Here is a 72,089-nt window from a genome sequence, read left to right on the forward strand (position 1 = left end):
GCTTGTATGAGGAAAAGTCATTAAATAACAGAAATTTTGTTAACTTTTTTACAAAACTACTTGCAGAAATATTTGGTGTCTTATTTTTTGACATGGCCACTCTGCTTCACAACACATATGGTCCACAAGGTTAGAGATGCCCTCTAGAGGAAAGATTTTCAGTGTTTCCTTTTACCAACTGTGCATCACCTTCATTAGTTCATTGTCATCTGCAAACTCATGACCCCACAAATGTTCTTTCAAAGATCCAAACAAGTGAAAGTTCAATGGCACCAAGTCTGGACTGTATGGTGGATGTTTTAAGACCTTAAATTTCAGAACACACACAGGCTTGTTCAGCCCCATTTTCTACATACCAGAAATAAATCACGGTGGAGGCACATAGTGGTTCGGATCCCACTTTAAACTGTAGGTCCAGTCCCGATTAGCCTTACTGTCCATAAAGTGAGCTTAAAACACCAAATCAATCAATCAATCAGAAATAAATCATTCTTCCTTCGTGGCAGCAAGATGTTGCTACGTTTAAAGTAAAACAGATGAAAAACAGCAAGCGTTCTCCCTCTTGCCCCACCTGATGTCAAGAGATGAACTTTCCTTTTTGTTTTGTTTCATTGGTGAAGGGATGTGATGTGCACGTAAAACACATGCAATGATTTGATGCATTTTCAGAATTTCAATTTGTAAATCATCTCGCATTAAATGGGATGAAATGCAGAGGTAAGAATCACTTCTTGACAATTTTAACAAACATGAATAGACATTGAAACCAGACCCATGCACAGATTTGAGGGGGATGGGGAGAACATATATGAAAATGTAGTTAAAACAAAAATTCCAAAATGCCATTGGTGTATAAAATACAACCACCAATACTATCATAGTCTTGGCACAATTGCAATATTATGGTACAAAGTGACGTGAAAAAACAACTCATCTATACATTCCTGGACAGACACAGCAGGTTGCTGACAAAGGCTACCGCATGGCTTGCAGCATGGTACTTATTGTTTACTTTCAATTCTCAGAAGTATTCGAATGCTGTATTCCACAAATTAACAATGATATCACTTTCCTTTGACTTTCTCATATCAGTATTACTGAATAATGACATTTCTTTGTTTAGAAAACAATATAAATATAGGCAAATTAGGATCGGAGACAGAAACATTTTTGGAAAGCTATTTTTTGTTTTATTACATTCATTGGGACTTCCAGAGAAAAATCACCGAAAATTGGAGGTGGGAAACATATAAATCTTGAAAAATGTCCGCCATCTTGAAAAAAAAATTGCATTTGGACAACAGTGATGCTGCTTGTGCTATTTTACTTTAAAAGGTTTCAATTACATAAATTTGATCCAAATACATGATGGTATCGAGTATTTTGATAGCCTATTCTTGGAATGGCAACCCATCTATTCTGAATAATTTTCAAATCAGCTGAATGAAGATATAAGTTTCAATTTGTATGTTGGCACAATTTTCGATTAATACACGATCATTAGAAGACTTTGCTCAGCCCATCGTTGCTCATGCACAGACAAGAGAGGTACATGTTCTCCCCTGTCCTTTCGCCGCTTGTCTGAATTGCAGTATCAATGCCTCCAAGCGCATGAGCACGTGAACACTCATGTAAATGTTTTAAATTACGTACATATTAAATGCACAAACACACACACACACACATATATTTTTTCGAAAAAAAAACTTCTTTGATGTTCGAATATATACACACAATTTACTCAGAGTCGACGTCTTTCACGTCTGATAACTTTTTTAGAGAGTTGGTAACACTGACTCCCACTGTGTTCCACGGATTGCATTGAACACAATTGCTGTGCGTGTCGCATCAGATGGACAGCTAAGGGACTGTTGGCCATTATACCGCGAAAATGTTCACTGGGCTGTGCGAACATATGGTGCTGGGAGCCCTGATTCAAACGGCAATACTTCTTGCATTCGGCCCCAGAGTGCAGCATATACAAGGCATATCTAGGGGGACTCGAGACAGTCTGAGCTACATAGTTGCAAACTTTAGTGAGAAATCGCTAAACCTGGCTTATTTTAAATTCCAGTGGGCGCTAAAGTTAGTGACGAGCGACTTTTCTTTAGAAACTAGTCTGCAGGAGTTACATATCTTTCAAGGTTTATATGATTTGCGCATGTGCGTCTAAGGGCCATTCAGACTATGCAACTTTTTTTTTAGTAATCGACATTTTTAATGCAAAAAATAACTCTCACCAACTTAAATTGCAAAGGAAAGTGCGGACTATATTTACATCAATTGAACGTGCATTTTTCTGGTAACTATACTCAGAATAGTATGGAGTCCTAGGCCTAAATAGCTGTTACCGAAAGCAGTTATCAATTGATGTTAGTAAATTATTTTTACTATTCTCTACGTTACTAGAGAAATGAAATAAGCCAAATCAATCAATCCACTGATGAAGCCTCGTCCTCCTCCATGATTGTCTCCATCTATCTCTACTATGTGCTACCACTTTCCATTTCTGCATTGGTGCTTCCAGGCATCCTCGTCCACACATCTTAATTTAAGTTGTCCTCTGATCACTTGGGCTATCCAAAAACATTCCCTTGGTAGGTCATGGTCACTTATGCAAATCACATATTTTGCCCATCTTAACCTTAACATTTTTTTTAATCTCCCATGTGTTCCAGAGCCAGGGAGCGAGGGAAGCAGTGGTCCACAGCGTCAAATAAGCAATAAGACAGTTTGAAGATATTGACATCCTATTAAATTAGCATGTCATTGCTTTGCAAAGATGCAAATGTAAGAAATATCTTACTTGTTTTTCTTGAATCTAATAAATACGTGAAGGTCATACTTATTGCCTAAAAATATGTATTGTACAAGATTTCCTCATTGTGACAAGATATACAAAGTACCAAGTAATGACTAATAATATGTGTTATGGTATTTGGATGGATTCATAGCTGCATGACAAGCCATAAAAAAAATGTTCTCAGTACTGATAAATACTTATTATATATTACTTCATATTTACAGTAGATATCATTTTTACAATATTTTCTGTTAGAATCTACTATTGTATTAGTGCTCATCTGTATGTTGTAACAGTTATTGTGCTCAGTGTGATGTGTGGTAATGCATTGTACATTACTCAAATATTAGAGTGCTAATTTCTGACTTTTTGTCAAAGGATAATTTTGTCAATAAGTTATGACAATTTTTAGTGGTTCAATCTTGGTAACTCTTCTTATATCCATCATTGTAATGCATTAAGCTATCATGGAGCACCTTTTTGTCGTAGAAACACCCACAAGCAGCAATGGTGCACATACATTTCCGGTTACCTATGAACGTAGTTCATTGTCTAGTTAACTCAGATATCACAATGCCTATTATCAGGGTGGCTACTCACCAGGAATTCTGGGAAATATGTGTGAATTTTTCTCCATAGATTTGAAAAATTGCAACTTTTATTAATCCAAATCCAATTGAATTTACACATACTTACAGATCCCATCAGGCAAGTTTTTCACTGTTTAGCTTTTATTCTTATCGAGGAAGGAAAAGAAAGCTGCATAGAGAATAAAAGGAATTTTCTAAAACAGTTTACTTTGTTAGTGTCCTTTGCAGAACAGTGTATCTGAGGGACAGAAGACTATTGCAAGATAATATTTCTAAAAGTTGATTTGGTAAATTTGAGTCTAAAATTCGTATGCAATTAGCAATTTTTCATACATTTGTGACTTGTTTGTAGATATAGTTTGAGTCTGAGTATGTGAAATTGCAAATGTAAACTCCGGACCTTAAATAAAATATTTTAAATATATATACCGTTTAATTGATTGAATTAGAATTTTTGAATACATTGAAATCACACTGACCGTTTATGTTGTTAATATATTTGTGTGTTGGGGTGGTGAGAGGTTCTAATGGGGCATTCCATGAAAAGTGGTCCTACTCCATGTAAATAACAAAATGAATTAATGTTGAAAATTATTATTGTTTTTAGTTGCCCTAAGGTTTAGAAGACGTTTGTGAATGCATATAATTGGCATATTTCACCAATAAAAGTTACTAGGATCTACAGCTTATATGCTTCACAGATAAATGAAGTAATAATTTGCTACATTTTAAAAGTGTCACACATGTAATGCACTTTTGTTAATGTTTTTCATGCATTCAGTCTATGCCATCATACTCATTTTTTCCCTTTTGTTAGCAAGACACGACAAAATACTTAAATCTATGAAATCAGTTCATTATGAATATCTTAATCTAATCTCATGTCTAGAACCTTAAATTTTGTTTGTAAAATGTCATACACGTGAAGCTGGAATGCTCTTAATACGTAAGGTTGAATAGAGAAAACATCAACTTGTACCCTTGAATTTTTGGAAAGTTTACCTTGAAAACTGGGAACCATACTTGAATTTTATCTTGGTTCTTGAGTGGTCACCCTGATTATGCATAACATAATCAATTAGTATGTGCATGTTTATAGAGGGGGTGGGGATAGCTGTCCTGTGTTAGAGACTTATTAAGGAAGTAGAGTTGTGGGAGTCATGACGAAATTTTCCAATCAACTGTTGATTCTTCACAATGGATATGCATAGCTGATCATCAAAACCAGCCAGAATCATCACTTTTTCCACATTGGGCTTATTATTATTATTAATAAGTTTGTTTTTAATTTCACTTTATTCTCAGATTTGATAATTATCAAATATTTATTATTTGATTATAATCAGAGCTGGACTTAATATTTTAGTTGAATCTGAACCACTGCACTTTGTTCCTAACGGAAATCAAAACTGAGACCTCTTAATTGCAACTGCAGATGGACTGTTGTGTCTGTCCTTGTGTGCATATATGTTTATGAAAGAATTCTTATCTGTTAATAATTTGTTTTTATTTGTATATTCCAGGAATGATAAAAACATACCTATACCAGGAAGCAAATGCAATTTATTACAAGTACCAGAAGAGCAAAACATGCATGTTAATTATTCATTACAGAAAGATGGGTTTAAAAATGACTTAAGAGGCAATGCATCTGAAATCTTAAAACAACCATTTGTATGTGATGTGTGCAACAGAGCATTCCTAGTGATGTCACGATTAAAGACTCATTTTCGTATACATACTGGTGTAAAACCATTCAAATGTGGCGAATGTGGTAAAGCATTTGTTTCTAAATCCAATCTGACGGTCCACATGCTAACTCATACAGGCATCCGACCACATGAGTGTGATGTATGTGGAAAATGTTTCACCCAGAACCAACACCTGATAAAGCATAGGAGGACTCACAATGGGGTCGGTCCTTATAAATGTCAAATTTGTGCAGATCAATTTTATACAAGGGAAGAGGTGAAAGTTCACAAAAACATGCACAAGCAAAACTTTTTCACGTGCTTTGAATGCAACAAGACATTTTCAGCTGCCAATGCTCTAAAGAAGCATGAGAAAATTCACACTGGTGATGGACCATACAAGTGTATACAGTGTGGTAAGAGATTCTACGAGATGCATCATCTTAATGTGCATGCAAAAAGTCAGAGCTTCCTTTCAAGTGTACTGAGTGTGACAAGTCTTTCAAACATAATTCAAGTCTTGAGAATCATATTAAATTGCACCAAGGAGTTAGACCTTTCAAGTGTGCACACTGTGAAAAGTCTTTTACTTTGCTTACATTCTTACACAACCACATGATAGTTCATAGTGGTGTGAGACCTTTCAAGTGTGAACTGTGTGGCAAGGATTTTCCTCGGAAGGCTTCCTTGAGAACGCACCTTAGGCTGCACATGGGTGATTGTCCATTCAAATGTAAAGAATGCAGTAAGACATTTCCACTTCTCTCTAGGTTAAATAAGCACATAAAAATTCACGAAGAGGGCTCAAGTTAAATGGTTATTTTACAAGCAAAGAAACAAGAACAACCAGAAATAGGTTGTGTTTGTAATTGTTGTATAATGAGTAATTTTGTATGTCTGGAGAAGTAGTGCTTTTTGTAGGATGCCTACCAAAATAAATCCAAAATTCTTGACTTGACCTATTTCTTTTCACTCAACCTTTATTTAATCGACTCCAACTTTGGTAAAGTTAAAAAATTAGCATTTAAGAAAATATTTTTTTTCTTTTATTTAATGAAAGCCCCTACCTAAAGCCTGGTTAAGTTGAAAACTGAAACTGTACTTTAAAAAGAGAATTAGACTTGCTTTATTGATGAGGATCATCCACAGAAAAAGAGAAATGTTTTGGTGTAAAACACAAACGACAAATATTGTTAAAAAAAAAAAAAAATACGGAAACTACTTTTCCACATATTCGCCATACCTATTCGAGCACTTATCATAGCTTGATGCCAGTTTGTCGATACCATCTTTTTAATCAGTTGTCTATATAATTCATATGCACATGCCATGTGCAGTTCTCGAAAGCACGTTTCTGTAATGGCAATGATAGGAAATATGCCTGTGTAAACACTAAAAAAATTGGTTCTTCTAATAAAGGTCAGTCTCACATATCTAGGGTGTTCGGGAAAAGGCAGAAACTGAGATTTTCTGTTGCTTTCACGACAGCTCTGAACGAATTAAACAAAATATTATTTGTATAATTTTATATTGGATATGTGTAATGATTCTTGACAGTGATGATCCAATGTGTATCATAGATGTAATGTTTGCTTTAAAAGAATAAATATAAGAAAAGAAAACGGTCTACTGTAAAATTGCATTTTTGACTTGTGCTTTTTCCGAACAGCCTAGATAGTTAAAATGTTGTTACAGAGCACAAGCGTACATACTTTCTTAGAAAAGAAATGTGAATAACTCGAAAGAAGAAACATTAATATTCCTGTCTGTTGATGTAAACAGTATTATATGCAGACATTTTACATATTCTTTGACTTTGAAGGTTAATGAAAACTAGGTCTTATGTGTGTGTGCGTGTTGTTCTCATTGTCACATCAAAAATATTTCTGTGACTGACTATTTTTTAAAATTAATTGGAATTTATCATATGTATCGAAATTAACTATAACGTGTTGTGAAAAATGAGAATAAGATAAAATTGTGTTATTTATCAATTTTATCTTCTTAACACTTAAACTGAATTTTAGTTAAGGAGGGGATATTTTCTCGAACCTTGGATATAGCTGGTGATGCTTCTAATGATATAGATGAGAAACTGGTGGAGCAATGCTTTACATAAGTTTCCATCTAGGGATTGCTTCCCTGAAGACACAGTGGAAACTGTATGGCCTTGTAAACAAAGGGCCCCAGGTTCGATACCCGGCTGAGGCATTGTGGTTCGGATCCAATCTCTTTCTGCTTGTGTATGCATAAAGTGGACTCAAAAACAAAAACTAGGAAATACGCCTAGTTGAGAGAATCGGATCCTCCTGCTCCTCCATTCCCACACTGCCGATCATTCATTACTCTTTCTCATTCTCACAATTAGCCAAAAGTGGCAGAAAGTGACTATAGATGAGAATAACTAAATAAACCATTCATCCTCATTGCCATGGTTAGCATAAGTACAGCGCCTTGAATAACGTAGTGTGGAAAAGGACCCAAGAAACTGGTTTCCCGAGACGATGACAAGTAGATGGCAGTGCGATCGACCCAGGTTCTAATTTTGTTATGAAAGTAATGCGGCTTAGTTAGTTTTTGGAATATATTGTGTAGATTTGTTTCTCTAGAAAGGCGGTAAGTGAATTGATGGAAACAGTTATATTTGTGGAGTGATTTGCAGTCACGAAATGGCATTAATTTGGAAAGAAAAGTAAAATAAAATTAATAAATAAATAGCATGCGTAACACAAGAAGAAACATCGCAATGTGATTCCGGACGTCAGGTTTGTTAGAGTTTATTTTTCTATGTTATTAGAATATAAATAGTATCCTGAGAGATATTTCATACCGAGGTGACAAACCACAAATGTAGCTTGAAAGTGAGCAGTCGGTAATCAATGCAGCCTTTCGAACCGTAGGGACACAAGCTCTGACTGCACCATTTCCTCAAGGAGATTTTACACCAAAGCGACATGCGACAAACGATACGAGGATTTCACACCAAAGCGACACGCGACAAACGATACGAGGATTTCACACCAAAGCGACACGGGTCCTTCGGTCCAAGGCAACTTTCACACCGAAGCGACACATGTTGCTTGGAAACGAGCCAATCAAGAGCAACATTTCACATCATAGCGGCATGACGGGAAGCACAGGCCAGCGTTCGGTTGGTGAAATCCTCAAGCGATAAGTGTCACGTGCCGCTTGTCGCTTTGGTCTCACTAAAGCAAGACACTCATTGCATCGCGTATGTGCGAACAACAAACCACGGCAACATGTTGCAAGCTATTGAGGAAATGGCCCAGTTTGAGTGACGCAGAAGCGACAAAGCGACACGTGTTGCTTATCGTGTCGCCTAGATCTGTAGTTGTAATGTGCGGTTTATCGTGTCGCCTATCTGTTGTTCGCAAGCAACGCTCGCTAATAGACTGAAGGCACCATGTCGCTTGTCACTTAGTTGGGAACTCCCCCTGTAGCACGTTGCTTCGGTCTCAGCACCCTTCCTTTAAGGAGCTTTCCGACCGAAGTAACAAGTAGCACGCGAATACTCCCATATGAACATGTCGTTTGCTGTTTGGACCCTCATGTGCAATGAATGCTATTTTACAGTCTGGAAGTGTGTGTCACTAGTGTGACAGTGTGAACATCCCGTGTCGCTTGTCCCATTGGTTTGAAAGTTGCCTTACAATCATGTCGATTGCACTAAGAAAGTTTTGTGGGGTTCCCCTTGTCGTTTCATGCAATCATCATTATCAATATCGCCGCGATTAGTTTAAAGCGGAAGAAAAGAGACAGTAAATATCAAAAATACAAATGCTTCAGTGTGTATATCTTTAAAAGAAATGATGATGATAATAATAACGAACCTAATTCATACACAAAAATTTAGTTGCCAAGAGCATTCCACGCGTATTTTTTCTCCCGTATTATTAACGAAAGTATGACGATAACAGGATGTGGTCGACTGTCTAGAATGTTTGTTAATATCTTCGCGACCACTGTACCAAATATCATAGCAATTATCACATTCATAGAAATGCTTCATGTAAAAGAATCAGACGTTGCAGCGAAAACTCCATTTACTTCCATTATAAGCAGTCGAACACCAAGCAACGGGGTCAACACCAGCGCCTCTAGCGTATCATTTTCGAGTGGAACCATCCAGAGAGTGCAGAAGCATGCCGTTTTCCACACTAGGTTATTCTAGGTGCTGTAGCATAAGTTACAGAAAAGCCACACAAAAGTAGAAAAAATACATATATAAATTTTATATTAACTGAAGAAAATTGTCGTTTCTGCAGGAAAGTCAATACTTTGTACAGTCACAGAGACTGCCGGGTTGTAACGATTCCGTTGAAAGTCAATGTATTCATTACAACCCGGCAGTGTCCATAACTGTACGTACTTTTTACAATATCATAAAATATATTGAGGAGACGGACGTGTAAACCTGAGTGTTCTAAACGTGTTGTAATTTTAAAATTTGTAAACAAATATTAACACAAAAATAATTGTAATTCCAGAAACTATCGCCGGCCCCCGTGTTGAAGTGGTTAGCACATCACGCTACGACACCAGGGGTTCGAATCCTGGCCTGGGCATGGATGTTTGTAAGTGTCCATTCATCAATTTCATCATATCATCACTCATCACTATCTTTGCAAATTAACCAAAACTGGCACAAAAAGTGAAGTAAAATAAAGCAAATCAATCAGTCAATCAGAAACTCGATCGTTCGTGTAACAATTATTTCTTGCTGATGATATCCTTTTTACTGACAATGATCAATGATGTTAACATACTGAGCCATTGGTTGCTGGCACTATTGCTTTGTCAGTGTAGTGGAAAAGGGATCGCTCATTTTGCACTGCAAGTTGTGTTTTACACAGTAATTATAGATATTTTGCTGTCTCTTACACCATGAATATCCAAAGAATTTGATCGACGGGTGATGCAAACGGGGCTTTTTTTATTCATCGGTGCAGCAAACTAGGCATGTTTATCCCCAAAATAGCAATGCAGCTCAAAAAAACATAGCCGGAATATATCCATATATATCAGTTAGTTATCTGTATATTATAATTATTCATATACTAATTAAATAAATTATGCAGATATCTATAATTGCAATATCGAGATATTTATAATCTAGATTATCCGTACTTCCATGTGCATCACGTGATGTCATTGACATGAAAGACATTTTTGCCAAGAGGATAGGACAGAGGTACTATTTGTTGAGATTGGGAGCTGGAGGGGAAAGTTTTATTTTTTTATCAAAGGAATCTGGTATTTTTTAAAAACTATCTAAAAATGTGTAGTACTACATAGTGTTTGAGTAAGATACCAAGGTGGAGGAATGATAAAAAGAAAGAGTACGAGTGCTACATGTTGTTTCCTTGCAAAAACTAGCCTTGCCAAATCTGACACAGTTAGCAAATAATATCTTCATACTTTTATTCACTTTTGGATATGTAACTTTACTAAGCACGAACTCGCACGCATAAAACACAAGCACACAATGATCAAATACCAAAAGAGCTAACATGAACTTTCACAGTAATTGGGGAGTGATAACTTGTGGTTTAACTTCTGTATTGAGTTAATAAGTATTTATTACACACATGGACAAGTGTTCACACAAGTTCATTTTATCTTTTCCAGTTCCATGCATCATTCCTGCCTGCAGGTGAGAGCGTTAAGGTCCCTCTCGGTTCCTATGAATTTTTTCCCCCTTCCTCAGTCACCAAGACAATTTTCCTATCAATTGTGTAACAATTAAGGTTCTCATGTTTTGCCTTGGTTTCCGGGAGCAGTTTCTGGCATTGTGGTGAAAGGGATTCACATTAAAAAAACAATGCTGGTTAAGACTGGCCGTTATCTGCAATTGGCAGCTAGTTAACAGATAGATTAACTGAACATTGAAGAACAGGCCCTAACTATCTCTCTCTCTCTTTGGCATTTCTAAACCTGAAAGCTAATTACAACTGCAACATGGGTTTCTATATCCCCTTACCCTGGGAAAATCTTTAACAAAATAATGAATAATAATCACCTTTAACCTCTTTGACAATTCATGCCGAAATACAAGCAAATTCCAAGATGTGTAAAAATAATAAAATACTTTCGATGAAGTGTGAAAAATAGCTAGAAAAGCATTCATCGCACATGAGCAAAGGTAATTAAACTCCACTGTACCCCAGACATCTTTGTTACATGATTAAATGCTAGTTCTGAATGACACCTCCAGCACTCGGTAGATGAACTGAACTATAGCGAAAATAGGATGTGATCTAGTTGCAAAATAAATAGGTTACCCAGCAGAAAAACTAGTGGCGAGATTTGTTCTAAGTTTTATATTTATACTTTGTATTTAGATTATATTATGTCACTTATCTGCCAATTTTTGCTAATCACAACATTGAGGATGAATGGTAATCAGATGGCATGGCTCAAAGAACAATCACAAACACACACATGGAGGGTAACACAGTCCCCATAGAGGGTTGTCAGCTCAGGTTCCAGTGTCTTGGAATGTAAAATAAAAAGGAGCAAATTTATGTAATATTTATAAGCTACATGGCTGTATCATTTGATGAGTATTCCTGCATGAGTAGGAATAAATAAAATTATAGTGGTGTTGAGCTTCCTTTCTTAATGCTGTTGTTGTTGTTATTATTATGTTTCAGGTGAGATATCTTTAATATCTGGGTGAAAACAACATAGAGCTATTTACAAAATTTAAACTACATGAAGAATAATAACAATATGCCAATCCAACTGTAGGAATTAGAGAAGACTATTATAGTAGGGAGTGGATGTTTTAGATAATATCTGGAAAAGAGAATATCTCGGGTCAGGTCTGACAAGAATTACTGCAATGTGTGACAATATTGAAACAGCAAATGTGTTAAATAATCTGCCCAATGTTAAGGAAGAAGTGGGTAAGAAGTCTGAAGTGGATAATGAGAGTGCTGAAGAGGCTCGGTTACCAAAATTTTCTTCTGGTATAGAAGATACGGTTTTTATATCATTGAGTGAGATTAAGCAAGAAAATGATGATGAAGAAGCAGTTGGGATTTCGGAAGAAACTGACAATCTATGTGAAGAGCAAACCAAGGTTAAGGAAGAAATAAAAGTGGAGGATTCCATTACAGATATTGCTTTAACAGAGTCAGATGGAAATTTAGACTTTTCATGCCCCTTCAGTGAGAATACCCTTCCAAAGGCTTTTTCTCCAGATGCCCATTGCAACCTGGTAAAAGAAGAAGCTGAATACCAAGGCATGAAGATAAAAGATACTTCATATGAAAGGAAAGATGCAGATGAGAAGTAAGTGTATTTCTTAAATCTTTCTTTAAATTCTAACTACTTACATGAGGGAAAGTCATTAAATAGCATACTCTTTGTTTTTACAAGAGTACTTGCAGAAATATTTGGTGTCTTTATTTTTTGACATGGTCACCCTGCTTTACAACACATACACATGTATGGTTCACAAAGTTACAGATGCCCTCTAGATGAAAGCTTTTTAGTGTGCCCTTTTACCAACTGTGCATCACCTTCATTACTTCATTGTCATCTGCAATCTTCTGACCTCGCAAATATTCTTTCATAGGTCCGAACAAGTGAAAGTTCAATTGCATTGAGTCTGGACTGTATGGTATATGTTTTAACACCTCAAATTTCAGAATACATAGTGTATCCACTGTGTGCTCAGCCATATGGGGACGTTGTGAAGCAACAATTCCTTTTGAGAGAAGTCCCAGACATTTTGATTGTATCGTGCGCTTCAACTTGTTTGCTAGCATCTCGTTTTGAAATTTTTCATGCCACTGCATCAATTGTCTCTTACTCTGGTTCATTATGGTACCCGGGAACACATCTCCTGCCACATTCAATCGAGAAAAGTGTCGCCTTCATGAGTTTCATCTTTTATTGCACTACTTTGTCTTCCTCTGATCACTTGGGCTCTCCAACATCATCCTCTTAGTAGGGTCATTGTCACTCAAGCGAATCACATGTTGTGCCCGTCTTAATCTTAATGTTTGGTTCTTTATATCTCCCCATGTGTTCCAGAGCCACAACTAGGGTGAAGTGAGGGAAGTAGTGGTCCAGGGTTTCAATGTTTTGTGGTAGAAATTACTATTGTATTAATGATTCTCTGTATGTTGTAACAGTTGTTAGGTTGTGTGTTGTATAGTAACGCACTTTTGTAGTTGTATAGTAAATTACTCGAATATTAGAATACTAATTTCAGACTCTTTTTGAAAGAGAATAATTTTGTGAATAAGTGATGAAGATTACTGTTTAAAATATATTTCATGGGATTAAATTTCGATAACTCCTCTTACATCCATCATTGTAAAAGGCCTCCCTGATGGCACAGTGGTTGTGTCATCGCCTTGTAATCAAGTGGTCCTGGGTTCGATACCAGGTGGTGGCACATAGTGGTTCGGATACCACTTTAAACTGTAGGTCCAGTCCCTAAAGTGGACTTAAAACAACAAATCAATCAAACCATCATTAAAGCACTAACCTATGGAGGAGCACCTTCTCGCTATGTACAGATATCCACAAACAGCAACAATGCACGTAAATTTCAAGTTTCCTATGAAATTAGTACATTGTATCTAGTTTTACCCAGATGTCAAATGCCTATTATGTGTACCAGTAGCATAATCAATTAGTGTGGTAGGTGTTTATGGGGGGGGGGGAGCTATCATGTGTTAGAGACTTATTAAGTAAGTAGAGTTGTGGAGTCTTGCTTTATGAAATCTCTTAACTCTCGATTCTCATTTATATGCCTTCATTTCCGTAAATGTTGATTTTTGGCCATATATCTTAAACTATTTCTTCCAATTAGGGAAAGTTGTTCCCCTTGAGCCTGAAAGGCCAAACTATGCAGCATCTCCCATAACTTCACAATTAATACCCAAACTCTTTCCTCATTGGCAATTTTTCATTCTGAGAGAAAGATTGTAGTCCAAGGGGGTCAAGGTTGGGGAGGGATTAAATAGCTATTGATAAGTTCGAGTGAAGGACATGGTAATGTAGATTAATATAAGTTGCACAAGATAAAAACCAGACGGTGAACAATTAACATATTTAATAGAAACTGGAAGTTATGTCCGAAACATTCAAGTACATTAAAGCACGATACAACAAGATATACACACCTTGTAGCCATACGTACACTAGCTGAACCGTATCATCCCTCCAGGTGTCCCATTAAAAAAATTAGGTATGCTGATGACTGTATCTATCTGGTGGGCAGCGAATCCTGGTAGACCTTATCGGAGACGAGTGAGGCATGCTAGGACCTGCTCCTGGGTATCCGGCTCTGCCTGGGGTAGGTTTTGGCACTGTTCCACCGGTTGGCTGAATTTCTATTTGGTATCGTAACATTGAAGTCATCACCATCTGCAGTGTCGAGTGAAACACGTCTCTTCAACCACCTGGGGTGTACCACTCGTGTGACCCCATCTTCCAACATTATCTCGTAGACAACGAATAACAACTCCTTGGATGTAATTTGGAGTACCGTGTTGAGGCGATTGAACCCAAACTGCTGAGTTGATGGCGAAAGTACCATACTTCGACAAAGAGTCGTTCCTAAACTTTTGCTGACTTCCTCGGCTTGAACGGAGATTCACTGGACCGAGGCACATTGTTTGGTTCCCACCAAAACCTGGGCCAGTGCTTCAAGACCGAAAGTGCTGGTAGGCTTGCTATTCCACCCAGTCGCATGTTGAGAAGGATGAAAAGATGGTTGGCGATTGCCATATCAAGTTCAAGCATGCTCAGATTGGTTTTGTCAGTTATAAGTTTGACAAGAGCAGTTTTGACAGTACGAACGTGTCGTTTGGCTAAGTCGTTGTTTGGGCTGTGATAAGGCAGTAAAGTAATATGTTTGATACCATTCTTAAGGCAAAAATTCGAGAGAAGTGAACGTTGGTCCGTTGTCGGATATGATAGTATTTGGTATCCCTAGCGTGGCGCAATATTGCATAAGCCAGTGGATTGTTTCCTTTGTGTCCAAAGTATGTACAGGCCATACTTCTGTCCACTTGCTGAAGGCGTCTACTATCAGTAGGAACTTACGCCTTGCAAAGAAAAAGTGGTCTATATGCCATCTCTCGTTCACGTACGAAGCAAGAGGCCATGAAGAATCGGGTCCGTTGTGGACCTTACAAGCATTAGCTCGGCATGTATTGCATCTCGCTCCAAAATCCATAATCTGCTGATATGCGTGGCCACCAAAATCGGGACAGACAACTCTTTCATGCAGGTTGAGCCTATGTGTCCATCGTGTAAGGCTCTGAGAACATCTTTCCGTTTTACTGTGGGCATGATAAGTCTACCCGACCACATGAGCATTCCCTGCTCGTACGTAAGGTGAGCTCTTCTTTCGAAGAAAAGTGTGAGCTTCTTCCGTTCAGCAGACGTGTCGAGTTGATCTAGCCAACCGTTTACTACACAGGAGACCACTAATGAGAGCAGTGGGTCTTCTGAAGTGGCGTTCTGTATTGAGTCTCGTGAAAGAGGAGCTACAGCATCTTCAATGGACCCGAAATATGCATGAAGTTCTTCTTCTCCAGCTGATATTGTGTCACATGATTGCATAGGTAACCTGCTTAACATGGCAGCTACTTCTATCTTGCTGGAATGAATTATATTATATCAGTATAAAGATAAAAGTAGAGCCCATCTCATCAATCTATTGGATGAATGTTTTGAAATGGCTCGATCCGGAGAAAAGATAAACGTTACAGCACGTGCATCTGTAACAATCTTGAACTTGGTTCCAAGTAAAGGTTTGTGAAATCGCTTGATTCCGTGAACTATGGCTAGAGCTTCTTTCTCTACCTGGGAGTATCTCCGCTCCTTCTCACTGAAGGTGGTAGAAGAGCAGGCGATGGTCTGTAGACCGCCTTCGACTCAATGACACAATTGCGCTCCACAGCCGAATGGAGACCCATCGGTGATAAGTACAACGGGCTTTGTTGGATCAAAAGGTACAGTTGGATTCACCTGTCGAAGTCCAGCCATGATGCTATCGAGCTCGTATTGACAGTTATCGTCCCAGTTCCAAGAGACATTTTTCTTGAGTAAAGAAAGCAAGAAGTGAAGTTTCGAAGCTAAGTTGGGTACGAACTTTCGATGAAAGTTGATCATCCCGATGAAGGAACGTAATTGTGACTTGTCTTGAGGTGGTGGAGAATTTAGGACAGTCTCAAAGTTCTTGTCTGACGGCCGTATACCAGTGATGTCAATCTTGTATCCTAGGTACTCGATAGATGAGGTTAGGAATTGACTTTTGCTGGCACTCGCTTTCACATTGTGTTTGGCCAGACAACTCAGGACATCACACATGTGTGTGAAGCACTCTTGTAATGTTTCACCTCCGATGATGACGTCATCAAAGTAGAGGGAAACTCCGGGAATGTCATCTAGGATCTTCGCTAGGACCATTTGAAATAGATCTCCATTTATGTTGATGCCAAAAGGTAGTTTGTGAGGTTTATATAATCCCCAAGGTGTGTTGAAGACAGTAATGTGTTTGGCAGCTTCAGAAAGCTCCAACTGTGCGTAAGCCAATTGAAGGTCAATAACTGTAAAGTATTTACACCCGGCCAACTTAGAAAAAATATTCTTGAAACTTGACGTTTTCAGTCATCTTATTCACCGTTCCTGAGAAGTCAGTGCAGAGGTGATGTGCCCCTTCTTTCTATGTAACAACAACAAGTGGTGAAGCCCAATCAGAATATTCGACCGGTTTCCATAACCCTACTTTCACTACATTTCGAATAGAGTCCTGAACACTGTCACAAATACCGTAAGGAACTTTGCAATGTCTACGTAATACCGGTGCAGAGTTGGATCTCAGTGGTATATCGACCAAATAAGGTGCAATGGGCTTGCTCAAATCACCATCAAAAATTTTCTCGTATCTAGAAGAAATTTCATTCCTTAGATCGTTGACACCAGAGTTAGCAATAGTACCTGCTACCGTGTTCGATGAATGAACCCTAGCTGCAACTAAAAATCGTCTCCAAGACGGTTGAATTATGTCCAACCATGTACGACCGATCAATGGATATAAAAGTCTCTCCTGACAGAGAAAAACAGGTAAAGTGTAATCCCTATTGTCTAAGTATAGTTTAATGGATGTTTGTACATATCCTTCGTTTACACCTCATAATCGTAGGCTGGAATTAGATTTAACATAATGTGGAAACAACTGGTCAAAATACTTTTCGTTGAAAAGAGTGGAACAGCAGACCCAGTATGTACTTCATATTTAACAATACATTTATTGATTTGGAGATTTATGATGAAGCTATACGAACTGAATTGCTGCTCCAAAATGTGTTGAGTAGAAGTAACCAGTGTGGAATGATGACTGAGCGCATCATTGTTGAGATGGTTGAAGCTGAACGTAGGCAACTCATCGGATGTTGTGCTCCGTGAGGTTGAACTGGATGTTCTATTCACAGCTCTGTCAGAATTAGTTTTCTGCTTCTTTCTGCATTGAATATTTCAATGGCCTTGTTGTTTGCAATAGCTACAGGATGCGTTTCTTGCCAGACATAGACCTTGTGGGTGATTCTTGGTGCAGTTGCTGCACTGGAAGTGAGAATTTTGCTTGGTACCAGTTGAATTCTGATTGTAGCTGTTCTGCCTCGTTTCGCCCGAGCGTGAACTCGTTTAAGGGCCTGTGTGACGATCTGGATTCATCCGCGTCAATTTCTTGAGTTGGTGGCAAAGTCACAGAATCTGCATTGTATTTATTCGAGAATAATTTAACTTCTCGGTCTAATAACTCACAATGCAATGCAATCTCTTGACATTTAGCAAAGGAAAGATCACTTTCGGACAATAATCTTTTTCGAATTGAATCTGAAAGTATACCAACGATGAATTGTTCAACAAGTGCCTCATCTAAATACTGCTCATACACACATTTGGCTGCTTGTTTGATTCTCACTACGAATTGAGTAACTGATTCACCTTGAGACTGAATACATTTTCGAAGCTTGAATCTTTCCGTAAACTTGTTGGTTTTAGGCCTGAAGTGCTGACGGCATATGTTAGATTATATGGCATTTCAGGAGCCATAATATTGCGAAGTACTTGGAAAGCCTTAGGACCAATGACTGCTAATAAAACTGCTGCTTTTGTTTCATTTGCCACATTCTGGGCGAGGCAGAGTTGATCAAAACGCATGAAATAATTCTCAATATCTTCATTTTCTTCAACAAATTTGCTGAATATAATGTTGAGAGCCATGCTATTGAAACTTCAAATTACATTAACTGATAGAAATCACTGGAATGTATGAAAGTTACAATGTGTAACTGAAACTTGATTTTGCTTAAGCGTGAACCAAATTAGCAAACATAAATGTTATCTGTAAAGCTCAGTCTTGTTGATTTGCTACATGAAATCTTACTTGTCACTATAGACATGGTAATGTAGATTAATATAAGTTGCAGTAATACGGAAAGATGTTCTTAGAGCCTTACACGATGGACACATAGGCTCAACTTGCATGAAAGAATTGTGTCTGTCCCAATTTTGGTGGCCAGGCATATCAGCTATAATCCGGTTTCATTGATGGCAACCAAAGAGGTATCTACTAGTACGAAAAAGTTGCCGATGCATCTGTCTCCCTCGTGTTCATCATGTATTATCTTCATTTTCCAATCATCTGTTCATTCTTCACAATGGACATGCGAAGCTAATCATCAGAACCAGCCAGATAACTTTTTTCATATTGGAGTAAAGACCTCTGTAGTAATAGCACAGCAATAATAATAATAATAATAATAATAAATTTGTTATGATTTCACTTTGTGCTCAGATTTGATAATCAGGGCTGGACTACAGTTTGTAGTAGTAACCACTGCATTGTGTCCCTAATGGAAATCGAAACTGAGACATCTTGATTGCAACTGCAGATAGACCATTGTGTCTCTCTCTGTATACATACATGTTTATGAAATAATTCTTATCTGTTTTTTTTTTTTTTGTTTATTCCAGGATTGTTACAAACATAGCTGTGTCAAGAAGAAAATGCAACTTATTACTAGTACCAGAAGAGACAAATAGTAAGATTGGTGTGTGCTTGGATTCGCAAAACGTGCCTTTTAATGATACATTCCTGGAAGATGGGTTTAAAAATGACTTAAGAGACACATCAGGCACATTAAAACGACCATATACATGTGATGTGTGCAAGGAAACATTCCCATTGATGTCAAAATTAAAGTCTCATTTTCGTATACATGCTCCTGTAAAACCATTTAAATGTGGAGAATGTGGTACAGCATTTGTTCGTAAATTCAGTCTGAAGATCCACATGCGAACTCATATGGGAATCAAGCCATATAAGTGCGATATATGTGGAAAATGTTTCCCACAGAACCATCACCTTATAAGGCATAGAATGACTCACAAAGGGGTTGGTCCTTATAAATGTCAAATGTGTAGTGATGCATTTTATAAAAGCGAAGAGCTTAAAGTTCACAAGAACATGCACAAGCAAATGTTATTAACGTGCTTTAAATGCAACAAGATTTTTTCAAGTGCCAGAGATCTAAAGCATCATGAGATAACTCACACTGGAGATAGACCATACAAGTGCCAGCTGTGCAGTAAGAGTTTCTTAAAGCTAAGTTATCTTACTGTGCATGTACAAAGCCATACTAGTGATCGTCCTTTCAAGTGTACCGAGTGTGACAAGTCTTTCAAATATAAATCAAGTCTTGTGCAACATATTAGAGTGCATCAAGGAATTAGACCGTTCAAGTGTACACACTGTGAAAAATCTTTTACTGTGCTTAGATTATTAAACAAACACATGAAAATTCATAATGGTGTGTGAACTGTGTGGTAAGGATTTCTCTCAGAAGGCTTCCTTGATAGGTTTCTACATGGGTGAGCATCCATTGAAATGTAAAGAATGCAGTAAGACGTCCCCATTTCTTGCTGGCTTAAATAAACACAAACAAATTCATGAAGAAAGAGGGCTCAAGTTAAATGGTTAATTTATAAGCAAAGAAACAAGATTTAGAACCGTATTTTACCGTATCATATTAGTTCAAAGTATTGACAGTAGGGGCATGGGGAGCAGCCCCCCTCCCCTCCCGATACACACTTTTTGTCCCCCCAGTATGGTTTCTTAATGCTAATCCTTGTCTACCCGTGGATTTGACCCGAATTCCATTTTAAATACGATTCTCTCTATGTACACAAGTCACAAATGTTGCAGGATATACTAATCTACTAAAAATTGTTAATTGTATAAGAATTCAAACTCAAATTTAGCTCGTCAACTTCAAGATATATTGCAATAATATTCTATCTGTCGAATATATCGTTCTGCAAAAGACACTAACAAAGTAAAAGGATTGAGATAATTTTGTGCTACTTTCCACACAAATAACTAAACTTTGAAAAACGTGCCTCAGGGCATTTATAAATATGTATATATTCAATGGAATCTGGATTAATAAAATTTACAATTTTTCACTTCTGCGGAGAAAAAATCATGCATAATCCCCAGAATTCAAGGAATTCCCGGTGAGTAGCCACCCTGCTAGCAATTAATGGTAAGCGCCTAAAAGTCCTAGAATGGAGTTTATATAAAGACCTAAATCACTCTTTTTTTAGCACCTGTTCCCTAATAATTACTATTCACCTTAGCAATTGATGTCTAAAGACAAGCAAAGTACAAGATGTGTAAAAATATAATACTGTTGATGAAGAGTGAAATATAGCTATATATTTTATATTTTATATCTTATTTTATTGTATGTTATTACTTCATGTAATAATAATCGTCAGTATTAATAAAACTTAAAATAATACAAATAATAATGCCTTTTTATTATATGTGAGACACGTGGTTACTCCTCGCGAAATATATTTCACAGATACATACTTGAAGGGATATTTATACTGACTGACTAGTTAGTTGCTGGGAGTAGCATATTTGTCAAGCATGAGTGGATCCAGTGCCCAGTGTAAAGTGCATATATTACTACAGAATTTAGTGTGTGCTCACACAAAACACACCACAATGGCCATGTGTGAAGTGATAAAATTCATGTATAATTCCGAGTTTTCAAGGTGAACTTTCCAAAAATTCAATGGCAAAAGCATATATATTCTGTATTGCGACTTTACATATTACTGCCTCTCACCACCCATGCACATATACACACAAATATATTAACAATGTAAATGGTGTGTGAGATTCCACCATATCCAAAAATTCTAAGTCAATTCAATTAAATGGTATTTATATTTAAAATTTTTAATTTAAGATGAGGATTCATGATGGTTGCGGTAAACGCGGTTTAATATTACTTATGTGAAATTTAGAAAGTTTCATACTTCCGCATTGCACAATTTAATGGTTAAATCCTATTAATTTCGAAGATCCACTGTCTTCATTCACAAAAGGGTACGGCTTCAAACTAAATTAATAGGATTTAACCATTAAATTTATGCAATGCGGAAGTACGAAACTTTCTAAATTTCACATAATTAAGATAAGGAGTTTACATTTGCCATTTCACATAGTCAGACTCAAAATACATCCACAAACACAAGTTACAAATGTTACAGGATATACCAATCTACGAAACATTGTTAATTGTATAAGAATTTGAAACTCAAATTTTACCTAATCAACTTCAAGATATCTTATCTTGGAATAATCTTCCATTTATCAGATAAATTATTCTGCAAAGGACACTAACAAAGTAAACAGACTGAGAGAATTCTGCTTTATTTGTCATGCAGCTTTCTTTTCCTTCTTTGATAAAAATAAAAGCATTGTGAAAAACTTCCCTCAGGACATTTATAAATATGTGTAAAATCATGCGGAATTCAAGTAATTGTCAGTGAGAGCCACCCTGTAATAGTAGTTGTGCTGCTCCTAGAAGATCTTGCCTAAGCTGAGAATTCTCTTGGATATTACACATTGTATTCTAACATGGGATTACACTACACTCCAAGAATGCAAAAATTCAACAAATCGGCTCTTACTGGCATGAACAAAAGGAATAAGCAGCAATGATCTGAACAAATGATAATAGAGCAGGAAGCAGTACAAAATGATTCAATGTTTCCAACCTAAGACCCCCGAAATAAACTGCAATATTAGTTTAAAAGTTAAGTATAAATTATATCAATAATAAATTGTCATTGATATGTGAAGAATGGTTGTTTTGAACATGTTTGGAACTATTTAATGTAAGAACACCTGAAATATAGCCTGCTGCAATACTTCTATTGCCTCTTTTTTTTTAAGCATCATCTTAGTGTAAAAATAATGTAATCTGGCCTGCAACCTATCACTGATACTGCATGTAGGAAAGTTCGAGTACAACTGGTTTAACTCATTACTATTATAATTGAATATTATTCATTTGTGATAATGTTATGATGGTTGTTAGGTCTTCCATCTGAATTTTTTCCATACTTTTTTTCCTAGGTATTGATCTACTGCTGTATTTAGGCATGAAGTTCAGTGATTCTGATGTAATTGTTTTCTTATCTGGTTGTGTTAACTTCTCTTGGCTTGATCGTAATGTGTGAAACACACGACAATACATTTAAAGCCATTTGTTGCATTGCAGAACATATTCACACACACCCAGCTATACCAATGTTTCCTTAAAAAAATATTTGTGGGAAACCAAATTGGAGAACATTTTTTTTTCAGACCCAAAAAATGACACACAAATTCACTTTCAGAGCAATAAGGGATAAATATAATTTGCATTTTCATAGCTCACTCTGCACAAGTAAAAATGGAAGGCTGTTTAAGACCAAAATCATTTAATATTTATAAATTATTTTGTAACTTTAAAATCATTAGGAATTGATTATCTTGCAGTCCATGTTGAGACTGCTGATCAACAGATACTTGAATTCTCGTATTTAAGCAAGAAAGTTTAAGGCAGCTCATTAATGTATAAATATCTTTCTTTTACAGATATTTTTTAGATGTTACATACTACTACTTCCCAAGGAATAATAAGATACAAAAATACTGATATTTTATGAATTTTGTCATGGATCTAGTTAAACTTGAAGATGATAAAACAATAAATCTTTGTCAGCTATTACCTCAAGAAGGGCATTGTGACTATTTTGATGGGGCAAACGGAACTGTTGCTACTGTTAAAACTACCCCATTCACGATCCTGGATGTGAAAGAAACGCTAAGTTTTTCTTCTGTTGACCAAAAGTGCACACTGCTACTTGACAATAAAACTGAAGAAAGCTGCTGCGATAAATCTGTCAATTTACCACACAGGGAAGAAAGTATATTTACTGCTGATAGTCAGTCCCAAGAAACATTGCCAAGCGTGCACGATGCAGAAAAGGATTCCCAAGTACTCAAAGTTGAGATAAAATTTCAAGAATCGCATTTAGAAAGTGATGGTCATTGTCCTGAAGCGAGTACAGAAAACCCTTCACATGAAAATCAACATGCCTGGGGCAAAAGTCGCAAAAGGACTAAAGGTTGTGAACGAAAGAGAAAAAACAGTGACAAATCAAAACGGAAGTAAGTATATTTTCATTTATTTTCTTGCCTTTTTATAGATTTCTGCAGAGATCCAAATTCACACATAATACGCTCTGATGCATGAGAAACATCTCAATTTAATTAATTCAAGTATGTATTTTGCAATTAGGCATTTTTTTTATACCAAAGTTGATACAGTAAATTACTCGATGAATACTTGATACAGTCACAACTAAAAAAAGTAAGTTTTGTATTGCATCAATTTGATACAGAATAGGCTAGTTCAAAATGAATTTGCATTTGAAAATTATATTTTTGCACTGCAATTATAAATTACAAATATGAGTGTAGTACAGACGTTATTTTTTAAAATTAATGGCACAGTGAGAAATTAATGTAATAATCTTGCCCACACGTTCTCTAACATGTATAGTGTACAGTGGGATCCATGAGTATTACGAAGCAAATTGTCCATCACCAAGTTTACTTTCTTTATTTTATGCAATGAGAGCTTCAAGAATTCGAACAAAATGCCAAAGAGGCTGCATCAGCATAAGTAAAAGTTCATTCCTTAAAAAGTAACACGATACAAGAGAGAAATTAATGAAAGCAGTTATGAACAATTTGCCGAGCAATACTCATGGATCCTACTGTACTTTTATATATTAAAGTACCATTGTAGCACATAGTTTTTTTTAAAATTCAGTTTCTTTTTGCGTGTGTATGTGTGTGTCTCAGGTTTAATACTTTTCATTTAGGAAAGTTAATTTATATTCCCTTACAGAGAAGTGAACATAACTTAGACTCCCTCATTCAGCTTGAAAGAATTTATTGTGCTGTAGTTAATGATTTACAAGCATTAAATTTATAATGCCGATCTTCAAGTACAATGATGAGAATGAATGATAATGATTAGTTGAAAGAACAAACACAATGGAATGGCCATGCTATAGCTAGAACTCAACCCAGAACCTTGTATGGCAAGACTAAGTTGAGCACTTGACCACCAAGGTGCTGTCCAAAAATAAATTGTTGTATTTTAAATTCATAACAGCGTCACTTCCCTGCAACCATTAATGGTAGAATTGCATTTCTAAGCAGATAATATTTGAAAAATTTAGTGTGTTGTATTTCAGTAATGAAAAATTGCATTTCTTTCAGGTCGTTGAAAGCACAAAGACATCAAACACAGACCAAATCAGCCCAAAACAAATATAATTTACGATCAAAGCAAATGTGTACAAAAGGAAATGATGTGAGAGATGCTGTTAACACTAGTTTGAAGACACACAATCAGCAAAGTGGGGAACTATTTGATGAGGTGATCATCAAAGAAAAACTCGCGAGGAATCATGGAAAGAAAAGTCCCAAAAGAAATGGAGTAAATTGTGACGTTAGTGGAAAGCCAGATTGTCACCAAACTACCCATATGGAAAACAACGTGCAAATGTGTGATATATGTGGAAAAACTTTTTGTCTTAGAATCAATTTAGAAAAACATATTAAAATACACTTAGCGAAACCATGCTATTCGTGTGATACATGTGGGAAGTCGTTCATTTTGAAGGAATACCTAAAAGATCACATAATGAGACATGAAAGACAACAAAGTGATGAGACATTTGCTTGTGAACATTGTGGACAATTATATAAGCTGAAACAATCACTTTTAGCTCACATAAAGCAGCAACATATGCAAAATCCCACCTTCTCCTGTAGAGTTTGTGGTAAACACTTTCGGGACAAATACGACCTGATGAGACATACAAGAAGTCATACTGGTGAACGTATACTTTGTGATATTTGTGGAAAGCCATTTGTTCATGTAGGAGATTTAAATAGGCACAAAGCATCACACGCTAGTGCAGAAGATGATGAATCCAAGTATCTCTATTTTTGTGAATTTTGTGGAATGAAATTTTCCGAACGATATTTGATGTTGAAACATTTGAATCGAAAACACAGAATTAACAGATTCTCATGTGAATTCTGTGGAAAATCATATTGTGACAAATACTGTTTGAAGGTGCATATTATTAATAAGCACTTACCACGTAACCAACCAATAAGCATCAAGGCAAGTCATGTTTGACTCTCCGTGGTGGGAGCAAACCCAACATAATTAAATCTTAACAGCAGTTTTGTATACTACATGGTAACCATTACTGACAAATGTATATTTTCTAACAAATGTAACATTCAGTTGTTTAAAAAGGAGTGTGTAACATGTCAGGACTTACTTTCCTCTAGCATCAGTGCAAAGTACGGTTTACTGTGAATGGTGCAGATGTGTACAGTGTAAGAAATAGACCAAGTATAGATTGAGCACCAGAAACCATGAAAGATTTTCCTAAAGGTAGATTTTAAAAAAAAAAGTTCTAATGGAATTTTAATGTATGAAAATCTAGTTTGTAAGAATAGTACTGTGGCACCTCAATTCATGATTTTTTGTGAACCCAAGACTAAATAACTTATTGTCGGAAATGTAAAATCAAGTTTCTACTCTGTAGGAAATACAAGGAGAAACTTAAAAAATATATATCAGAATTAATGAAGTAATTTTTGTGTGGAGTGATTACAAATATAAAACTCAAGAAAAATGTCCAATAAGATGTGATTTAAGAAGTGAACAATATGCTATTAAAGAGCAAAAAAATGCTGGTGATATTGTCACCATTGCTTCCCATATAGTTTTCTCCACATAATTTATGTCTTCTTCCTCCCCATTTTTTCAACAGCTATTCATAACATTTTCGTATGTTCAATCCATGCTTATTCCAACCAAGTGTTAGTAAAATACATGTGCTCAATTTGTAAATTAAGTGCATAATACGGATACAGAAAGAAGTACATACATAGGAAGTTGGTAAGAATCCATTTCATAATAGAAGATGCACGTGTGTTCATGGTAAGGAACATCTGAAATCAAGGGTAGAATGTCTTATATGAATATAGTCAAATGTCGATAGTGCCTTATATGAATATAGTCAAATGTTGATAGTGCCTTATATGAATGTAATCAGTTAACTTGTACAATTTTACAATGTTTACATGATTTATCTTAAAAACAATGTAATAAATTTGAAATGTTGTAGATTACTTTCTCTTAAGTTTTCATATGGCAGAAAATTGTTTCAATCAAGCAGCAAAAAAATTGATATTAATAATGTGATATTCAGATGAAACTTAAAAGTTCAATTTCCAAATTTTATGCTCAAGAAAGTAATATACATATTTGATTAAAGATCATTATATTTTTGGGTGAAAAAACTTTTTGGAACATGCAAATAAATAGGAAGCATTGCAACTGGAGTGTAAATTATTAAATATCCAAGTTCTACATTTTATTTATTTAAATTTTGACAATAGTTTGAGTTAATAAAAAATCAGAAGTCTATGAATGTGATACAACTTCAAAATCATACATCAAACACACAATTATTAAAACATAACATTGAATAACATCATGAATTCCTTAAAAAAATACTGGAAAGCATTTAGTTAACTTGAAAAAACATAATGAATAAATAAGTGTTATTTTCTCAAATACATAATATACAAGATTATTACCTGCTGCTGTATCATGAATAAGCATTTTACATGGGCAAGTTTTATAAAGCAGCCAAGGCGACAGCCAATGCAAAAGTTGCACCTAATGCAATATATCCGGTGCGGTATAAGTCGGAACGCTTCAGGAGATGTCCCATATCCCAAGACTGAATGAAATAAATATTAAAATATGCATTAGTTAATTCCACTCACTACATTACCACAGGTTGTTCACATCAAAACATGGAATTTATTTTTCAACATGATATCCATTTACATCACAGCATTTGTTAAAAAGATCGAAGATCAGTTACTTCCGTGTGTGAGTACGAAATGTCGATCCTCCCGGTATGTCGTCGAAATCCTCATAATCGGGGCCGAATTTGAACTTGACAAGGTTTTTACCGAATTAGGAAAACAAGATGTCAGAATCGGCTTCACCAGGGGAAACCAAGTTGACGGGAGGATCAACTTTTTGCACCTGTGCCTTACCAAAACTGACAAAGGGATTATAACAGGGGTTTTTCATAAACCGTTGGCAGGCGACTTGTACGTCCACAAGAAATCTGACCACTCCAATAGGATAAAGTCAAACGTTTACCTTAATTTTTTCATCTGAGCTGAAAGATTATGTAATGATGAAAAGGAAAAAGAATAAGAGGAAGCATGGATAAAGAGGGTGGGTATAAAAAATGGTTATACAATACTGGATATGGAAAAGGGGCCAAAAAAGCGAAGAAAATAATAAGAAAGGAACGCTAGCACAACTTTAAAGAGGAAGTGAAAGACGAAACTGGGTTGGAAAAGGGAGGAAATGAAACTAATTTTGTCGGAATCCCCTATCGGAAAGGTGTCTCCGAAAGAATTGAAAAAAACAATGAGAGGATATGGTGTAAAATGCAGGCTGAAAGCACCTCGGAGCATCAAAAAGCATTTCACAGGATATAAAAAAGGGGGAGAGGATAGGCATGATAACCCAGAAGAGCAAAAGGGAGTTTATAAGATTGAATGCGAATGCGGGAAGGAATATGTGGAACAGACGGGGAGAAGCATGCGTGTCAGGTGGGGTGAACATGACAAGGATATAAAGGAGGGTATACCCAAAACAGGATTATCAGAGCACATATTACTTAGTGGGCATAAGATAGCAATAAGGGAAGTTATCAGGAACGCAAACAATAAATTGGATAGGAATGTTTATGAAACAGCCTGTATATGCACACATAATTGGAATAAACTTAACATGACGGCAATTTGGAAGATGAATGGATTGCATTTTTTTAAAAAAAATGAATAAAGCTGTAAATAATAACTCCAAGATGGGTTTCCATGTTACATCCGAGGTCAAGAGGGAAAATTGAGTTCACCTTGGACTGGTGACCACCAGTTCCAAGAGGGGAAAACCATGGAGGGGAAGGTAGCTTCCTTCACAGAGTTGAGCATACACTGCACAATCACTTCTCCCAAGCACTGGCCAGGTGGCTTCTAAGAGCCGCTTAGGACGTTTCTTTTAAGTGTTTTTAGAATAGGAAACGTGCAGTTTTAGAAGGTTACAGCTACAATGCGGGTTTTTTTCTATAAGTGATTTTTACCATAACCTTATACCTGTATCCTCAACAAACACTTTTTTAATGAGACACCATGTCAGGTGTCTAGGAATACATATTAACCTGAAGAAGGAGGCTGTCATGACCTCTGAAATGTTGTTTTGATCGACATTTCATACTCACACACGTAAGTAACTGATCTTCGATATTTTTAACGTTTTTCTCTTAATTAGCTGTGAGTAATACGCACATCATAATATGTTATCACAGCATTTTTGCCATTAATTTACCAAAATGCATTAATACAATCAGAAATGAATGATTTGTCCTGATGGCTGAACCACTGTAACATGCCCATTTTAAATTCATTTTTCACTGAAAGAACCTACTGCTCCTTCTCAGCACCGAACATGAAAATCTGAAAGTACTAAAATAAAGACTATGTTTGCGGTATTGCTCTGGATTTCTGGGAGGTTTTTGCTTTCATGGTCCTGCTTCCAAGGTTCAATCAGTCGTCTCGAAACCTACTAGGCAGAGACGTTACGGAAGTGCAAGTGATATTGGATAATTTTTTCAACATTTCCCATACTTATGGATGTTTTCCCTGCGATTTCATGAAGAGTTATCACTCAAGATGTTCTCTGTGTGTTGAAAATTGCCAATATTCACTACTGTAGCATGTAAAACAGATTTGCAGATTATTTACCTATCTTCTTTAGCCTGTTCTCCAAACAGTGCTATTAATCGTTGCAAATTTTCTGGTTGGACAATTTTGTTGATATACTGTGCAGTGCTGCATTGGGCTGTCTACCACCTTGAATAATAATTAACATTCTGGCAGCATTACTTGTTACCACTGTGAAAGAATTTCATTATAAATACATACCACATGCATTAAAGATGCAAACAGTAGGAACTTATTGAAGAAATTCCAGTTTTGATGTGAATAATCCTTGTGCAAATAAAAAATAAATCTAATATATTTATGATGGCTTAAAATGTAGTTTTTCTAATGTTTCAACTGGTGCAAATTCATCTTTTTTCTTCAAAGACATCATTTATTATCATGTATCCAGTTCCATTCAACATGCTTCATTCATGAGCAAAGTTCAGCTAATGCTGATCTTGTGTCTAAATACCAAGAAATAAATTTTTAGCCACTAGAACTACATTATTTTTATCATTGTTTTTCTTTCTCCTACATCATCTATAATAGTACAGTTCAAAAGCAAGAATTAACGATGCTAGAGATGTGATTAATTAATAGCGTATTAGATTTGCAGTAAAAGTGCGGACAATTTTTCATGATCTGGGGGGGGGGGGGGGGTGAGGCAACCTTGAAATGTTCAAAGGGAAACCCTATTATTTATTGCAGATTCGAATTCGACGTTCGAAAATACGTAGGTTTTGTCCAACACATTTTGTTCCATTCATGATAGATAGATGGCACCTTAAACACAATGTGTTGGTTGTGTCTTGCAAATTCAGTGGCTAGCAAGTGTGTGAGGAGGGATACTGTAGCCTAGAAGCATTGTGCTCGTGCTCTAAGTAGTCAGTGATTGTATGCTCAGTGCAGTGTGACTGCAAAGAGTCGAAAGTGGTGTATTCAACATCATGAATTATCTATCCGTAGAAAAAAAAATGAAATGATCCTTGTTTATGGTGAATCCAGAAGGAACATCGACAATGCTGTGACCCTTTATGTGGAACGTTTTCCTGACAGGCTACAATCGCATTCTTCGTTTGTCCGAGTTGTCAAACAGTATCGTGCCGAAGGAAGTGTCGTAGATCAACTGCCAATGGAGAGCATAATCAAATTGCAGTCCTAGCCGCAGTGGCTCATAATCCCCTGGCGAGTATGCGAGTAATATCAGTCAGGAATTTCTCGCAATAGTGTTTGGAGAATATTAAAACATCACAAATTGTATCCCTATCACGTGTCCATGCATCAGGAACTTCAAGGCGACGATTTTCACAATCGAGTGGTGTTTTGTGAATGGGTATGCGAACAAATACTAGTCGACCAGCAGTTCTTTCGTAGAATACTTTTCTCCGACGAGTCAACCTTCACAAACCATGGTCAGGTTAATCGTCACAATATGCATTCTTGGAATGTGGAAAACCCATATTGGTTGCGTGAAGTTGAACGTCAACGTTCTTGGTTGGTTAACGTGCGGTGTGATTGGTCCCTATGTTATTGACGGTACTTTGGACGGGCACAAATATCGAACGTTTTTGCATGAGGAATTACCGACATTTCTTGACGACGTAAACCTTGCACTGCGATAGCACATGTGGTTCCAATATGACGTTGTCCAACACATAATGCAATAGTAGCACGGGAGGAATTAAACCGCATGTACACTGGTCGTTGGATCGGTAAAGGCGGTCCGGTACACTGGCCTGCCAGATCGCCAGACGTTACGTCGCCGGACTTCTTTTTGTGAGGATATCTGCAAGAACGTGTATATCCAGATGTGCCAACAACTCACGCAAACATGATTGAATGAATAAGAAATGCTTGCGCACACATTGATGCAGATACACTTCTGCGTTGTGTTTAATCATTTGAACAACGGACCAACAAATGCATTGAAATTCGAGGACATCATTTCTAGCATTGCATGGAGTAATTGCATCTAGCACCCCAATGGTGAGAGGGGAGGAGACTTGCCCAAAACAAGCAACCTGATGGTAAGGGGCAAGGGAACTCACCCAAAACAAGCACTCCGAAGGTGAGAGGCAAACGGACAGTGCCATCCTATCACGAATGGAAGAAAATGTGTTGGAAATAACCTACGTATTTTTGGACGTAGAATTTGAATCTGCAATAAAAAAATAGGGGTTCCCTTTTAACATTTCAAGGTTGCCTCCTGCCTCCCCCCCCCCCTGTGACAGGGTGGGTTCATTGTAGCCAAGGGAAATTGTGAAAATTACTGGGGGGCTCTGATCACTGAAATAAATTAATGAATGACTCACTTCCTCCCTTTTTTAAGTTTTGGCCTCAGTGTTCGGAATCTCATAAAAGCCCATGAATTCCTCAAAAATATCAAAATTTTCATTCACACTTTGAATGCAGAATGTCAATTGTTCACGGATGGATATGTCACAAGTTTCATCAACCATAATAGAAATATATTCCCAACTTTTTAATATCATCTACCATGGAGCGCAAAACAGATCTCCCTAATATATTAAGGATCTTGTTCTGAATGTCATGTGAGAGCCATTTGTAGCCCAAACGTCCCATCCACTTCCCTAGTTCATGCACATCGTCGTTTGAAACTCTTTTTAGTATTTTTATTTGGGAGGCTCTGCCCCCATCCTTAATATTGGGGGGGACTCAAACCCCCCCAAGCCCCATGGAGTCTGCGCCTATGATTGTAGCGTAGGTGACTTGCCCCCACAATACTATTATACTTTCATATGAAACATTTTTTTCATTTGATGCATATTTCTCGCGATATTTCGATTTGTCAAGTTACATGGGACACCCTATATAAAGGCATAACCTTTGGGGAGCTTTTAACCAAAGTAACATGCCTATGTCTCTTGGAAAATGAACACAACAAATGTGACTTTTCATAGTGGAGTGATGTGACATGCTGTCCATGCAATGTTGCACTTTGGTGTGAAATGTCCATAACAGAACATGTATACAGGGTTGAGAAAAACCACCTCAACAAATGCTGGATGGTGGCAGATACCATGAAAACAAGTTAACTTTTCGTAATAAATATTACCTCAAAAACAGTTAGTTTGGTGCTGTAAGTGCTTAAATTCTATCCTGTACATATGCACCCTAACACAACAAACAATGCTGGCACCGATCTAACATAAGTCTTAAGAAAGCAATGGCCAAACAATTAATAATATTCCCAAAGAATTCAAAGAAGGTTGCAAAGTTTGTTGCATGTTCACTTGATGTTTAGGCAGGTGCACAGTTTAGGGTGAAACTTGAACCACTGTATACTAATTTTCCTCCTTCCAATTCATACATGAACTATGTTGTATTAGCTACACAGTGGCAGAGCATGACCTTTCCAACAGTGTAAGCCTACCATTATGAAGGCTATTTCCCGTTTTGCTTATTTTTTAGCTGGCATGGTCAGTGATTTAACCACACACATCGACCCCCCTCCCCATTCTTTCAGAACACTTCTCTGGGATTTTTCGCAAAACTCTAATTTTGGCACTAAATTTAAACTTGCACCCCTTAATAGCGAAATTTCACAACACCAGATTAAAATTCTGGATAAATCCCTGAGCCTGGTGTTTTCTTTTCTAGGCTGTGTATCTCCTACATTTCAACTGATAATTATGTCAGTTTTATTCCTATCACAATGAGTAACGTAACAATAAAAAATATGCAAAGTTAGATAAAATGAATAATAATAATAAAGAAACGAAAACAGAAAAGTGATGAATACTCTTTACAACCGCATAACCAAGTATCAGCTTCGTACCATCCCAAAATCGGTGCACTTTATTTTTCATTTCAGTTACCATGCCTGCTAGAGAAGTGGTGGGCCTGTTGCCTCAAGCCTCAAGTTTCTTCTTGGCAGAAAAATTCTTGCTGATAAACGGCGTCTTCAACAAGTTTTTCACCCCACCACACAATCATACTCGTTCTCTTCCGTAATGCACTTGTTGTTGTTGTTCACTATTACACCACAGCACTGGGACAACAGCCTGCTTTTCAATGGATGGAAGTCGCAAAAAAATACCGCGAGACTTTAACCACATACACAACACAAGAAAGGGGAAACACAAACCACATCCAAAAACAGTCACTGCTCAAAGCAGTGATGTTTGTAACTCAGAGGGGAATATCCCTTTCGGACATAAATTCCCTCTCTTGCCTTAAAATTCCCTATATTTCGTACAAAAAGAACAAAATAAAATATAAAACATATGCTCACTAATTCTAAGGATTTTTCCAGAAATTTCTGTGAAAGGAGATGTAAGTGCTTCCTTAGGGTAGTGTAAAATCAAATCTAGCACCTGAAAGGCCATAAACAGGTTAGTTTTTTGCTTCAGAATTTGCTGTTCCTGGGAAAAAATCCTCGTTGAAACACCACCAAATCAAAATTCCTTTGCAGCCAACCATTCATTCATACCCCACAACGCTGGAGCCCCTCCTCTTTGCAGGACCTGTGTCTCGCTGACAAGTATTCACGGTTAGCCAGTGAAGCCAACCCAAGCATAATGGTGCTAAATCTCGCACAAGTTTAAAAAGTCGTTTGGAAGTTGGGGATATAAATAAAACAAGAGAGCTGCTGTTCGTGGTGGTTGAATTTTCTCAAACTTTTCACGTATAACGTCAAACCCATTCCATTGGTTGAACCATTCAAATTTATATTTATGTTTTGTTGTAAATTAATAATATGTAGATCGCAGAACAATTTAGTAGTATGCAGCATAATTTCGTAGTTTAAACGACTCATGGATGTCCAGAAGGGGCAAGGGGAGGAAGCCCTTCCTGGAAAATGAATGTCAACCATAAAATAATATATTTCACACATATAATTTTATTTCAGTCACATCAAATCAAATTATGTTAATTATTGTAAGGGCGTTGCAGAAAAATGTTAACTTCAAATCGAATTTGTATCTTTTGAGGAAGCAACTTTATTATTATATATTTATTATATACATTTTATTTACCCCCACCCTCTGGAAAAATTACTATGCTTAATCCTCCCTGGTGAAAAGAAATACTGCAGATGCCTATGAACAACACTTTTTCTAAACATGAGGTTTGCAACGCTGCTGTCAGCCTCTGGCCGTAGGTTTACGCACATACGGTTTTGGCCCGCTCTTCTCCACCCAGATAGGGCAGGCACTGCTTGTTCGCTGTCAGAATTGAAGGCAAAATTCAGAAGGTTTACAGCTTTCCACAAGCAGAAGGTGGGAGATCCCATGCTGCCTGGTGCTGAAGTGTTGCAATCTAACAAACAGGTTCTTGAACACTGGTGTCAACCCGAGTTGAACTTTGAATTTGTTTACAAATCTTGCCATATAATTACGTACATTTTACTAGAAGTAATGAAGTGTAAGACTGGCTTACATGGATGCTCCCTACCTGGAGCTACATCTTAGCTAGAGTAAAGCAATGGCAAGCATAATTGTGGAATATCATTATGTGTTTGTTTGCTTAGTCTTACCATAAATATTGCAATAAAGTTTTTAATGAAATATGTTTTTTAAAAAGATTTTTTAATGACCATGCTATTACACAGTGTGTTGGTCAAGTGCTTCATAACTGGCAGACTCTGGCTGAGGATGTCACACCCCCCCCCCCCCCCCATTTTTTGCAGAAGTGGAACTCACTTGCACCACCAAATCATGACTAAGGTAGGATGTTGACCTTTGATGATACTTGGGGCTTTTTCATTAGCCTTGTGAGTTTCAGGCATAACTCTTCACATTGAGGGCATAAAGATTGCAATTGTGAAAATCTATTCATCTGTGAAAAAAATTCTTAAAGTGGGATCTGAACCACTATGTGCTTCCCTAATTCTCTCACGTAGAAATTAATTTACTGTAGAGTAATTAGAGTAACTGCCATAAATAAACAATATTCTGCTCTTTAAAAAATTAAGTATTTTGAAGCCGACGAAAGTTCCAAGTAACTGGAGGAGGAGCAAAGTGCATTATTTCCAGTGAAATTGAACTATCCAACTTCGTTCTGTAGCAAATTTCTTGTTACTATACCGCGTTTGTTACAACCTGTCCCGGTTCCCGCGCTAGTTGCTCCCTGTCTTTTCTCGGTGCTGGGGAGAGTCAAAGCCAGGCAGCCAATTAAAATACGCAACGTCGCAACAGCGTCTACGTAAGCGCCTCTCTTCTGGCTTTCATTCGCTCCTCGCTGCCCAGAAGACGATTTTTTCCTCGTTTCTCATTGGCACCGAAACTGTTGAGCGCTCCCTAGCGCGGGAAGCGGGACAGGTTCTACCAAACGCGGTATAACTCTCCCACACACTTTATTTGTTGGTTGTGTTCATTCTGTGTTTTTGCAGAATAAATTGTCCATACATTGGAAATCAGTAGAAGCGATTGGGAAGTGAGGAGAGGGAAGGGGGGCAAGGAGTGTTTACTTTTTCTTTGTATATAAGGCTTAGCATTAAGAGGCCATAGTGTGGGGACAAAAAATGCCAAAAAGTGGTGGGAACTGCCCCACCAGTGACATGCACTGAGGAGTAGCTAGTCTAGCAGAGATAGATTAATCAATCTTACATCTCTAATTATTTTCAAATCACAATATTTATTGTCTTGTTAAAGCCACAGTTCATATGCAACGCTTTCTTTTTCACGTGCTTCTCGTCCCTCGGTGTGATCCACGGACAAAACTGGCCTAGCTCGCTCTTCTTCCACCTTAGCAGTTCCAGGTAGAAACAGGTTTCCGAAGGAAAAGGGAAGATTTCTGCCTCTACCTCCGTTGTCCCCTCACCCCCGCTGCAATGGTTGAAAGCCCGTGCTTACAGGTCCCTCAGTCTGTCTCCTATAGGACAGATAGGGGATTGGTTTCCATTCGATTTCTTTGTAAATCCTCTAAAGAACTCATGGGAAAATATTCTGCAGTACTTATGTTCTCTGTATTTACACAACATTTTACATGTTGTACAATATGTATGTATAATATGGGATGTAGTTTTATTATTTATGAAATGGGAATGTGTTATGTGCAGAGAATAATGTTATGCTTTCTTTATTTTTATTTTTTTCAAATATGGAATATATAATGATTAAATTACAAATATTCGCTCTCGTTTTAGTAGGGTTTTTTTTTTAAATATACTAATATCTTGGCCTCCAACGGATGTATTTAATTGGGCAAGAGAATGCACATTCATATTGTTGTTGGTTTGGTTTATTTTAATTCACTTTTCTGCCACATTTGGTTATTGCGAAAATGAGGATGATGTGATGAAATTAATGAAGGAACAATCAAACAATCCAGGCCGGAATTCGAACCCATGATGAGCGTGCATTCTCATTCCTGTGTTGTACTCTGCAGTAAAATAATGAAATAATTTGAAATGAAAAATGTATCTCAGAACTCAAGAAGCCAAATGAATATTATTGAAGAAACTACAAAAAAGTGTGTTTTGTTACCCGTTTTGTTTCAGTGCATAAAGTGGACTTAAAACACCAAATCAACCAACCGTGGGGAGTGATTATTACAGTGTGTTAGGACACCAGGAGTTCCGGGTTCGTACTCTGACCTGGACATGGGTGTTCTGTGTGTTTGTCCCTTCATTAATTTATCGTATCATCTTCGCAATTAAGCAAATGTGAGAAAAAAGCAACGCTAAGTAACAAAAATGAAGTCAAATTATTGATTGATTGCTTGATTTGGTTTATTTTACTTCGCTTTCTGCCACATTTGGCTAATAGCGAAGATAATACAATATAATTGATGAAGGGACACACTCAAAGAATACCCATGGCCAAGCCGAGATTCGAACCCAGGATCTTTCGCTTAGTAGTCAAATCAAATCTTTTTTATTTTCAAATGGGGTGGGGGTTACGTGTACTTTTTTTAGTACTCATTCATTATTTTGCAATCTTTTCCTGTTATTGACGTTCAATTTTTAGGAATACTGGGCCCTAAAGGGGGGAGGGGTATAAGCCACACTAACCCCCCACCCTTGAGCATGCCACTGATTGATACCCCAAGTGTCGATGTCACCACACGTCACTGTGCCCCACTAATCACCATCATTGTTGGAAATGAACAAATTATGTGTAGTGTAGTTGTTTTGAATTTGCTGTACAAAACCATGTTTATGTGTAATAGTCTCTGAACCACAAAGAGGGGAAATATAGAAGAGGGCCAAAGAACATTTGTACCACGGAAGTTGGAATTCTTATAATGGTGATTTTAGACAAATTCGGACACACTTTATATGGGCCCCTGCTCCATATACATCAATACACTAAATCAGTGAGATGAAATATGGATTTTCTTTATCCGATTGAACTTTCATCAAGGCTTTTGCCTCCCCCCTCCCTAATCAGAGGGTCTGCGCATGCCTATGAATTAAATTTGTGTTTACAGTGTCAGAGTTTTTGTGTCTTTCAGTTGATTCATTTGCAGTCTTCCCTATCTTTGATAACCAGTGGAGCAAAATTACATAGTGGTTCAGTTTCCACTATAAAACTGTAGCTCCAGTCCTGACTAGCCACCTTAGTATCAAGTGGATACTTTGCAATCTTTTTGCAACTTGAGAAGTTTGTTAAGACACTCATGTTATTGTTTTAAACAATAACAGTGTTAGCAAAAGTTACTTGTTTTCATGGTATCTACCACCAACCAAAATGTGTTCAAGTCATTTTGCTCCACCCTGTATACACAAAGATCAACATGCATACACACACACACACATGCTTGTAGGGCTTTGCTAAAAAAAAAACTTATGGTACAGGGAATGTATAATCGGGAAAATTTTATAACATGTTACTTTATTGGGAACAGGAAGATAAAGTGAATATACTGTGGGAAATTTAAAATCAAGAATCCCACTCTGCATATGTGAACATTATGTAGCAACGTTAGGTATGTCAGGGGTTAACATTGCCACAGCTATTTTGCAACATTACCTTGCTGCCTGTGTAATTTATGAATATAACAATGCATATTTAAAATATGGTTATTTCGCATGGTAAGCTATTAGCAACCTTGCCAAGCCATTTTTGTATATAATACATATGCGTAACAGGAAACACTCATGTTTGTAACATCACAGTTTCTCTTTACATATTATAAAAACTTTTCCTGCTCCACCACAATAGGCAATTGTTAGTCTGGAGATTGTGATGAATTAACCAATCTCTAACTACACCTGGTAATCATCTTTTTGCAGTACTTAGCTCCTGATTATATAGTCTGGAATAAAAATATTTATCATGGGAGTTTCACTTGTATTCAACACATTTCATTTTCTGATCTTCCTTACAACTTCAATATTCACACATCTTTCGAAGGATAATAAAACACATTTTTTCACTAATTACAATCGAAAGTATCCTTATTTGTGTTACTAAAAGTTATGTTTGTTTTGCATTTGATACACACTGCCATCTAGTGTACGCTGTAGGAAATATAAGGTTTGGGGGTCAGTGCACACACAAATTCAGATTAAACAAAACACTCCGATCTGATGCTTGTGGCGCTCATGGTGGTGATTATCCAAACTAAAGCGTATTCAGTGGAATGTTTTTTGTAACGTTGATGCAACGTTATCACAACGTTGTTCCCCTACATACAACATAATACAACAAGCATAGAACTTTGTGGCAACGTTATCACAATGTTGTTCCCCTACATACAACATTCATCATAAATACAACATTCATACAACGTTGTGGCAACGTTAGTGTGTTGACTGGGGTGTGTGTGTGTGTGTGTATTAACCTAAAGGTTCTAGTCTAGTCGATATTACCAGATGTCTAACTGCGTTGCAAATGTGGTAGCTAAACAGGACAGACATGGCAAGCTTCAAAGAGTAGATAATAGATGGACCAAACTGTAAGCTCACAAACCAGTCAAAAAACTGAGGAAAGGTTCCTGGAATAAATAATGCACCTGCAAATAAAAGAAAGAACATGTAGCTATGGCACAAATAATGTTGTTAAAAGTTGCATTATCTACATGTTATCAACTTGAATAAATTACAAAACAAGAAAAAGAAATACGAATGTTATGCAGACACTTGCTCAAACATGTATAATGTTTCAGGGCCTCCCCGATGGCGCAGTGGTAGCATCGACACCTTGTAATCAAGGGGTCCCGGGTTTGATTCCTGGTGGTTTGGATCCCACTTTAAACTGTAGGTCCAGTCCCGATTAGCCTTGCTGTGCATAAAGTGGACTTAAAACGACAAATCAATCCAATCCAATGTATAAGGTTTCTCCTATTATGAATGTTAATGACATTTGCCTAAGAGTGTTGAATCTACTTGAAGTTTGTAACTAGGACACATATAAACATAGTAGTCACCTGTATAGTATTATGGCAGGGGTTAAACTTTCAGTTGCCCAAAATATTACAATTTTACTTATTATTATTAATCTGCCTTCAGTTAAGTGGCAATATATTTCTAAGAACTTTGAATGTAAATATCAGCTTCATGGATGTTAAATCCAACGATATTGTGTTTACATTTAATTTTCGCTTCTCTTAGACTTTTACTTTTTAATTATAGGAATCTATCAAAATATATAACCTACCCTAAATCTAACATAACTCTGAATCCCATTTTCAAATTTTGTAGTTATTGAGTGACAGTGGCATAAAAATACCTCTTTTTGAGAAAATGGCTACCTAAATTTTGATTACAAATTTCCCCCTGTCATAGGCATATAATATCTCATTCTATAAATCACCACTGATTAGCTACAAAGAAGAATGTAATATCTCGTGTGGAAGAACTCTTCAATACCTTTCCAATGGAATCTGATTCACTTCTATAAGTGCCCTGATTGCCGAAATATTGCAATTTAAAATTAACAAGATGGTGAAAGAATTGGTCGAAATCACATATTGTGCACCACTGTAATTTTGAAACTACAAAAAATATGGATCTGCAACTTTCCATAGATCCCTACATCATGAAGCCCTTTCAGTATGCCAAATTTCAAATGAATCAAAATATACGAGGTTGAAAAGTGCCTCTTCATTGGTTCATTTCACATCGAATGACCCTACACCAATCACTCTACATAAATTGGTATCAACAGAGGGAGGTGGCATTTTTCAGCCAAAGGGAAATTTAGAACATAGAAGCCATTTTGATTGCTGTACTTACCATAGGAAAATCCCAGCTGAATAAAAGTCATAATCATGCCAGACACACGTTGTGAAAGGGACATAGTAGTTGTGAGTTGAGGCTTATATATAGTCATGTGAGGTGACATGGGACGCATAAGATCTTTATTTTTCAATTCAAATTCTGATAATGGAGGCTCTCCACTGGAACTGAATGCAACAAATTTCATCCTAAAATAAAACCGAAATTACATGTTGATAAGACTAGTTTTGTAGTAACCTGAAGTTGGTAAGTTTACAATGTCTATAGCTAGTAAACAATGTACAAGAATATGCTATTTCCTGCTCAAAGTTCTAAAAGTTTTGAAACTTCTTGAATTTTATAACCATAAGAATTACGGTAGAGCAATATATACGAATTCAACAATAGCAAGTTGTTCATGGAGAAATAACTACAGTAGAATTGGTTATAACATTAAGAAATGTAACTGTTAAACAACCACATGCTTGATGTGAGCTTAATTACAAAACAATCTGAGAGAGCATCAGAGCTTGTCATGCTCAAATATTAGAACTGAAGAAGAAGAATCCTCTCTTGAAAAAACAACCGAAAGAAACTCTGCAGCAATTGAATGACCTCAGCTATACTCTATCTATGGAGCAAGTCTCTGCGCAAGTAGTGACATGAGACGGCCCAGCCTATGAACACATGAGGGGGAGAGAGAGGGAATGGGATTGCATGGAGGGGCCAAAAGTGACTGCAGTCAACAGCCTTTGCAGCACCGTGGCCTTGCTCCAGATTTAGCCGGAAGAGAGTATAATATGGAAGGTGAAACACACTTTAAATCTATGATATAATGGAAAAGCAAAAACAAGACACGTGTGAAATTGTAACATGTATTGGAAGGGCATTAGATACCGAGATAAGAAATGAAACAATAGATGTGTGCCACATTTTAAATGCCAAAAAACTTCAGACTGAAAAAGCATGAGGTGTAATTTTTAAATTTGTAAGGCATGCAGATAGAGATAGGTTCTTAGAAAGGTGTAAAGTGAAGAGAGATTTAAATATGTACTCGTACACAGCCGAGTCACATTATTATGACCACCTCCTATATTTGAAGTAGGCAGTGCGTAGCCCATGAAGTACGTCACATGGTGTGATCTTGCATGGTGGGTATATAAAGTGTGCAATAGGCCATCTGCACACATACCATTCTTTGCTGTCATAAGTAAAAGAGGCGCTTTATCCAAGTTGCAAAAAAAAAGTATTATCGTCTTTCGGGCCAAGGGTGGCAGTATTTCTGAAACAGCACAGTTTTGGTGCTGCTGTGGTGAAAGTGTATTCTGAGTGGACAAATGGCACCACTGTGAATAACCGACGTGAAAACTGTGGAGCAATACGTGTCATTAATGTGAGAGGTGAGCGTCGGCTACAAAGGTGTGTGATGGCTAACTGACACGCTACAGTGGAAAAATTCAGTCAAAATGAACCAAAAGTCTACCAGACGTTTGTCTAAAATGACATTTCAGTGAACCCTGCTGCGTATGGGACTCCGAAGCGAATGAATGGTCACTGCATCTATACTAATGAAAGTGGGTAGGTGGTAAAGGCTTCACTTTTCACAACAGTATCGTAATTGGATCTTCACTGATTTGTGAAGGGTTGTCTTCTCTGATGAGTCCCATTTTCTGCTTCATCGAAGGAATGTCAGGGGAGAAACAGCAGAGAAAATACACCCAGCAACCATTGATGGAAGAACACATCTGTAGCACGTATAGGTATTGTTTTAATAGTAATTATGACTATAAGAATATGAGGAATAAGTGGGAGCTAATTTTAATAGTAGCACATGATCTTCGTTCTTCTGGTATATTTGGCTTAGTAAATATTACTTACGAGCAGTTAGGTAGTCGGAGTTTATTAATCAACAGGGGGATGATTAGTATATATCTAGATTGGCTCTATGATGATTTATATTAAGAATTACTAATATGGCGGCACCGCCATCTAATTTATTAGGGAGAATGTTCTCGTGGCATTCTCTGGAGCTGCGCATCTATGTGGAAGGCACTCTCAACAAATATGGTTATGAATCCATCATTGCAGATCATGTGCAGCCATTCATTATCAAGATCTTCTTTGGGACAGATGGAATCTTCCAGCAAGACAATGCAACATGTCATAGGGCTAGAAATGTCCAACAATTGTTTGAAGAGCATGACCAAGTACTTTACTGGCCCTCTATTCCCCAGACTTGAACCCAATAAAGCATACGTGGCATCGCCTTGATTGATGCATTCATCCTGTGGAACCTCCTCCACGCATCCTCCAGTAGCTGTGGGATGCCCTGCAGGCAGCATGCTGCAGATACTTCTGACAACCTACTAGCACTCTCTTGAGAGCCTGTCTCGTTGCGTCCATGCTGCACATGGCAGTTACTGTGAATATTAGCTGGTGGTCATAATAATGTGATTCGACTGTGTATAGGTTCTTCAAATAAAGAGATAGTGTATATGTTAATTAGAATCTTATCCCCTACAGAAGGAACTGCAGAGGTTATCACTAGTGAGGGACTAGCCATGTGAAGTTGTGTGCTGTGTGTGTGCTTGATGTAAGCTTAAAAACGTTCTGGGAAACCAGGATGAAACTGAGCAGAAAAAATAAAAGCCACTAAAAATAACTGTACTATATCATTATGCATCTACCAAAAGTAGTTATGTGAAACTTAAGAACATAAAAAACAGAAGAAATATATATACACTTCTCACAAAACGTGTGGATATTGTTATGCTAGACAATAGGTGATAGACACTGCTTGGAATGCAAGAACACATGGTATCTGTCTCGTCTTTTTGCTGACATATGCCACCGTGTCTATCACCTATTGCCTAATATAACAATATTCCAAACTTCAAACTTTTTGCGAGGTGTATGTGTATGTATATACCAGGTGGTTATAATTAAAGTGACAGTGTTCAGAGTGGTACAGCACGGGCGGTAATGAGAGTAGCAGTCTGAAACTTCGTAGATATGCTAATGAAGCAATGCGCTCGCGAATTATGAAAAAAAAAAAAAAAAATAGTTCCAATTCTCGCCACCAGGGTAAAAAATGGCGCTGTAAGCAGTCAAAACGTGGAATTTTCCGTAACTCTGACGTCAAAGTCGGTGACATTGCCTAACCATTGTGTGAGCTCCCTGGTTGTCGTTGGTGACGCTTGTTGCTTTTTCCTTTAGTAATGTTCATGTAATTCGAATAGTGAAATTGTAGCGATATTTTATTACAAAGAGTATTGTTTTCTGCGATTTATAGTGTTTTTCCTGTAACTATACCACGTTTTGACTGCTTACAGCGCCATTTTTTACCCTGGTGGCGAGAATTGGAACTATTTTTTTTTGCATAATTCGCGAGCGCATTGCTTCATTAGCATATCAACGAAGTTTAAGACTGCTACTCTCATTACAGCCCGTGCTGTACCACTCTGAACACCGTCACTTTAATTATAACCACCTGGTATATAGTTTAGAAAACTCAAACACAAATGAAATTATGCATATCTATGAATGAATAACCCAGGCAATATTAAATTATGAATAAATGAGGGAGATAAAACATTTACATATTTTAAGGACATTTGAAGGTGTATCCAATTTAAATTGATTACCATTACCTCAATTACAAAAAGAACCTTTGGCCAGAACCCTTTATGTATCTTCCCCTCTGTCCATTTAGCTCAGCCTACTCTACCCCTCCCCTCCATGTGTGAGTATGATACAGAGGACCTGTGGTTCTGGGTAGGTTCTTTTGTTGTCCTACTATAAAAGATAATTTGGGACATGGTAAAAATCTAGCGTCTCATGTTATGCAATAACAACTCCTGTTACTAATCAAAACAATACTTAATGACCATTGAAACTTGATTTAAAAACTAAAAGTGAGATATCAAATGTTTGGTACACTTACAATGTGGTTGGAAATCTAATGTGTTTAGTTGGTATTGTAGATCTGCAATACAAATTCTGCATCAGAAGGCATCTACCTCCAACAGACCTGGGCAAAAAAAAAAAGAAGTACAAAATCACTAGATTAAAATACAATAAAATTAGTATTCTCTGATATAACTTGTAACTACTTTCGATAGTCAATATTATATGAATAAGTCATTAACAATGCCAAATTAAATTAGCTCTCAAAGATTGTACAACATTTAAAAATGCACCAACAATAAACAAATATTATCACAACTAGGTCACTCTTCTTCACACCCCCAGTGTATTTATTTTATTGTATAATATTATTTACAAAACACAAAACAAAACAATTCAGCCATTATTTTAGCACCATTTGGTTTTGCTTTTGTGCCACTTTTGGCTAATCGCGAAGATGAGAAGGAGTGATGATGTGATGAACGGACAGTCACAAAGAACACCTATGCTCAGGCTGGGATTCGAACCCGGGACCACTGGCATTGTAGCTCACTGCAATAACCACTCCGCTATCAAGGTCAGCTCACAATTTTGAAACTTTATTTGAAAACTGCAGAGGCACCCAAGTGCTGACTTTCTGTAAGCAGTTTACTATACAATGGAAGATAATATTAACTGAAATTATAACCTACAAACAGGACATAAAAGTAGAATTATTACTATTTGTTGTTGGCAAGTGTATTGAGTGATGTCACCATGAAATCAAAGATTTCTGCAGCACATTCTTGTAACTAGGTAACTTTTGTAATTTTGAGAGGGAGCAGTTCAACTTACAGTTAGATTGTTTAGCAAAATATAAATTTGGGATTCATTTAAATAGAAATAATGTTCATTTCTTCTTTGCCACCTGCTTTTAGGACATTAACACATTCTGAAGAAACTTTTCGGGACACCAGGACAGGCCTGTACCTGGGGGAGGGGCTAGGCTCCCCCTCTCGAGCCATGAAATTTTTAAATGTGAACCATAAAAAGCTATGAAAATAACATCAACGATTTTTGAAACTTGTAAAAAATTTAATTTTGTCCTTGCTCGTTGCATAAATGAATGTGTTTGGTGTAAAGAGGCAGTTTCCAGAACTCATATTTAAGGCATGTGCAACTTACTCACGATGATAAGATAAGATAAAAGTACTTTAAAAATACTATAAAATAAACTACTTACGATTTGTGAGTATACATTTTATAAAAAAACAACGTTTCAAGACACAACTGGTCCCTTCATCGGGTTCACAATCGTAGCGAGTGGAATCACTTCATGGCCACGTCAATTAGAATAAAAGACAAAGGGTAAGGTAATAATAAAAATTATGGATAGAAAGGTATTACGTAACAACTGGCTCCGGTACACATAAAACTTCAAATTCCCTTCTCTCCCTTGTAAGAACTTCAAATCTAAAAATGAACCATATGGTACATATGGTTCATGTATGGTATATACATGGCACGATGTGGGGTTTTAACGTGTTAATGTGATGAAGTTTCTTACGGTTCATTTTTGGATTCGAAGTTCTTACAAGGGAAAGAAGGGAATATGAAATTTTATATGTACAGGGACCAGTTGTTACGAAATACCTTTTTATCCATAATTTTTACCATTACCTTACCCCTTGTCTTTTATTCTAATTGACGTGGCCATGAAGTGATTCCACTCACCAAGATTGTGAACCTGATGAAGGGACCAGTTGTGTCTTGAAACGTTGTTTTTTTATAAAACGTATACTCACAAATTGTAACTAGTTCATTTTATAGTATTTTTTTAAGTACTGTACTTTTATTATTGTCTCCAGAAGTCATGCAGTCTGCGATATTGGGTACTTTTAGTTTTAAAACCCTTGACGCAAGGCTACCAGCAGTGGCGACAAAGGCAGTTGCCCCCCTTCCCCACTATTTCCACTTTTCACTTTTGCTCCTGCACTATGGCCTATTAATGTTAAGCCTTGTCTAACCAGACCCGGTGGAGGCATACAGTGGTTCGGATCCCACTTTAAACTGTAGGTCCAGTTTCAATTAGTCTATCTGTGCATGAAAGTGGACCTAATATAACAACACAAAGTTGTTTACTAAGAGAAAGTAAATTGTCCTTGCCCCCCTATTTTTGGCATCCACTCGCCGCTACTGGTTAAAAGGTGAAAATGTATGTGTCTCTCTTTTTTTTTTTGTTAACCGCTATGATCCTTCATAGTGGGTTATGGGTTAACTCGCATTTAGAATTATTTATTGTAATAATAATTGTTAATGCATATAATTTAATTTATAAATATATTATATTCTGAACATAGAATTATCATGGCTGTTCAATGGTACTGGTATAAGAAAATAAAGGAAACATTTTTAATTTGCGAAACTCAGAACTATCCGAATACTCCTGATCAGTATCGGCGATTGGGTGCCAAAACTGGGGAAGAGGAGGGGGCAAGGACAGTTATTTTCTCTTGGGAGACAAGCATTAAGAAGCCATAGTACGGGGGTAAAAGTGGCAAAAAAGTAGGGGCAACTGCCCCATAATCACCCCAAATAGTCATCAACGTATATATATATCCAGTGGCGTAGGGGCCACTGCCACAAGCCCCACGATGTGGGGGAGGGGGCGAGGTATAAGGGGCACCACTATATTCTCGCTCTGTGTTCCTGAAATTTTATATACTCTCAGAAATTTAACCAATAGTGTCGCTTATTTAAAAAATGGATTTAGGAAACAGGAATCTGTTTTCCAGTAACATATGACGATGTCTGCGAAAAAAAATAGTAGCATATTGTCTCAGCTAGAGGGCAACTTGACATATGGGTCTCCTCCGAAGTGCAGAATTAACTTACTTGCTCACAGATGGCAAACGATACGAAAATTTTCTCATCTCATCCAGTAGAAAGCTTCAGTTGCTCAACCAGTCGATTCCATTGTTGCAAAATACCGAAACAAACAAACTTGATAATTCATGACCTTTTGTTAACCAGTAATATTAGTTGTACACATATTTAAAATGTAACTTCGCACCAAATATTTTCAAGGGGGTCCCAAACTTCAATATGAAATTGAAATAAGATCTGAGATAAATTTCCCACATTGTTCACACCTGTTATGTTTTACTTCAGAGGGGCCCAAAAACTCAGTAGGTGGAACCTAGGGGCAATTATTCCTTTGCCCTTAGGTCCAGTAGCTCCTATTCTGCCATGCGGGGTATAAAAAAAGAATTCTGGCTGTGCTACTGCGTTGAAGTAAGAGAAAATATTTCTAATTTCTTCTTCCAGTTATTTTCCTGAGATTCAGACCACCCTGATTTAGTTTCGAGAAACAAATATCCTAAGACGATGACACAAATGGGAAGGCAGAGTATTTGCGGTAAAAGTTAATTTATTTTACAACTGGGAGGAGGGGGGGACTATCTAACTATTGTGCGTTTGTCCCACTGTGGCATCATCTGGATATTTTTTCCCACAAAGGGGGCTCCAGTATTATACTTGCAGGGGGGCCACAGAGAACTGCACTATGCCACTGTATATATCTATATATAAACATTGATCTGGCCCCTCCCTAAAAAAAACCTGGATGCGGGCCTGCACCAGGATAAATTATATCATTCCAGGACTGTCCCAGAAAATCTGGGACATGTAGCAACCTAATACATACATGGGTTTTTCTGAGGCTTTTCATTATATCTACATAACAATTAACAAAGCCTGAGAGCAACTATGGATTGGTCCCTTGATGCCACTCTGGCACAATAATATTTAAATGTTGTGCTTTACAGTGGATATAAATTTCATTCTTCTATATATCTTGTATTCATTTCTGAACAGTGGCGACTCGTGGCTTTTCTAGGGTGTAGGAAGAAGTTATGGTAAACCGAGGAAGGTTTTAAAGATTGTGTACAGCTCAACAAACGAAATTGGGGGCCTCCCCGATGGCGCAGTGGTAGCGTCGCCGCCTTGTAATCAAGGGGTCCCGGGTTCGATACCCGGTGGAGGCACAAGTGGTTCGGATCACACTTTAAAATGTAGGTCCAGTCCCGATTAGCCTTACTGTGCATAAAGTGGACTTAAAACACCAACTCAACTCAACTCAAACGAAATTCGACCAGCAAAAAACTTGAAACGGATTTAGAAAATTCTTTGTTTACCCCCAACCTTCTACCGATTTCCTGCCATAAAATTTCCTCGAGAAACTGGCAGGATAAAGAAAAGATAGAGGATGGATCGTGGCATGGTTGTAAAAAGCTTGTCGCTGTGTAAGCATACTCCCTTTTATTTCCTGAAAACATATTCCTTGAATTAGATTTCCTCTCCCAGAGACTCACATTTGCATATTATGCTATATTTTACCATTATGTCAAAAGCAGTGTGCTAGGTGCCAACAAAGATCAAACTGCTTTAGGTTTAGTACCATTTTACGAGGGTTTGCATCACTGATTTAGGAAACCCTCAATGCTTCCTCACTGGATGCTTAAAAACTGCAACCTCCCCCTGCCCCTTTTCCACCTCTCACCAATCTGTTTGTAGTGATACCAGCGAGGTTCCTCAGGCGAGGCAGCAAAGCCTGTGTGTCCATCGTCTTTGGGCTGCATGCACCTGGAGCGAGTGACGGCAGTCAACTTTTGACAGTAGCTATCTTACTCAATTTGTACTTACATTGAGCTCATAATTTTATAACGCACACTAGTATTAAACTCCTAAAAACAACTGGAAGCAAGTATAAATGAACTGTAGGAAGTTCCTCACTTCTTACATGGAGGAATCATCCCTGTTTCTGATGACCCCTAAAGGCTTACTTGTGCCTGAGTCCCCCCGCAAAGTGTGGAGTTTTGCAGTTTATAGATCCTGCACTGCTCTAGATTATGTTAAATCCGAAATGCCAGTGCTATATAATGCATCTAATAGGCCTAGTCCTTTATTGATTTCTGTGTATTGGGTGGACAAAAGTGTCAGCCCCCCCCCCCCAATCAGCACTCTTCAACAAAATGAGTGTTTTATAGTTGATTATAGTTAATAAGAATTATACTGGGTTTATGAGTTTTCAGACAGAATGACTTGTTGCAGGCCAACAAAAGCTCAGGCCTGAAGAAGTACTTTTTCAGGAGGAAATGGAAAAATTATGTAAAAATTAAATTTTCTTTATTATCAAAAACTGCAAAGACTAGTATTCACTGGATGTTGATTTGGAATTTTACAATTATTTTATAAATTGGATACCAAGTTTTGAATTTATAATCTGAATTCTTTACTTGAAAGATGTGATGAAACTTACGACTGAAAAAAAAAATAACATACTGATCAGGAAAAACAAAAATACGTGGTTAGAATTAAAAACTTGCCTCCTCCTTGGCTTGTCTCAAATGCTTTGAAGTGGAAAGGGGCAGATTATCTCGACCATAAAGTTTATCCGTTATGTCAATGGGGCGATAATTCAATAGAACAAGCCGTGACTAATTTTTTAACATGGGCTTGACCATACCCATTCGTATACAGGTGTACAAAAATTAACATCCAAATTCTCTTTCAAAGGGCTGTAATATTTCATCCAATTCTTTATTTGCTTACATAATCAACGCTAACATATTTACTAAACCCATTAAATTCGCTCTTAAATTTACCTTAAACGTGTCGCCAACATCACATTCATTCCTAATAGCGTTTTACTAATTTTGAAGCTATATCTTCTACGTAACTCAGCGTGACAGTGTATCACATGAGAATCTTCAGATAACTTAAACTTGATACTTTCGTTTGTTACCTATTTCAACAGGATTTATTAAGTTTTACCGACATAAAAATCAGCTTCTTTCCTGTACACACTCCAAACTTAGTTTTAAGCAGGTTTTACGTTTAGTCAAAATAATGTCGTCATCAAAAATTACCGGCACTACCATGCCACTGTTGCCAGCCTATAATTTGTGAAATTCAAATTATCAGTACCACGCAACGCACACATAGGCGCCGATTTCGGGGCCACGTTCTGCCCCCCCCCCAAATTCACGTATAAGGACACATATTACATGTATTTACACGTATAAAATATGGGGGTTATTCCTGAGTAAACAAAAAATAATCGATCAGGCAACTCGATTATAGATTGCGGGGAAAGAACTTCCGGTTTGGGCAATTTTCCAATGTAAACAAGGGGAATACAGATCGTCAAAGAGCTTATTTTCTTATAAAAGATCGGATACAAAATGGATCACTTGACATTTTTGAGTGATATAGAGAAACAAAGGTACATAGAAAAGATTGGCAATTTCCCGGATCCTTTGGATGAAAATTTACGGCAAAATAGTAGTCTTCTTTTCCAAGACAATGTTGATCTTCTACCAACAGTTTCGTGTTAAGACTTCTTTCTGCAGGTTGAAATAAAGCCAGTGCTGGATCTACAAGCTGCAAAACCCCGCAATGCGGGGGGCCCGGAGACAAGTAAGCTTTTAGGGGGCCCTCAGCCATTGGCATAGTATAGGATACGGGTATGTAAACAATAAACGTAAGTCAGGGGTACAGAAACGAAAACAATATATATAATATACAGGTAAAAGTGAAGTTAAAGTTCCCTGTGCATATAGCACCGTGCCATGAAAGCACATTTAGGGTATGTGAGGGCAGGGCCAAACATATTTTCGATGTCGGACATATTGGAGGTGATGTGATCAGCACTACGGTCCTGCCGCCTTTTTGAGGCTGGTTGGGCCATGGAGCCGATTTATGCAGGGACAAAGCCGGAAAAGTTCCGACCTTAGATCACCCACCCCGGGTTTACCGCGTGACAGACAGACTAGAATCAAATCAGGCTAGAATTTCACGAGAAATGCCGAGATGAAGGTTTCTTCAACCTATCTTTAATCAGGAAAAGTTATGACTCCATGATTGTAACAAAGGTATCATTTTGCAGGTGTGAGAAAACAGTCTCATATATATATCACATCACCACGGGCGCCGAAACCGGCGGGGGCAGGGGGCCCGGGCCCCTCCAGTTCTCGTTTGCCCACCCCCCTATAGGGGACCCAATGTATAACTTTCAACATATTACATAACCCTTGCACACAGAAACTTCGCACACAACAAATGGGAAATTATGCATGATTCTGCTCTGATAAGGGCAGAAACAATAAAGCGGGACTATAACTCAGTTTGAGTGTCTTTCTTGCGCTTGTGCGTTTACTATTTCAGTATATCCTTTTTCAAAACGACAATTTATCTGAGATAAATTTCCCACATTGTCCACGCCTGTTACGTTTTGTTTCAAAGGGGCCCAAAACCTCAGGAGGTGGAGCCCAGGGACAATTATCCCTTTGTCCCTATGTCCAGTAGCCCCTACTTCGCCAGGCAGGATATACAGCGGATGCAGTGCTCGAAGTGAAAATTCCTAGCGGCGAATTTCCTTGTTCGAGTTAGGGGAAGAGGATGCTTATGCAAATTATCCACGTGGGGGATGCTTCATGATTTTTTCTTAGCTGGGCGAATAGCATCCCCTATGTCCCTTATACTCCCCCCCCCCCGCTACCTCACACACACTCTTAGAGCACTGATGATCTATTCTTGTTTCATGAAAAGTCTTTAATAAATATCAGTGGTCTATCGAAAAGAAATGGCATGGTTAAAATTATGAATTATAATATTGAGGTCCACTAACACCAATATGAAATAGTGCCCTTGTGGCAACAACCTTTTTTCTTTGGGAGGAAGGGGGGAGGGGTCGTTCAGTCTTTCCAATTAGCATTTCAATTGGTGACACATTTTCAGTGAATAAGTCCCATATAATATTATTATAATTATAATATTGAGATCCACTAACACCAATATGAAATAGTGCCCTTGTGGCAACAACCTTTTTTATTTGGGAGGAAGGGGGGGAGGGGTCGTTCAGTCTTTCCAATTAGCATTTCAATGGGTGACACATTTTTAGTGAATAAGTCCCATCGCCGCTTTATTATCTAGCTTTAAAGACTGGAGTCCTCTGCTATTTCTTTGTAGCAGATTGAAATGTACTTTTTATGATACGTCACTCTCAATCAACAATCTACAGGTCCAGTTCAACCCCCATGACTGAAATGCTAAGTTTGTTTGAGTATCAGGCGCGGTTGGCCCTATAGCGCACAGGATCAGTGAACTTCCAGTAATATACGATAATCACCTCGAGAATGAACAATAAACAATGTCTTTACATTTTCACATTATTTCGCTAAAATTTTTACACCATAAGTCATGTATTTGTGTCCGTAACACGGTGAACTCTTTTGCTGAGAAGGAAAAACCGCGAGTCGGCCGCCTTGATACAGACTCTCAGTTGAACCCCCACAGGACAGCTCGTGCCGTTGTGAAAGCTTCGTGCGGGAGCAGAAGCTCGAGGAGGGAATAGGGCAAAATACATGGAATAGGATACTGCCGAACCTATAGACGGTGTTAAAGGCGGAGCTACTGCGGAGCATGCGCACTCGTCTGGTCCCCCTCAAACATCCGGTTACGCTTACGGTGCTATGGACGTTAATATGAAAGGGCAAAGTGGAGATTCTTTTACAAGGAAATAGGGTGTCAGCTGTGTAGCATATGGTTGTACAGTTCGATCGGGAACAAATTTATTGATTCAAGTATCACTTCGTAGGTTTCCGAGGACGTAGAGAGACGAAACCTGATGATACAAGCAGAACGAAGAAAGGACTGGTACCCGGAAAGGATTTGTACGACTTGCATTTTGTTAGAAGCATGTTGATCGTTTATCTGCGTATTGTGTTGTGGTGAAGAGCACGCCTCTTAGTGAGGTTTCAAACCGAAGCGACACGCGATAGCAGTGGTTCGTACCGAAGTGAGAAGCGACACAGGTCCATTTAGTCTATAAATAAGCATTTACCGCTCATGGGAAATCAAGTCTGAGGCAGCACAATACACACCATTGGAAATCTGAGCGACACGTGCAGCTTGTCGTGTCGCTACGGTTCGAAAAATTTAATTGATCACTGAGGATTCACTTTTAAGTGGCACGGAGATTACACACCGAAGAGACAAGCAACAGCCCCTTTACTCTAAAGGAAGCTTTCAGACTGCAGCGATACGTGTCTCTTGGGAACCAACATTCAAAAATAAACAACACCTTCCGAATTAAAGAGACACGACAAATTGCAGGTGCCGCTTGTCGCTCGGAATGGGCCGTTTTATCAATACCGTGTATTGTGTTGCCCCGGCCTGTTATTTGCGCAAGCGTGACTTGTGAATGGTTTGCTTTAGATGGAACGCTTCTGCGCGAAATCCCGATATCGCTTGTGGCTTCAATCTGAAAACTCCCTTGTTGCTTGAAGTAAATTCATGCAAGTGAAAGTGGCATGTCATATCATAGGTTTTCCCTAAATCCCTCAGGTGGAAAGGCGACGTTGAAAGCACATATATTTTACTAGCATTTGTTATGTGTCATTTCATTACTTCTGCAGATTTGTTGGCAAAGATTCACTTAAGCATATTTTATAATATAATAATATCACTAGTGTTATAGAATTATCTTCCCCTCACTTTTCCCCTTTACAAAATAATTGAATCTATCTAAACTTTCGTACGTTTTGAGTTCGTCGTGCGTAGTGTTGCCCACGGGACGAGACGGGACAGGCTTTTAAAAATTCGAGACGAGACGAGATTGACCATGTGTCATAAGACAAACGAATATTTTCGAGACGATACAGCATTTCCACGAGACGAGACAGGCCAAAGTCTCGTCTCGTGGGCAACACTAGTCGTGCGTGTACATGAGATATGTAGTATGCTATACAACTGGCGGCCACAAAAACACATCATATTTTAATACTTTGCTCTGCAGTTGATCATCCGACGGATTCTAGACGTCCACTCCTTCATAGTAGAACTTTAACAAATACCTTTCTTGACTATCGTCGCACAACTGATGAAAACAAGCGCCCATTTCTTACTTCGTATGCCGGTGAATCTGCACTGGTAACAACGGGGACTGGCCTAAACCGGAAGTTCCGGGGGGACCGGGCAAGACCTCACCAATGTTTATGTTTACATTTTTAACACGGTCTATGTCTCCAACCAACGGTCATGCGCAGTTCGTTCTCTCGCAGAAGCCACAGGACAAGGCTCCGTTCTCACTGCTTCCTCCCTTCCAGTGTTGCTCTGTGGGGTTCAAGCAGTGACGTGCGGTGACGTCGACACTTGGGGTATCAATCAGTGGCGTGCTCAAGGGAGGGGTTTGTGTGGCTCATACTTCTCCCCCCTTTATCGCCCAGTATTCCTAAAAATAGAATTTCAATAACAGGAAAAGATTGCAAAATGATGAATGAGTATTAAAAAGAGTACACGTAACCCCCACCCCCATTTGAAAATAAAAAAAGATTTGATTTGACTACTAAGCCAGAGATCCTGGGTTAGAATCCCGGCTTGGACATGGGATTCTTTGAGTGTGTCCCTTCATCAATTATTTTGTATTATCTTCGCGATTAGCCAAAACTGGCGGAAAAGCGAAGTAAAATAAACCAAATCAAGCAATCAATCAATGATTTGACTTCATTTTTGTTACTTACCGTCGCTTTTTTCTCACATTTCGTTAATTGTGAAGATGATACGATAAATTAATGAAGGGACAAACACAAAGAACATCTATGGCCAGGTCGGAGTTCGAACCCGGAACTCCTGGTGATAACCACTCCCCCACGGTTGGTTGATTTGGTGATTTAAGTACACTTTAGGCACAGAAACAAAAACTTTTTTGTAGTTTCTTCAAAAATATTAATTTGGCTTCTTGAGTTCTGAAATACATTTTTCATTTCAAATTATTTCATTATTCACTGCAGAGTACAACACATAGGGCAAGAATGCACGCTCATCAAGGGTTCGAATCCCGGCCTGGATTGTTCGAGGTCCCTTCATTAATTTCATTACATCATCCTCATTTTCGCGATAACCAAATGTGGCAGAAAAGCGAAGTAAAATAAACCAAACCAACAACAATATGAATGTGCGTTCTTTTGCCCAAATAAATACATCCGTTGGAGGCCAAGATATTAGTATATTTTTTTTTAAAAAAAAAAACACTACTAATACGAGAACGAGAAAGAGCCTGAGCAAATATTTGTAATTTAATCATTATATATTCCATATTTGAAAAAAATAAAATAAAATAAAAAATAAAGAAAGAATAACATTATTGTCTGCACATAACACGTTCCCATTTTATAAATAATAAAACTACATCCTATATTATACATACATATTGTATAACGTGTAAAATGTGAGAACATAAGTACTGCATAAAATTTTCACTTGAGTTCTTTAGAGGATTTACAAAGGAATCGAAGGGAAACCAATCCCCTATCTGTCCTATTCGCGATTAAAATTAACCGATATGCCATCTGCCGGGATTTTCAGGAAGTACTCTAAGTACGATACGTTGCGTTGAAGTCGTTTAAAGCATGGTGAATATGCGAGAAAGTAAGGTCTACTGTTCAGGTTTTTTTTTTTTTTTTTTTTTTTGCTCTAAATAGTTTTATGGGTCAGAACAAATTAAAAGTTTTCATGTGTTTCCACCCCGTGGAATCAACAAAATGAAATTTGTTAATAAATAAGGGAAAACGTAATTGACAGAAGATTGGTATGGGTGATATAACACTGTAATTCGGCAAGGAAATTACGAAGAATGCACGAGTCTGCTTACATCATTTATCGAGAGATAAATATATATTTCCATGAAAGTAAAGTTTTAAATTGTACTTTATAAATAAAGTTGTTGTTTTTTTTCGAAAAATCATGAAGCGTCTTAACCAATGCGTCCATGTATTACCGGTGTTATGTATGTGTGAAATTTGGAACAGGTGCAAGTCGATTAAGAGGGAAGATGAAAATAGTTTGAGAATGAATTAATGTCAAATGTAACCAGGAAAAAAGTGGATATGCTAATGTTACTGTTTCATTCAGTACGATGTCCTTTTTCAGTGAGTATAGCCTGGTCATGAAATCGTGAATATTATTATTAAACCAGCCTTTCTCTTTCGAGAAAGAACTGCAACGATATGTTCGCAATTTTCTCCTGTCCCAGCTTTTCAAGTACAGGTCAATTTCAATTCCTTTATTTTCAAATAATTTCCGAGAATCCCAGTTACATGACATGCAGATGATACAGCACTGCTTTGGACAACCAGTGCGTATACATAGTTTCGTCTGCATTTTCCGTGTTATTTTTGCCTATTATAATTAAATGCTTCGTTCTCAGTACAGCTTCACGTTTGTTAGAGTACCTGGAATTCACATCGCATTCGCAATATTTAAAAATAATGCGTAATTTAAACGTTTTCTACCATACCAGTCATGACAACACGCTGCTCTTTTGTACTACTGCTGAATGTAAACAAAGATCTATCCTACTTAGAGCGGCCATATTGGAAGCGACACTAACGCTCAGGTGGTAATTTTAATCGCGAATAGGAGATAGACTGAGGGACCTGAAAGCACGGGCTTTCAACCATTGCAGCGGGGGTGAGGGGGCAAGGGAGGTAGAGGCAGAAATCTTCCCTTTTCCTTCGGAAACCTGTTTCTACCTGGAACTGCTAAGGCGGAAGAAGACCGAGCTAGGCCAGTTTTGTCCGCGGATCACACCGAGGGACGAGAAGCGCGTGAAAAAGAAAGTGTTGCATATGAACTGTGGCTTTAACAAGACAATAAATATTGTGATTTGAAAATAATTAGAGATGTGAGATTGATTAACCTATCTCTGCTAGACTAGCTACTCCTCAGTGCACGTAACTGGGTTCAAGTTTGAACCGCACACATTACATATTCAATCTTCTCTTTGTATCATTCTTGCACCGAACTTCTTGGAATAAATGCAAGATTGTGGCAGAGATGGATGAGTAGAAACAAATTAAAGCTGAAATTAGATGCGATGAATTAAAATAAAAGAGATACATTACCAAAATAGCTCGTGCATGCATTCAGATGTTTTTCCCTAAAAGTGGAAACACTTCGGGTTCGCGAAAGAGAGAGAATGACGCGAAGACGTGACTCGCTGTCGCTCGGTGTCAATGTCTCAAGTTTGTTTGTTTTTGAAGTGCTTGGATACTTGTTGGAAAGTATTAAATGATGCTGCGAGTGAAGCGAGGGATGGACTTTACGTAGGTTTATTCATTTGATGCAGTGTAGGCGTTGCTGTCTGCGCAGGTAAGAAATGACCGATAGAAATGCACATAATTAACGTAAACAAACTTCCTTGTCCGCTGAAAGAAAGCGTGTACTGGTCGACCAGCCCTAAATTTGAACAAAGCTGTCGCGTATCAATGGAAGGGTCTAAGGTTCGATTTCTAGTATGCACATGCCATTAGTTGCCACATGTAGGACCAGTTTTTAGTCGGCATGGACATCCGGAAGGGGAAAAGGGGGCCGCCCTCCTGGAAATTGAATGTCAACCAAAAATTATATACTACATGCATATAATTTAATTTCAGTCACAGTAATTTATGGTAATTATTATAAAAGCGTTGCAGTAACTTCAGACTGAAGGAGTGATTTTTGCTCCTCCTGGAAAAAAATATCTTCCTGCCCCTACCTGAGGACGTCCATGATTTTCCAACAAATGTCACGTGCCAGTTTCGACGACACAATGAAAGTTGCAAGGAGGAATGGTTTCTCGGAATCGACGAGAGATGGCAGCACGCTATATAAAGAGGAGCAAAGGAAATTATAAAAAACTTAGATCGGAGGAAAGGGATTATATATATTATAGTAAATTGAGAAATATATAAAAGAAGAGTTCAAATATTATAAAAGAAATAAATAGAATGTTGTATATAGTAAATTAAAATAATTAAGAATATGGCCGCATACGAAACGTTTAGGAAAGTTTTTAAGTAAGCGAACGAATTCAGAAATCTATCTCTTTTTATTTTTCTGACGAGGAGAACATCGTCAGTGTTTTGGTTGTTTGTCCCCGGTGGCGCTGTTGTCAAATTAGACGCCCCGAAACACTTTACGGTTGCGCTCCTTTTTAGTCGCACTGGGCCATTGGCAGCGCTTGTTATTAGCGATCTTGGTTATTTCCCTTGGTTGTTGTTTTAGGAGGAGGCGCTATTGTCAGATTAGACGCTCCTAAAAATCCTCTATATAGCTTTGGTTCAATTCTCTACAAGGAATGCAGCATAATGATTTGTCTATATTATTGAGAAGAGATATGGTAAAGAGAAATATTTGCGATAAATGAGAGAAATGAGACCTTTCCCAGTGGCAAAGAATAATAGAAGAAATAAGAATTTGCTGTGGAAAGAATAAATAGAAGAATTTATCGAGAATATAAGAATATCTCGTCGGAATATAGAAGATAATAAGAATTGCTGCTGAAAGAAGAAATAAGAATTGATATGAATAGAGGAAATAAGAAACAGCGATGAATAAAAGGGGATGACTATTTTTTCTAAATAGAAGAAAGAGATTGTCATAAAAGGTAGAAGAAAGAAAAAGAAGATTATCCTTTTACCAAAGAAAAGAAGTGGAACAAAGAAGAAGAAGCCCTTTTCAAAGAAGAAGAAGCCCTTTTAAAAGAAGAAGAAGCCTTTTCGATAATCAAGGAAGAAGCAGCCTTTTTCCTATAGAAGAAATAAATATAAGATATGAATACCTTCTCGATCATATATATATTTTTGTCTGTATTTTGTATTGTTATCAGAATATAGATCCGCATTTTACTATATCCTCTTGGCTATAAAACGCTTTTTTATTTGGAATTCTCGAATAAAGAACCTATCCCCCTGAGATTAAGATATTTCTGTAGCCGTGGTAAATAACATTTAAGAAGTGCTCGAGAGGGACGTAGCACAAACCCCCACTTTTTTTTTTTAATAAAAAGGCACAATTTATTGCAGTTTCAGCCCTAAATTTATTCGCACACCCCTACTATGAAACCTTATACTCCCAGATGAAAAAATTCTGGACAAATATTTTAAGCCCTCCCCCCATCCTTTTGTTAGGCGAAGGAAGTCTATTTGCGGAAACTAAATATGTGTCACATGACTTCAGTGAACCCCCAGGTAAATAATGCACGAGCCGCGCCTGACAACTCACTATTAGTATTATAAGGCTAATGTGAGCGACTCTTACGTTGAATCTTGGCCTGGCGTAGCCAGGGGATGGCTTTTGGGGCTGAAGGTGCATCCACCTCAAAGTCCAAAAGAGGAGTGTTTAGTACCCTTTAAACAATTTCCCCAAACAGTATTTTGTTAAATGTATGTATTATGTAACTTAATTTGTAAAAAATGTTTCGAACAAAGAATACAAAGGATCACGAACAAAATATTTGGCTGTGTGAAGCCTCCCAACTTCCTAAAAAAAAAAAAAAAAGAATAAAAAAAATATCCTGGCTGTGCCACCGCGTTGAAGTAAGAGAAAATATTTCTAATTTCTTCTTCCAGTTATTTAACAGAGATTCAGACCATCCTTATTTAATTCTGGGAAACTACCACACTGATATATGTCCTGAGTCGATAATAAAAAATGAGAAGGCAGAGTTTGCGGTAAAAGTTAATGTATTTTACAACTGAGGGAGGGAGCTAGAGAACCATTGTGGGTCCGTCCTACTCTGGTATCTTCTCAACATTTTTTTTCAATATTTTACATGCAGGGTGGCCCCAGAGAACTGCGCTACGCCACTGATGCTCTTCAATGAGCCAGTCCATTGCAAAATAATCTAACCTGTTTCTATCATGACCAATTGTACGCAGCCTAAATCCTTTACTTTTTATAGCGAGTGTTAAGGGACTTTTGAATCACCCCGTAGGCCCTTTTATATGACTTTGTCAACATGAGATCAAGAATTACACACACATTATATATGTGTAATATATATATCTATATATATATATATATATATATATATATATATATATATATATATATAAATCAAATAAGGTAAAAGGAAACACTCACCGGACAGTAGGAAAATTCAAAATTTTCGCTAATTTATAGCATCATCGGTGTGAGAAGAAACAGAAGGAACCGTCTTCTGTTTCTTCTCACACCGATGATGCTATAAATTAGCGAAAATTTTGAATTTTCCTACTGTCCGGTGAGTGTTTCCTTTTACCTTATTTGATTTTTACTTAGCCCTTTTGGCCCTCCTTGCTTTTATCCATTATATATATATATATATATATATATATATATATATATATATATATATATATATATATATATTTAAATATATACAGGGTGACTGGTAATTAGATGTATTCCCTGAAAGGGGTTAAAGTAGAGACAGTTTGCAATAAATTTGACCATATGATACCCTGTCCGAAAATTAGTTGTTTCCGAGATAATCGAATTTCTTTTGTTTCTTTAAAAAATGACAATTTTCCACATAAAAAGATGAATTGAGAAAAAACTGCTCATTGTATGGAACTTATTTCAGCATTTTCTGATAGCTAACAAATAAGTGGTTCGTTGAAAAAAAAGTTTTTCTAAATAACAATCACATGTAAGTACCGGGTGGGTTTAAACTTACAAGTGATGATAAAAAAAATGCACTCTTAGTTTACTTGGCAACGTATTAATAACAAAAATGATATGACACGAAGCATACAACTTACTTTAATTACTTCCTTGTGTCATCTGCTATCCAATAAGGTACAAATGTTGCTAACATTCACATTTATGTACAAGAAATAATAATTCATTCATCTTCATGTGAATGGAATCAATGAACAAAACAATTAAAGAACATTACACATCTTGCTTAAAGTGGGCACCTCCGTTACGAATGCAGGCACACAGGTTTTTACGAAAATTTGGTCTCTTAACTTGTGATGTGATGGTGTCCTTGATGTGTTGACCCAAGACTACTAGAAGGAAAGGCTGGGGCCAGACACGCCTCTTTTCCCGTCTGCCACGGGTGTGACGTCATGGGCGGACAAAACCCAGCTGTCTTTACCCCATACGGAAAGAAACGTGGAAAGGCTGATCTGTTTTGTTCTTTTCGCTCCTTTTTCTTGTATTTCTGGATTGTTGGGTTCAGGGTGCGAAATCCTGGAGGGGACGAGGGCGATTTCCCCCCACCAACAATCTTGGTCTCGAAAATCCCCCCACCAAAAATTTCCCGGGGGAAAGAGTTTTTGTTATAACAATGAAAAGATAAGCAATTACTTTTAATTTCAAATATACTTTACTAAGAATAATATCGAAAACACACACAAATTAGTGTGGTTGTGAGTGTTGAATGCTTTCTGTCTCAAGAGATCATAAACAAATCTACATCAATACGCACAGTAAAAGTAAAACAAGAATGCAAAACAATAATAATATGAAATCTAATTGATTTATATTAACATAGTACACAAACTAAACAAAAACTTACACATAATAAAAACCACTTCAACTGTCATAATTTATTAACATCTTTAACCGGTTAGTAATGGAATTAGTTAGCTGCTTTGTATGAAAGTAACAAATTAATTTCTAATTAATAATCATAAAATTATTTTAATTGAGTAATTTATTTTTACTTTTAATAACATTACAAATATGTACATCGTATTAATTCAGACATATGTTTGTGGGGAGGGGGTTATAGGTTAAGAACTTTCTCCCCTCACCAGTTTTCAATGATTTCGCACCCTGGTGGGTTGTGAGGTGTTACAGTTCACAATGCCTTCATTGATGTGTTGCGACGTGTCATGATCTCCGATAAAAAATAAAAACAGCGGGTGACAATATATAACTGAACACATCGCATCTAACGAGACTTGTTAGTGGATTAAGATACCAGTAGTCTCCTTACACAACATCAGGCTACCATACACTTCAATTGGGTTACAGTTATTAGAATAAAAAATAATAATATTATAATTTTTTAGTAAAGGCTCTCACGAGTATAGTAAGATAAACACTGCAAGCATACCCCTCCCAATTTAATATCCAGCCCCCACCAAAATTCCTATGTCAATTTTAGGTTCACTGTTGGTATTGAAGAGTTGCATCTCGACCTTCTCCAAATAATTTAATTCTCAATCGCCATACCAAAATTCCCACAACAGTCTAAGCGCAACAGTAATTAATACTCAAGACTTGGCTATCTCCCATCCTAGTGCTCAATTTCCTTACTATAGAGTTGGAAACTTCCCCAACCAAGGGTAATTCCACATCAGAATTCACGATAAAAATTTAAGGTTTAATATGTAGTAGCTGGCTGTATATTGTGCACCTCAAATAGTAGATACCGTGTTGCCGAGAGACGACACTGGTATGTATCGTCGCGTGAAAATTCCATCTGTTCTCGTGTCTAGTCTCGTCAACAACACTAATAATACATAGTAACTGTTATAGTTCCCTTGGAAATACACAACTTGCTATTTATATACGAGTGATGCTTAAATGACAACGTAGTTCAACTTCCGTTCTCCATTGTTCTATTATATATTCAGTCAAATTTTCATCACAATCGCCCCCCCCCCAAAGTTAAGTGGACTCAACCAGCTTTCACATACCCGCCTGTGGGCACCCCTGTTCGACATCCCACTGATTATATATATATACGTATATAAAGTGAGCCTTGACTTTCTTCAGTTCTATGTCTCAAGTTTTCGTTCAGTCAATAGTTATTTAAAGTGTTTGTGACATAATACACACGGAACTTCCTCACATTCCTCCCTGTGTAGTTCAAAGATTCATAAGACTCAGAATTGTAATCTGAATAATGAAAATTAATGAAGAAATAAATATCAATAGTCGAAGCAAAGTTACCAAATTTGAAGAAGTTAAGTGAAAACAGCTCCTCTCTCACTCCTAAAAGAGAGCAATAGATGAGGTTGTTTTCTTTTACATATTCAACTTATCCATAATTTTGGCTTTCTGCCTTTCTTTATTTAACAAAATTATTTTACGCATTCAACATATATATTTTTCTTTCTGCCCTAACAAAACGCATTACTAGGTGTATTAACCCAATTTTACATGAAACCTAATGTTTCATAGAGGAATGTGACGACATATAAACTACCGATAAAGTGTGTGCGTAAATGGCTGTGTAATCCAACTGTAAGGACATACGTTATGTCGGATCCTAAGTAAGTCTGTGTATTTACTCCCAATTAGCTTCTGGGCATAATTACGGCTCTTTTTTGTTCATAATTACTGCTTTGATTCGGCTGCGAAACCGGAGCGTAGAGCGATCTGTCCGCCCGTGACGTCACGCCTGACGTCAAGGACCACGTGATCGGGTATGGCTCCAGCCTTCTCCTCTACTAGTCTTGGTGTTGACCAGCTGGTAAGATCCTCTCCCTGAGTTCTTCTTGCGAGTTTACCTGTGCCTTGTAAACTTAGTCTAGTCTTTCATGTGGCTCCAAATGTAAAAGTCGCAAGGCGTCAAATCGATCGGGGGATCGAGCTGGGCAGCCATCATGCTAGTAAATCATGTCACGTCTTGTAGCTCGAGGCGCATCCTCCAACAACATTGCCATCCCATTCCTCAAAAAAAATTTATAAGTGATGCCATTGAACATTTTGGGCAGGAAAAATGGCTCGATCAAATGATTGTTGATGACGCCCATCCATACTTCTGCGTGGGCGTACGACAGTGGCTGGATGAAAATTACCCAAAGAAATGGATTGGCCGAGGCATCCCGATTCCCTGGCCGGCCCGATCCCTCGATTTGTCGCCTTGCGACTTTTACATTTGGAGCCACATGAAAGACTTAGTTTACAAGACACCGGTAAACTCGCAAGAAGAACTCAGGAAGAGGATCTTAACAGCTGGTCAACACATCAAGGACACCATCACATCACGAGTTACGAGACCAAATTTCCATAAAAACCTGCGTGCCTGCATTCGTAACGGAGGTGCCCACTTTAAGCAAGATGTGTAATGTTCTTTAATTGTATTGTTCATTAATTTCATTCACATGAAGATGAATGAAGTATTATTTCTTGTACACAAATGTGAATGTTAGCAACATTTGTACCTTGTTGGATAGCAGATGACACAAGGAAGTAATTAAAGTAATTTGTACGCTTCGTGTCATACATTTTTGTTATTAATACGTTGCCAAGTAAACTAAGAGTGCATTTTTTTATCATCACTTGTAAGTTTAAACCCACCCGGTACTTACATGTGATTGTTATTTAGAAAAACTTTTTTTTTCAACGAACCACTTATTTGTTAGCTATCAGAAAATGCTGAAATAAGTTCCATACAATGAGCAGTTTTTTCTCAATTCATCTTTTTATGTGGAAAATTGTCATTTTTTAAAGAAACAAAAGAAATTCGATTATCTCGAAAACTACTAATTTTCGGACAGGGTATCATATGGTCAAATTTATTGCAAATTGTCTCTACTTTAACCCCTTTCAGGGAATACATCTAATTACCAGTCACCCTGTATATAGGGGAGAACGGGGAAATAGCGAACACTGAACGAAAAGCAATCTTTTGAAGCCAACGTCTAGGGCTGCCACCTGCGCCGGTAATGCGTGAACAAGTTACACTGCCTCCAAGGTCAGTTGGCTGCATGGCTTGGAAGAGGAAGTGCGAAACATGTTTCCGCCAATTTCCTTGTAAAATTCATTCTACTTTACAGTGAGGTAAGTTTAATTTTGTTACATTATTTTAGCTGTTTATAATGCACATATAGTATAAACGTTTTTAGTAGATGTTTTACTTTGGTAGCTTCCATTTTACTTATTCGTTTCACGACTTACAAAGTCCAAACCATGATGGCGTGTAAAGGGGCAATGACGAACACGATGTTCTGCATTCCCAAGATGTTCGGCATTCCCAAGATAGTAGTTGTATTTACGATATTTTAAACTCAGGAAAGGAAGAGCCCTCCTCAAGCAGGTTTGGCTATACTTAAACCTAGCTCAAAATGCCCATATGAGCTTTTTGCTCAAGTGTGGAACCCCCTCTAATCCAAGATTTTTGTAAAAAATGCCCTCGGGAATTTCTCGGAAAGGAAGAGCCCCCTCAGATTGATTTGCCCATACTTACAAAAATTGCATCAGCCAGATTTTTGCTCATAAACTTGTCAAAAATTGATATTTTTTTGGCCACACCAGAAATTAAGCCAAAAAGCTATATATACACACACACCCACCCATATACACACATATTTACTTCCAATTTAAGTTTAATTGGACCCCAGGTTCAATCTAATATTAAAACAATGCAATATGCAGAGACCCTCTAGAATTGCTCCGTGACTCTCTCATTTCTTACATCATAAACATATGATTTTTCCCCTATGAGAATAACACTACATATGGTATCATCAGGTAATGCCTCATGGAATTCACAGATAATTTTAATGTTTGTTCTGTCATTCACCACAACCTGTTTTCTTTTTGAAGCATTGATTACAAACATGGGTCTCTGTGCTTTGAATTCATCTGGTGTGTAATACATGTCAGTATTGCCAGTAGTGACCCTTTTGAAGGATGTAAATGCCTCATATAATTTGAGGAAATCATCCTTGGACATGTCTAAATTGTAATTTTCTCTAGGAAATACCTCATTTCTGCCATTTTTAAGATATATGTTCTTGATGTTGCAGTTATCAAATTTACTTGAATTTTTTTTCTGATTATTGTGTCTTCCAGTCTGAAACAATACCACTACAAAATCCGGCATGTCATATTGTATGCTGGAGAATGAATTTGTAGCATCAAACTCATAATATGTACCAGATGCGGGCTTCTGTACGCATTGATATGTATAAAATTGTAGAGGAATCTGTGGATTTTTTATTATATCAGCTTTGTATTTAAGAGCATAACTGGCTTCATACTCAACAACAGGGATTCTTAACTCCATAGTCTGAATAATGCATTTACCCTCATCAGGTAGGGTATTAGGCAGAGCTTCCCCTGTAGGGTTTATTGCACTGTACCTCATCAAGGCATTATTATCATTGGCAGCTCTTCTAAATGTGATTCTTAACCCACCCTTCCACATAATATCTTTGTAATCTGAGAAGAATCCTGGCAAAAGGCGCATGGGGAACAGCACTGTGTGGTTTTTAGATAATATCTTATCACCAGCCTCAAATCCACCGATTTTGTAGTATGAAGCTTCGGTTTTGGATAATTTTAATGTGGCCAAAGCTGTGGAGGTAATGCCGGGATAATCTACTCTGTTTATAACAACGCCATGCTTTCTGATCTCAATTTCAGAGAATAGATGTGGCACAAAATTATCTACCAATCTTATATTTGTATTTGCCGGATAATCGGTACCATCGAGCTTTACAACATCAAATTTGATGTATAAATCTGCTCTGTGGGGGTGTATAAATCCATCCCCTACATCAAGATCAACCTCAATTTCTGTGTTGGGTTGATTTAAATTTGCAAATGTCCTCCTGTTTGGAGGGAATGATTGAAGCTCATAACTCTCAATATTTTCCATTTTTTTCTTGTATGTATTTTTATTTAAATATTAATCTCTATGATTGCAGTTGTTGTGGCTCCAGCAAAATCAACTAATTCTTCTTTTTCATTAGTGACCATCAATTCAATATAATCTATTCTATTATGGCACACAGGAAAATATAATGTTGGGGATGGATTGTAGATAATAGGCTCCATGAATTCAGAATTAGGTTTGAATGTTGCAATGATGCCAGTTTGTTTGTGAGTGCCTATGCCATTTGATTTGGTGATCATACCCTCTGCTACATTACAGTGTATATTCAGAGTCTCTATGGCTAAGAATTTGGGTATATTCATAGCAGTGTGTTTGATGCCTGGTTCAAGTTTTGTGTTGTTCTCAAAGCCTAACAGCTCTCCTATAGTACCCAGATCCACTGTTTCTGTAGCAGATACAATTTCTACTCTGTGAGTGACAGAATTTTGAGTTAATACTATACCTCTGGGTAATTGAGCATTTAAAGTGGATAGATTATATTGCCCTGGAGTGATGACAATTTTTTCATCCCCTACTGCAATTTTGTTGTTGTGGTGTGTAATATTAGGGATCAGGTACATGCCGTAAAATGCCCTGAGAGCTATTGTTTTGGGATATACAATGTCATCATGTAATTTGAGTTTCAATATTGAATTTTGGCTGGTGAGATGGAACACCCCCATGATGTTTCAGATACCACAAGGCTTTTTGAAAATCTTCAATTGATGGTTTATTTATTTGAGACATATATCTAAGAACAGATAAACACAAATGTCCACAATTAACATCTTTGAAGTTTTGAACACGGGCATTATTGTAATAAAGATTAGCTGAATTTAGATATTTTATTAAATTTTCAGGTGGAACACCTCCAAATGAATCAAACACAAATGCCTCATTTTTTAAATATTTAAGATAACAAATCCAGTGAGTGCCCTGATTTTTGTACTCATCCAAATTAACAATGCCACACTCTTTGTTGAGTGGTTGTTCTGGTAAAGAATCAGACATGTACACACCTCTAAAATTTTTGATGCCCAGTGGCTCGATTAAAGCTTCAATATCTTGGTTTGTAAGCGGCTCTTGTTTTTTTTAAACTTATTCATGGCTCTCTTAACACCTTTGCCTTGTTTCTCAATGGCCAGGTTATGGCGCCTCTGCTCATCTAATTCTGCCCTATTTTTCTTGGCATCTATTACTGTTTTTGCTATGGCAGCTGAACCCCCAGCCAAGCTCCCCACAGCCCCGAGAGCAGCTAAGATGGCAGGGATGGTAAATATGAATCCCCCCACATGTGATTTTTTTCTTGATTGCTGTAATTTTTTTAATTGGGGGGTGCTAAGCAACAATTTCATACCATGACCCTTTGCAATACAAGAATTTTTTTTCTTGCGCTGCTTTTTGGTCAAAAGACTGTCAATAGTTTTAAGAGATTTGAGACCTGCATAAGGTATTTGATACATAACACCCTTAGCCTTCATTGTAGGTTTATTATATATATATTCACAACCCCCACCCCAATTTTTGTTTGGTGCTCATAGCTATGGTGGTTCCCAATGCTGCTATTTTTTCACTCAAAGAAGCATCTTTGCTTACAAATCTGCCAAATGCAGCCTCTTCTAATTTCTTGTCTGCAACATGTCTCTTGTCAAGATCAGAATGTGTGTTGTATGCAATATCATGGTCTCTACAAGCAGCATCTAGGGGATTAACACCAGGATCCCCTCTGTTTAATCTATGGTCCAATTTTGTGCCTGGACCACAATATTGATAGCCTGGAATATGTAATTCAAATGGCAGTTTGTTTATAATGTCATTAACAAGGCCCCGACCCTCAGAAATATTCCAAAATTTAGGTGGTAGAGTATTAATAATTTTTATGAGATATCCAATCCCCTTAGTGTCATTCACTATAAAATTAGACAATTTTGTGCTTATCATGTCCATAATTCCAACCTTTTCATTGTAAAAATTGTTGTTCCCAGCATTTTCCTCCCCAGCTATCACCAATAACCTATCTACAAGTTTCCTGACATCATCAACCCAGACAAATTCTTTAGGCAGGGTGTTGTATTGTTTGATTCCACTGCCAGTCTTGATTTGTGACCATATGGGCTTGATTAAATTATTGTATTTTGCCCCACTGCTCGACTTGACTCTTTTTTGTGTGGGATCATTGTTCTGGTATAGAGCATCTGATTTTATTAATATTTCTTTGTAATCCTCATAATCTTGATCTGTATAGCTGCCAGGCCTTTTCCTAGTCATCAGTTCCCACAATCCAGGTGTTCCGAGATACTTAACAAAAGCACCTTTTTCTCCAAGTCGAGATTCTGAATATACAATTATATCATCTCCCATAAATGTTACTCTGAAATTGCCAATTCTATGTATGATGCTACCATCAAGCTCTGTGTCAGCATATAAGCCAAACACCTCATCTTTATTGTCTTTAGGTGTGGTTAAATATTTTTGAGCAAGAAGCCCCAATTCAATAGGATCTTGACTAGCTTCAATTCTTCTAGGAGCAATAGGACTAGGTGTATGAATACTTGAAAGTGGGGTGAATGGATAATCTAATATGTTCCTTGCAGCTACAGGTACAAGCTCTGTGAGCAAATTTTGATTTTGCTCTGTAACAGTTTTGATATTCTTACCTAAATTATTAATAGCATCAATTACAGGCTGTTCTGTTTGTTTGTTTTTTTCATAAATTCCTCGGTTCTCTGATTTCCATCCCTTAAATCTTTTTACAAGATAATCTCTTAATTTAAGATCATCAATTATTGGCCTTTTCATGGTTATTTATATATGTTTCAATGTCTAGAAAATTGTTGATTTTATTTCTATATTTGCCAGTATTAGGTGTTCTTGTCATATCAATTGTGACAAACCCATAACTGTCCTGGTTCCAGCACCAACTGCAAAACTTAGAAAAATCATTGTAACTCAAGTCCCCACCTACATATTCATCATGTATGTGTTTGAGGTTGGTATGATCCTGATGAAACACACATATAAAATTGCTGTTGTCTCGGATCAGTTGCTTGGGTATTTTTGAAAAAGTCTGTGCCAGGTAGAAGCAATCAATGTTTTTGTGTCGGCCCTGTGTAAAAAAAATTCTAACCTTGTTTTGATTATCCAATATAATGTCATCAAAAACAACAACAGAATTATCGAGACATTCATGAAGTGGCTTAACATCTGGTTCAAAAGTGGCAATATCCAATCCATCATATAGCTTCATCAGCTGCTGATATTTTAATTGTTCCAAGCTCTTAGAAAAAATATACAAGTGCCTGTTTTTCCAGTCTAACCAGTTGGGTGCCAATAAAAAATTATCAACCATTAGTGTAGTTTTACCACAAGCCGATGGCCCAACAATAAGACACCTAATATTATCAGGTAGCAATTTGCCATTTCTCTTATTCTGTTGTTCAGGTTCTGGGAGCCTTTTTATAACATCCCAGGTGTTCATATTATTATTTTGTTTGCATCGATCCAGCTGTGTTCTGGAAGTCCTAGCCATTTGACAAGTAACTTGTTGCCTTTTCTGCGGATAATTTTTTCTATGAGATATGTGTCAGGCTGTTTAGTTTTGCTGAGCTCTTGTTCATAGAACCTGCCTTTGAGAATTTCTCCTCGGTGATCCTTTATTATATATGTGTTAAGGGTCCCGGGTTTAACTTGAACCACTGTAAATAATTCACTGCTCCAGTTTCTTGTAAAGCCTCTCTTGAATAAGTGCTTATATTTACTGATTCTTACTTGATCACCCACCCTGTATTTGGCCTTTCTTGTTGTTGGCTGGTATCTAGGATAATAAACAGTGCTGATCAATTTTTGCTCATCAGATGAAGTTACTTCAGAGGGTTTTATGTTGATTGTAGAATGGACAGAATTGTTATATTTATGTAGAAGTTCTGGAAGAATATTAATCCATTTATAATTACCTTGAAGTGTAAATTGTTTATACATAAGATTTTTTAAGGTTCTGTTGAATCTCTCTACAATTGAGGCTTTGAGATCACTGTAACTCGAGTAATGTTTTATTGCCTGGCTTTTAATAAATTGTTGAAACACTGAATTATAAAATTCTTTGCCATTATCTGTTTGCAAATAGCACGGGGATCTTCCACTCTGATTGATGATTGTTCTAAAAGCTTCTGTAACACATTTTCCAGTCTTGGATTTGAGTGGCATAGCCCAGGCAAATTTTGAAAATGTGTCTATTACAGTGAGTAGATACTTGTAGCCCTTGTTGATTTTGTCTAAGTTTTTCAATTGCCCACTTGCCATTTCAATCAAGTCGCTTTGCCATAAATCATCTATGCTTTTTGTGACTACTGGGAGTCTCTTAAAATTATGTCGGGCCTGTCTGTGTAATTCATCAACAATAATTTTTCTAGACATAATATGTAAACAAGAATATTGCAACTATGGGGTGTTCAGCAGCTGAGACTGCAGGATTTTCTAAATATAATTTGTCCCCAATATGTATTTTAAATTCCAAAGAGCCATCATCTTCAACATAAGATGTTTCCAATGTATTGGGATCTGTAAAATCCTCCAATTCTACACTAGTGATTTTCACTTTGTTATCAGCATTTGTTATTGATAAGGTAGGGTAGTGGTGTGCCTGTGGCTGTAGCCAATATTTGATCTTGATTGGTCTCAATGTGCCCCCAACAAAAAATTGATAATAAAATTGTGCAGGGGACAGCATATATATTTTGCCACCTGGTGTAAATGGAGAATCATATTCTTTGTTGGGGATGCTGTACAATTCAAGAATTACTGAATGTTTTGGATTTTCAATTATGCCTGTTATTTCTTTTTCTGCTGTGAGCAATCTGCTTGTTACAGATTCAAGGTGCTCATTGATGGTCCTAACAACATCATCATGGCCTGGCTTTATTTTTATGTCTACAGCAAGTCTCTTGTATTGTTGCACAATTTCTTGTAGCTGGGTGGCAAAAACAGACAGAGCATTTGCTTGATTGGATTCCATGGTCCCTAGCTGTTGCTTGATATTAGCTACAATTTGTTGCAAATTTTCAACAACTGCCAATTTTGAATTTTGAGCTGTAAGATCATGGACCTGTCTTCTGATATCCTCAAACAGGGCATGCAGTTCATTAATATGTTGATTGGTTGGAAGAGTGGCCACTGTCTGAGTGAGATGTTTGATCTCTGCTTGGATATTTTTGATATCTTCTGATTTCAATATCCTATTCACTGCTCTCTTAATATTTTTAAGTTCCT

The 72,089-nt window shown here is 37.3% G+C and overlaps 3 protein-coding genes across 3 annotated transcripts in view; 2 read left to right on the forward strand and 1 right to left on the reverse strand.

Moving 5' to 3' along the window:
• Window positions 1–5,950, forward strand: part of LOC145991476 (uncharacterized) — a 6,618-nt gene extending 668 nt beyond the window's left edge. Inside the window, exon 2 of the mRNA XM_083127481.1 lies at window positions 4,917–5,950. Within this exon, the coding sequence (XP_082983607.1) occupies window positions 4,917–5,703 (787 nt within the window). The 3' untranslated portion in view covers window positions 5,704–5,950. The remainder of the gene's footprint in view (window positions 1–4,916) is intronic.
• Window positions 5,951–11,758: 5,808 nt separating this feature from the next.
• LOC145991009 (uncharacterized) lies at window positions 11,759–27,091 on the forward strand. Its single transcript, XM_083126669.1, has 3 exons — window positions 11,759–12,401; window positions 23,083–23,658; window positions 24,781–27,091. The coding sequence occupies exons 2-3, from the start codon at window positions 23,150–23,152 to the stop codon at window positions 25,709–25,711; spliced, it is 1,440 nt and encodes a 479-aa protein (XP_082982795.1). The 5' UTR covers window positions 11,759–12,401; window positions 23,083–23,149; the 3' UTR covers window positions 25,712–27,091.
• Window positions 26,951–50,303, reverse strand: LOC145991011 (succinate dehydrogenase cytochrome b560 subunit, mitochondrial-like). The gene is made up of 5 exons (XM_083126670.1): window positions 50,062–50,303; window positions 44,454–44,540; window positions 40,529–40,719; window positions 39,164–39,306; window positions 26,951–27,335 (listed from the first exon to the last, which is right to left on the reverse strand). Exons 1-5 carry the CDS (start codon window positions 50,088–50,090, stop codon window positions 27,231–27,233), a joined length of 555 nt encoding a protein of 184 aa, XP_082982796.1. The 5' UTR covers window positions 50,091–50,303; the 3' UTR covers window positions 26,951–27,230.
• Window positions 50,304–72,089: the final 21,786 nt, after the last annotated feature.

This window comes from Lepisma saccharinum, chromosome 8, assembly GCF_977018435.1.
Source record: "Lepisma saccharinum chromosome 8, izLepSacc3.1, whole genome shotgun sequence".
Classification (NCBI taxonomy): Eukaryota; Metazoa; Arthropoda; class Insecta; order Zygentoma; family Lepismatidae; genus Lepisma; species Lepisma saccharinum.

What these genes read in the sequence shown, in the direction of transcription:
- LOC145991009 (XM_083126669.1), top strand. Translation starts at nt 23,150, where the DNA reads ATGAATTTTGTCATGGATCTAGTTAAACTTGAAGATGATAAAACAATA. An exon ending in AGTGACAAATCAAAACGGAA is followed by an intron (nt 23,659 to 24,780) that starts GTAAGTATATTT and finishes CATTTCTTTCAG; the next exon opens with GTCGTTGAAAGCACAAAGAC.
- LOC145991011 (XM_083126670.1), bottom strand. Translation starts at nt 50,090, where the DNA reads ATGAATGTGATGTTGGCGACACGTTTAAG. An exon ending in ATGTTGGCGACACGTTTAAG is followed by an intron (nt 44,541 to 50,061) that starts GTAAATTTAAGA and finishes TTTTTTGCCCAG; the next exon opens with GTCTGTTGGAGGTAGATGCC. An exon ending in TCAGCTGGGATTTTCCTATG is followed by an intron (nt 39,307 to 40,528) that starts GTAAGTACAGCA and finishes TTTTATTTGCAG; the next exon opens with GTGCATTATTTATTCCAGGA.